Consider the following 60850-nt stretch of genomic DNA (forward strand, 5'->3'; position numbering starts at 1 on the left):
AAAAAAAAAAAAAAAAAAGAAAGAGAAAAGTACTTAAAGAGCTTCTCCACAGACAAAAAAAATCACCAGAAGGCCCAGTTTCACAAGGGAATCTTACCAAACTTTTAAAAATCAGATAATACTTATACAATTTAAGCTATTTCAAAGCACAGAAAAAGAAAGGAAACTTCTAATTTTGTTTTGTAAAGTGAGTACAATACTGATACCAAATTTGGCAAAGATTGCTCCAAAAAAAAACCAGTCTCATTTTTGTATATTGTTACAAAAATCTTCAACAAAATAACAAACAGGATCCAACAGTACACACACAAAATAACATACTGCAACCAAATAGAATTTGGCCCATAAATGCAAGGGCAACTCAGAGTTAGGAAATCCACTAAAAAACCCCATTCTGTTTGTTTGTTTATTTATTTATTTATTTATTTTTGAGTAAGAGTCTCACTCCGTCACCCAGGCTGGAGTGCCATGGCACACTCACAGCCACCCCAGCATCGACCTGCTGGGCTCTGGCAATCCTTCCGCCTCAGCCTTCCAAGTAGCTGGAACTACAGGCACGCGCTACCATGCCCAGCTAATTTTTTATTTATTGTAGAAACGAGGTCTCGCCCAATTGCCCAGGCGAGTCTTGAACCTGCGGGCCCTGAACCTGAGGGCCCAGGCAATCTATTCGCCTCGGCCTCCCAAAGTGCTGGGATACAGACTGAGCCACCAAAGCCCGACCCCAAACCCCACTCTATTAATAGAGCTAAAGAAAAACACATAATTATTTCCATATTTTCAGGAGTGCGTATCCATTTTAAAAATACTCAATAGGATAAAAATAGTTAGACTAGGAGTCCATGAATACTTTCTTGATATAATTATAGAGAGATAGAGATTTATTGCACAGCCATATGGAAAAAGATAAAATTGAAATTATCCCTTAATCATAAACCAGGAAAAATTCCAAAAAATCAGTGACTTAAATTTCTTAAAATGACACTATAAAAATACTGGAAGAATTTTCAAATATTTTTTCCCATTCTGTGGGTTGTCTCTTTACTCTTTTGATGGTTTCTTCTGCTGTGTAAAAACTTTTCACTTTTATGAGATCCCTCCTGTCTATCTTAGCTTTTGTAGCATTTGCCTATTCCAATGTCCAGAAGGATGAATTATGCATCTGACAAAGGTCTAACATCCAGAATCTACAAAGAATAAAACAACTTGAAAGAAAAAACAAAACAAAACAAAAAAAAACTCCATTAAAAAGTAGACAAAGAACCGGGCTCGGTGGCTCAGCCTGTAATCTCGCGCTTTGGGAGGCTAAGGTGAGTGGATTGCCTGAACCTGTGGGTTCGAGACCCACCTGGGCAACTTGGAGAGCCCTCATCTCTACAATAAATCAAAAATTAGCCGGGTGTGGTAGCGTGGGCCTGTAGTTCCAGCAACTTAGAAGGCTGAGGCGGAAGGATCACCGGAGCCCAGCAGATCGAGGCTGCGGTGGCCAGGAGCGACCACTGCACTCCAGTTTGGGCGACAGAATAAGACTCCAACTCAAAAAAAAGAAAAATAAAAAGTAGACAAAGGACATGAACAAACATTTCTCAAAAGAGGACATACAAGCTGCCAACAGACACATGAGAAAATGCTCAGCCTCAGAGAAATGCAAACCAAAACCACAATGAGATACCACCTGACACTTGTGAGAATGGCTATCATAAATAAGTCAAAAAACAAAAGGTGCTGACATGGCTGCGGAGAAAAGGGAACTCTTCTACACTGTTGGTGGGACTGTAACTAGTCCAACCTCTATGGAAAAGCACTGTGGCAATTCCTGAAATAACTAAAAATTGATTTTCCATATGCTCCAGCAATCCCTCTTCTAGGAATATACCAGAGGAACATAAATTACTCTACCAAAAAGACACCTGCACACACGTGTTTATTGCCATACTATTCACAATAGCAAAAATGTGAAACCAACACTGCTGCCCATTGAAAGTGGACTGGATAAAGAAAATGGGGTACATATACACAATGGAATATTATGCAGCCATAAAGAACAAAATCATGGCTTTCGCAGCAACTTGGATGAAGTTGGAGACCACCATACGAAGTGAACTGTCCCAGAAACAAAGAACTGAATACTACCTGTTCTACTCAAAGTGGGCCCTGAACACTACTAGGCACATTAGCACAAGGGTGGGATTGGCAGTTGCTGAGCAAGGGGAGAGAGGGAGGCTAGGAGGCACGTGACCACACCAAGGGCACCTGTTCCACTCCCGGGGGAGAGAGGGCCACCTAGAAGCCCAAGCTACACCTGCATGCAGCCTGCTTATGTAGGAAATCCTTACTTGCTCCCCATAACTCTAAAATAAATTACTAAACAATTTATACAAAACAAAATAAATTGCCTTTATGAGAAAAAAAAATTCCAGAAGAAAATAAGGATAAATTCTTCTGCAATCTGAGAGTAGGAAAAACTTTCCTGTGACTCAAAATCAGAAGAAGAGGAAGGTTTAACATAATTACATAAAAAGTAAAATGTTCTCTCTCCGTGGCAAAAATAACTAAAAACGAAGGAAAAAAGACAAGCAATAAAGTGAAAAAAATGTCTAACATATATCATAAATGGTGATAAAATTTCTAATTTGTATCACAGATCTCTGAAATGTAAAAAAGACTTCCAAAATAGAGGAGAAAATAACCAAAACTACATAGAAAAGTGAGCTAGAGGGCAGGAATGGTGGTGCACATGTAGTCTCAGCCACTTGGGAGGCTGAGGCAGGGGGCTTGCTTGAACCCAGGAGGTGAAAACCCTAAAGTGCTGTGATTGCACTTGTGAGCCGACTTCACTCTAGCCTGAGCAACATAGCGAAAGCCCATTTAAAAAATGATAGCAATAAAATAAGACTGCTTAAAAATTACACACACACACAAAGTATGCCACCGGGTTTTCCAAAAAGAATGGACTGTGAATATATATACATGTATATATTTTACAACTTTTTTTTGAATTAGGGTCTCACTCTGTCACCAGGCTGAAGTGCAGTGGCACAATCAGATAGTTTCTTCAAAAACAACAATAAAATTATGAGAAAAATATAGAAGTGGTAGAGGAAACTACAGATTCATAGAGACACAAGAGCCATATCAACCAATCACAGTGTATGTACCTTTCTGAATCCTGATCCAAACAGACTTGGAAAAACTGTAAGACAATTAGGAAAATGTGTACACCAATAATTGATGATAATTAAGAGATTGTTAATTTCTTTAGATGTGAAAATGGTATTGAGTTATATATAGTTTTTTCCTTTTTTAAAATGTTTACTTATTTATTTATTTATTTGTTTGTTTATTTTGAAGATGTGGGGTACAACTCAGGGGTAGGTATACAAATGTTCATTATGCAGGTACTCTTGTTGATGAGGTGTGCCCCCCTCCCCTGGAAGTTTCCCACTATTGCCAATCCTTTTTTTTTTTTTTTGAGTTGGGGTCTCACTCTGTCACCAGACTGAAGTACAGTGGCTGCTCCCGGTCACTGCAGCCTTGACTTGCTGGTCTCCGGCGATCCTTCTGCCTCAGCCTTCCAAGTAGCTGGAACTACAGGCGCGCACTACCACGCCCAGCTAATTTTTGATTTATTGTGGAGATGAGGTCTCACCAAGTTGCCAAGGCAGGTCTCGAACCCACAGGCTCAGGCAATTCACTCACCTTGGCCTCCCAAAGCGTGGGATTACAGGCTGAGCCACTGAACCTGGCCTACCTTTCTTATAGTATTATGATAATTGTTCAAGGTCTGCTTATGAGTGAGAACATATGGTACTCTGTTCTTTGTTTCTGTGGTAGATCACTGAGTGTGATAGACTCTAAATCTATCCAATTTGCTGCCAAGTTCATATGTTTGTCCTTCTTTATGGCTGCATAATATTCCATTGTGTGTATGTACCACATTTTAAAAATCTAGTCCAGCTTCAATGGGCAGCATGGTTGATTCCATGTTTTTGCTATTGTGAATAGAACTGCAACAAACATTCATGTGCAGGTATCTTTTTTGTAGAATGATTTTAGTTCCTCTGGGTATATTCCCAATAGGGGACTGCTAGGTCATATGGAAGTCAATTTCTAGTTCTTTCAGAAATTGTCACACTGTCTTCCAAAAAAAGAGATTGTACTAGTTTGCATTCCCACCAGCAGTGTAGAAGTGTTCCGTTTTCTCCACATCCTCACCAACATCTGTTTTTGTTTGTTTTATTAATGGTGGTCATTCTTACTGGAGTTAGGTAGTATCTCAGTGTGGCTTTGATTTGCATTTCTCTGATGATGAGTGAGGCTGAGCACTTTTTCATGTGTCTGTTGGCTGCCCATATATCTTCTTCTGAGAAGCGTCTATTCATGCTTTTGCCCACTTTTTAATGGGGCTGTTTATTTTTTTTCCTTTCGGTGCATTTGAGTTCCTTGTAGACCCTGGGTTATGGTTTTTAAACAACTTTAACGGTGAGAGGATACATAATAAAATATTTACAGATGAAATGTATAAGTACTCAGATTTGCTTGAGAATAAGAGGGGCAGGGAGTATGGATGAGGCATAGATGAAGCAAGCCTTCATCATTGTCATTTTACACTTATGGAAAATGAGCGACGAATGCATCATTACACCTGCAGTCTCAGCTACTCAGAAGGCGGAGGTGGGAGGAGGCTCTCCTGAGCCTAGGAATTTGAGGCTGCAGTGAGTCGTGGTCGTGCCACAGAGTGAGACCCCGACTCAAACAAAAACTTTAAAAAAGGAAAATGCACAATTGGAAAGAGGGCATGTGAGAAGTGGGAGAGGCAGGCAGGGACTATGAAGCCAGCAGGTGCGAGGCTTTCAGCAGGGTTGCTCTGGGGGCAAGGAGAAGAGGAAAAGGAGCCTTCCAGGATCAGTTTCCCGCCCCACCAGTGCACAGCAGATCCCCTAGGACACCAACATTAGGTTCTCAGGGGATCTGACTGCCAAAGCCCAAAGCAGGGGCCCAGAGGGCACTGGGTCATCACACAGGGATCATGACTGGGTGTCCTCAACAGGGATTCACTGAGAGCTGACTCCGTCTTTAGCCTGTACCACCCACACGTGGTCTGCTGGACATGACTAACCCACCACGTCAGTCGCAGCTGCCACCGAAGAAGGAGCAGGAAGAAGCCGCGTGGCATGGAGGTGGGCAGCCTTGGGCTGCGAGCTAAGGGAGCTGGGTTCTACTTCTCTCTGGTGGGGGGTGGGGGAAGTCTAAGCCTAGATGATCGCTGCCTTCATGTCTTCAGGGTCTGGCACCCAGATCGTACACACACACACACACACACACACACACACACACACGCACGCACATACATGCTCACAGAGCAGCCCGGCCTGGATCCAGAGATAGATAAACAGAAGCTGAGATTAAAAGACAGATCTGTGACAGCCACACAAACCTTGGGAAGGTTGTCCTGTATCACCCAGGTCTTTAATATAGAATGCCTTAGAGCGCGTGGGAAAGGTAAGAACACATTTCAGCTTGTAGAACAGCATGCAGATCTCATGCAAATACTGACTTTGGGGCCTGGCCCCTCTCTCCCACCCTGCAGCCTCGCCCCAGGGCTTCCTGGCCTGGCAGCGCGTAGCTCAACTGTAGCCGTGTGGAAGCTCTGATCATCCTTGGCAGAGAGACCCAGACTTGTGACTGGCCAGGGGAGGTCTGGGGGTCACTTCAGCATGAATGTCTTGAAATATTTATTTCCTAGCAGGCTGAAGATGGGGGTAGGGATGTGTCCAGGATGTGGAGACACCTTGTGCCTAGTCCATTGCCCCGCTCTGCAATTCTGCATGGCCCAAAAAATCAATTCAAGAAAATAAGATGGTTCAGGGGGAAGTTGCAGCTTAGTGGGCCAATAGAATAGTGGGTTTTATTTCAGGGTGATTAAATGCTTTGAAACCAGACAGAGGTGTTGGTTGCATAACACTGTTGAATGTGCTAAATTCACACTGAATTGTTCACTTGGAAATGGTTAATTTTCTGGCTGGACACAGCGGCTCACGTCTGTAATCCTGGCACTTTGGGAGGTGGAGGTAGGAGGATTGCTTGGGCCCAGGAGTTTGAGACCATTTGAGACCAGCCTGGACAACATAACAAGACCTTGTCTCTACAAAAAAATAAAATAAACTTAGCTAGGCGTGGTGGTGTGTGCCTGTAGTCCAGCTACTCGGGAGGCTGAGGTGGGAGGATCGCTTGAGCCCAGGAGGTCGAAGCTACGGTGAGTCATGATGGTGCCACTGCACTCCAGCCTGGGCAACAGAGTGAGACCCTGACTCAAAAAACATAGGTTAATTATATGTCACATGAATGAGATATTTAAACAGTAGCTGTGAGAAGATTAACACCAAGAAATAAGCAGTTAGAAAGGATACTGGGTGGCAGGGTGGGTCCATTCTAAAGCAGCAAACAAAACTGAAGCTACGAAGTACCTAGGATTCAATTTGACAAGAAGTATGAAAGACGGATGCATTTAAAACTATGCAAAACCGGCCGGGCTCGGTGGCTCAGCCTGTAATCCCGCGCTTTGGGAGGCCGAGGTGAGTGGATTGCCTGAGCCCGTGGGTTCGAGACCCGCCTGAGCAACTTGGCGAGACCTCATCTCTACAACAAATCAAAAAATCAGCCAGGCGTGGTAGCGCATGCCTGTAATTCCGGCTACTTGGAAGGTTGAGGCGGAAGGATCGCCAGAGCCCAGCAGGTCAAGGCTGTGGTGACTGGGAGCTGCCACTGCACTCTAGTCTTGGCGACAGAGTGAGACTCCAACTCAAAAAAAAAAAACCAAAAAACGATGCAAAACCATCACACTTAATTTGAGGGCAGGGCAGACATGGCTTGAATATACACAGAAAGTCTTACACTTATGTGGAAAGATTTGCCCTATTCCTGGAGAGGAATGCTGAGGATTATGAAGATGGTCATGCCACCCACTGTAGTCGTCTATAAATTAAGTGCAATTAATCAATCAAACCCCTAATTTGTTTCTGGATGTTGACAAGTCATTTTAAAAGTACACAAAATAGAAAGCATAATCTCTGCAATTTATCCACAATCCTGAATAGCACAAATACTTTTTTTCTGAGTCAAGGTCTCACTCTGTTGCCCAGGCTAGAGTGTAGTGGCAGAATCTCGGCTCATGGCAGCCTCAGCCTCCTGGGCTCAGGAGATCCTTCCGCTTCAGCCTCCTGAGTAGCTGAGACTACACTGTGCCCAGCTGGGCTAGTCTTTTTAAGTTTGCTTCAGCTCTCAGTGGTTGCCTTGCTTCCAGCACATCCTACAAATTAATGATGAGTTTTCTGGTGACAGATATGTATTATTTATAATGTTCACAAAATTGAAAACCAATTATAAATGTCCATTCATAAGGATTACAGACAGATTTTGTACTTCAAGTAATTGCAAATGAGTTAAAATATGTCCACCCCTATAATACTTGTGACCAGGTTTGCCTGGAGGTCGGTTCAATGGGTTCCTCCAGTGAGAACAGTAAACTACTTCCAAGGGGGGCTGATAGCCTGAATTTGACTGATGCTTCTAGAAGGTTATTGGGTGAGGCCCTTCCACTGAGGAGAGGCCAAGGGAGCCCCATGCCCATGTGCCTTTCTTGGTGGACTCCTGCCTACTTTTCCAGGAGAAAAACACCAAATTGTTACCATATAGGAAATGACCACCCAGGGAGATGTGGCCACGGTGAGCATTTCTCTAGAGGAACATGATTTGGAGATGCCTGGAACCCTGAGAGCCTTTCTACGGATGTCTCAAAACGTGTGGCCTACGGCTGCGTCCTTCCTTGTCCCAGCAGCAGGCCAGCCCTGTATTTGCAGGCTGAGTCAAGGTTCCCATGGAGTTCCTGTGGCACCCATCCTGCCCTGCCACCTTGACACCATCTCCTGCAGAGGGCTCCCCACCTGCAGCCAGATGTCTTGGTCTTCCTGCCCATCTCTACCCACCTGCATCTCCCAGGGTTTGGACGTTTGTCCCCTCCAAATCTCATGCAGAAATGTGCCCCCCCATCGGAGGCGGGGACTGGTGAGAGGGGTTAGGTCGCAGGACAGATCCTCCATGAATGACTTAGGGCTCTCCCCATGGTCACAAGTGATTCTCACTCTGTTAGTTCACATGAGAGCCCAACACCTCCTCTCTCTGTCACTCCTGCTCTCGCCACATGACACACTGCACCCCTTCCCCTCCTGCCATGATCAGAAGCTCCCTGAGGCCTTCCCAGAGGGCCCCGCAGAACTGTGAGCCAAATAAACCTCTCTCCTTTGTGTATTACGCAGTCTTGGGGATTCCTTCAAAGCATCTCAAAACAGACGAGGGTAACAGCCTTGGCACATGGTGGAGGTAAATGAGCACCCTCTGACACCAGGAGACGGCAGCAAGCAGAGCATGGTGCAGGGAGGTGGAGGTGCCGTGGGGAGGCAGGTCTGCTCAGTTCTGCGGACACCTCACCCTGAGGCTAGGGCAGGAGCCGTGAGAGGCCAGCGGCAGGACAGAGCCCAGTCTCTAAGGAGCAAGCGCCTACAGCACCAGAAGCCCAGCCTGGCTTCTATAGGTCACTGGTTCTCCCTGATGCTGGCTCTGCTGCCCTGGGGACATTGGACACCATCTGGAGACATTTTTGGTTGTCACAATGGGGGAGAGAGTGCTACTGGCATCTGGCAGGTGCAGCTAGTAATGCCAGTAAATACCCTGCAACACACAGCTGACCGCCCCCACCCAGCAAAGGGTTATCCAGTGCCACGCGTCCACATCGCTGAGGCCTACAAACCCTGCAACACATGCATGAATGTGGCACTGACTTCAGATTTGGGGCTCAGACCCTAACTCCGCCACTAGCTTGTTCTGGAACCAATTATTTTCTCTCTCTGCACCTCAGCTTTCTCATTTGTATTGTTCTGGAACCAATTATTTTCTCTCTCTGCACCTCAGCTTTCTCATTTGTATAACTGAGTTGATGGAACCTATTTCACAGGGTTGTTTTGAGAAATAAAGGGGACTTAACACGTAAAATGTCTAGACATAGTAGGCCCTCCATAAATGTCATAAATGTGCCTTAAGAAAGGAAGGAGGCAGATCTCTGTATTCTATTCTATTTATTTATTTGTTCATTTATTTATTTTGAGTCGGGGTCTCACGCTGTCGCCCAGCTGGAGTGCAGTGGCACGATCATGGCTCACTACAGCCTTGACCTCCTGGGATCAAGCGGTCCTCCCACCTCAGCCTCCCAAGTAGCTGGGACTAGAGGAGGACAGCCCCATACCCTGCTAATTTTTTTTACTTTTTGTAGTGATGAGATCTTGCTATGTTGCCCAGGCTGGGCTCGAACTCCTGGCCTCAAGCAATCTTCCAGCCTTGGCCTCCCAAATTGCTGGGGTCACAGGATTACCATACCCAGGTTTGTATTCTCTAAATGTTGGGGTTATGAACCAGTAGAAGTCTGGGAGTGGGAAGAGAAGATGGGAGCCATGTAAGCAAGAGGAGCTTGTATTATTCAGAACTACTGTGCACGGAAAATGAAGAGAACGTACAGATACATAGAAAATTCAAGAAAGTTCTATTCACACAAGGTGCTTTAAGAAGTCGTGAGTCCCGTACAGCTGAGCTAGACCTCTGGCAGGTTTCTCCCCTGTGAAGGATTCTCCTTCTCAAAACAGCATCCCTTCCCTACCTCTGCCTCCCCTCATTCCTGTCAAGCCACCCGCCCTCCCCTGGCGCACAGCCAGAGGTAGCGGGTGAGCCCATCCAAGGTGGCCCACTGCCATCTGGTGGTGAGATTGGTACATATGGCTGAGCTTGTATCCATTGGTTTGATTCTTCTGGTAAACGCAGAATGTGTGACCGATTTAACAGGGTTCTAAGAACTACAGGGACTGTGTAGACAGGCCAACCCACTCTCCTTCCTGGAGTCAGATGGAGACATTAGGGCTTCTGGGCAGCTGATGGTGACTTGGGCCCCTTCAAATCTGTGTAACACGTTCAGCAGGGATTGGGATTCTCTGCTTGATAGAACAAAAAGTGTGTAACCCCTGGCGCTTAAACAGGGGCTCTCCTACACCTGCCTGTAGAAACCTTCACTTACCCACACTTAACGAAGGAGGAAGAGCCTTTGCAAGCATGTAGACATGGAGCAAGGTCCAATGTGCTCAGAAGCCCTGCCTGTGTCAGAAAAAGCTTTCAGCGTGCCTGTGTTTCTTCTCTCTTCTCTTTTCTTTGGCAGTTTTACTCACTGGGCGACCTTTTGAGAGGCAAAGTTAAGGGTTTGAAATGTAGATGACCAATCGCCCCTCACCACTAGCACTCTCCCCAAACTAGTACCGACACAAAAAGCAGTCTCCGCGGCCAGAGGCCTCCCAGAGCTGCCCGGCCCGTCCACCACGCCTGTAGCCACCTGTGTCTTCCAGAAGGGAGTCCTCCGGTGGGAAGCTACGGCAGGGAGAAAGGGGTTGAGGAGCCGTGCCAGCGTCCCGGGAGGACTGCAGAGGCTGGTCCAGCCCCTTCCCTGAGGACGCACAAGTGCGACAGACGCTCAAGGTGAGAGAGCCCTCACCTCCAAGGAGGGCTGAGTCCCAGGACAGGAAGGAGCCCATGGGGGATCAGGGAGTTGGAGGCCTTGCCCAGCTTGCAGAAGAGTTTGGATTTTAATCCCGTGGCACACAGGGGATGCCTGTGGGTGAAGAGAGTAGGACTTCAAGAGACTGCGTGGACACACAGTGTTGACAGACCGGAGGGACAGGACCCGAGTGCAGGAGCACTGTTGGTTCTGGAGCTGAACTGACACAAGGCAAGAGGAAGGTGCAGGAGGCATGAGGGCATCTCCATCCTCGGCCTTGCAGTGAACCTCCAGACTCGGTCCTTCCCATCCTTCACTCCCTGAGGACGTGCAACTGTGATGAAGGCTGAACTTGAGGCCCCACCCAGCCCGTTGGCTCCATGTCTCCAGGACCAGCTGCCAGTGGCTGCCACTCAGGTCCAAGCCCCGGGGGAGCTTTCCAGGGGCTGACACCACGCTGTCCTGTCATCCCTCATCGGTCTTCCCTACGGATCTTCCTCCTTCCTCCACGCTGAAGTGCTGACGTGACCAAGGGCACCCACCTGTGACCTTCTCTGTGGGCTTCCCTCCCATCTCCTCCTGCCTCCCAACCCACCCCTGATGATGTCCAAATGCCTGTCCTGACTTCCTCTAAATCCCAGCTGGTTCCCGTGTCTCCACTCAGCTGGCGAGGGGACACGCACCTGGCATTTCCCACATGTGTTCCCGAATCACCTCCTTGGACCTGCCCCTTCCTGGGGGCTGTTTCTGCAGAACCCCAAGCCACACTCCACCTAGCGCTGGACCATGCCCTCATCAGCTCCGCTTCTGGGTCAACCCAGACCCCAGCCCTGTCCTGCCAACCCTGCTGTCCACACTCAAGTCGGTGCTGTCCAGTGGAAATGTGACACCTGCCGCACGTGTATGTTTAGACTTCTAGAAGGCAGATTGAAAAGGTAAAGTGAAGCAAGTGAGATTCGCCTTAGCAACATAGTTTAACCCAGTACAGTGTAGTCACAATTCAGTATTTCTGTGCAACATGCAGTCATAGTTCTAAAATGATCAGTGTGATTTTTTTTCTGTCTTATTTAGATGCTAAATCTTCAAAGTTCAGTGCATATTTTATAATCACAGCACGTCTCAGTTCACAGCAGACACGTTCCAAGTGCTCATGGTTTGTGGCCCCTTGTTGGATGGCACTCCTGTGGCCACCCTTCTCCTGAGTCTGGACAATCACAGCCACCGCCCTTCTTACACTCTTGCCTTCTGAAGGTGTCTTCCCACAAAGCAGCCAGAGAGAAGCTGGCAGCCCACGTCACCACCCTCTTAAACCTGTATAGAGCACACAAAATGGAGTAACTGATGTCAAGACATTTTACTTTGTAAACGTCGTGTCAAGAACGGATAAAGGCCGAGCTCGGTGGCTCAGCCTGTAATCCTACGCTTTGGGAGGCTGAAGTGAGTAGATTGCCTGAGCCCGCGGGTTCGAGACCTGCCTGGGCAACTTGGTGAGACCTCATCTCTACAATAAATCAAAAAATTAGCCGGGCATGGTAGCGTGCGCTGTAGTTCCAGCTACTTGGAAGGCTGAGGCGGAAGGATCACCAGAGCCCAGCAGGTTGAGGCTGCAGTGGCTGGGAGCAACCACAGCACTCCAGTCTGGGAGACAGAGTGAGACTCCAACTCAAAAAAAAAAAAAAAAGAACTGATAAAGACAGAAGCACGTTGACTGTACTCAGAACTGGCAACTGGAGATAAGCGTGTAACTGTGGATACGAAATGTGTAACTGTGGATTCAACACAGAAACTAACAAGCTTTCAACCACAAATCAAAACATGTTTACCAGATTCAGACTCCACAGAGACCAGACCCAGACTGAGACCTGCGCTCATCTGCCAGAGAGGTCAGTGTGTGGGGCTCGCTCAGACACAGTTTGGCGCTCCTGCTGAGCTTTCTTCTTGTCCTGCTGATGCGCCGGGGCGTTGCTGTGCGGACCCTGTCATTTCCCTTGTAAGGTGTGGAGTTCACCATGGTGTGGTGCATGCTGCGGACTAACCAACAGATCAGACCTCGTGTCTGGTGTCATTCTTCATCAACCCGGAGAACCGATTCACTGTCCCTCTTGCCCCAGGCCCTTTCCTTTCCTGGAGGGATCCTCTGTTTTCTCCCCCTCTACTGTCATGTGAGTGACTGGCGTTTCTTTGCATGTAATGTTGTATGCTCTATGGTTGACGTGCAGTGGCCGGCTTATAGCAAAGCTTGTGCCAAGATACCCGTGTGCCCCCGGAACTGACTAGTGTGCCAACCTGGGAGTGCTCTGACAACTGTGCTGGGGAAATCCAGAAGGAGAACGCGGCTCATGTTCACCACAATTGCATCGATAAAATCTGACGTAGAAAGACACAAACACGGAAGTCTGTCAATCACACTCATGACAAAATCCACAATGTTCTCGCTCCCACCACCCTGAGCACACGATCGTGGGGCCCCTCCACCACCCACAAGGGCCAGCGAGCTCCAGCCACTGGCTCCCTGTCTGGCCTCCTGGCCTTGGCCTCTGTCCCTCTGCGGCTGTCTTGCTTCCGGGACCTCCTCGCCATCCTTCTAGCTAAATGAGCCCCAAGCCAGGCCCACCCCACCTGCCTCTCCTTCTGCCTAGAGTTCTCCTGCCCCGACCCCAGGCAGCATTCTGCTTCTCCTTATTTCAACCCTTCATAACCAGCCACACGCCCAGGCGCAGGAGGCTCAGGGAAGAGGACTTGGGCCCTCTCTGCCCATTTGCGCCATCCACCGACTGGACATGATGCCTGTGGACCACCGCCAGGGACACTCGGGCCACAGCCAATTTCCCAAGCCATGCCACAGGCCCTCTCTGCCCTCAGAGTCCCCAGACTCATTCAGGTGACTATCTCCAGTCTGAAGTTGTGACCCCAGGTGGGACAGTGGCCAGGATGCAGGGAATTTCTCTTGCTCTGGCTTCCTCTCCCCCACCCAGATCTTCTTCTGAGCCCATGTCTAGACTCCAGTCTTGAAAGTTGTCGAGATTTCTGTTTTTATTTTCAACAAAAAGGCTGAGCGTCCTCCTGCTTCCTTCCCTTCACATGTTTGAAGGCATGAGCCAACTTTGCGGCCAGGTGGCAAAGGAGACATGGTGCAGGACACTGTGGCCTTGGGGATGGAGAAGGTGATATTCAGCATTATACGTCCTGCCACTTACTAAAAGCTATTTCCATTAAGAGTTTATTTAGCTGGGCGTGGTGGTTCATGCCTGCCATCCCAACATTTTGGGAAGCTGAGGCAAGAGAATTATTTGGGACCAGGAGTTGGAGATCAGCCTAAGTAAGAGAGCAAAACCTCATCTCAGAAAAAAATGAAAAATGGCCGGGCATGGGGGTGCACACCTGTAGTTCCAACTACTTGGAGGCTGAGGCGGAAGGATCACTGGAGCCCAGGAGGTTGAGACTGCAATTAGCCATGATCGTGCCACTTCACTCCAGCCTGGGTGAAAGAGCAGACTCTGTCTCAAAAAAAACAAAAAAAAGGTAGTTTCCCTACTTCAATAATAAAAACAAAAGGCAGGTGCTACACAGACCCATAGTACAGTAGACCTACATCCCACGGTGTCACTAACTCTCTTTTTGCTTTTGCATGTGCGACCGAGAAGACCTCAGCCTCCTGTCAGGCCTGTGGGTCCACAGGAGTCTGGCCTTGTGACCAAGTTACATTCATGACAAGTGTAAATAAGAAGCCAGGGCAGCAGGAAAGGCCAGGCTGAAGATGACAGAGACGCGTTGCTCAGGCTCCAATGGGTGGCACGAGCTGTCGCTTACCCAGGCAGGCAGCACCCTTGTTTACTGCCACATCCATACAGCCAGTGTCGCTCGTGCTTCTTCTGTTCAAATGCTGGCCAACATTTAAGTGTCTTCACAGCTCCCACAGAGTCCTGGGACTTCTAGGAACCAGGCGGGAAGCACCAACCTGATGCATGGTCCACCCCGTCTCTAGGGTGAGATTTGTTTCACCTAGTGCTTATGTTAGCGCTCTGTGTCTTCTCATGCGTAGCTGGAAAGAGGTCAGTGCTGGAAGGACCTCTGCCTCGTGGGACCCCTGCCCCTGGCCTTCCCACACACTTTGCCCCCATTCTGGGTACAGGATGCTTGCTGAATTCACAAGAGGGTAAGAAGTGCTTCTGAGGTAGTTGACCTCCACTCCCAGGTTCACCACATTCCAGGCCGAGAGATGTCGGAATCAGAGAGCGTGACAATAACCACAGCTTGAGTGATTCCAGGAGGATAATTGGAAGAATTTACTCAGTGAAAGTAACAAAACACTGGTAGCGGTTTCCAGGGAGGCAGCATGAGTCCTTGGGACGTTTTAAAACAGGGTAGAACAATCCAACAAGTGTCGGGAAGTCCCACTCGCTGGGAAAACAGCACTGATGCCTGGCAGGTGCAAAGACCAAGGGCTGTCATCCCCACTCCTTGGCTTTGGCTCATAGCCATCAATCAGCCAGGGATGGTTGGACAAAGACCTCACACTCTCCACTCACCCCCGCCTCCCGGCATCTCCCAACCTATCAGCTCCGAGATGGGCCTGCCCTAGCCCCATGTAGCACCAAGCACAGGTGCTTACGGATGTGCTTGTAGGGACAGAAAGGGGTCAGAAGTACTCCTGGAGTGGATCGTCGTCTTCAGCCATACGAAGTGTGGGACGGGTGCTAGTTTTTCGTTTGTTTGTTTGTTTGTTTGTTTTTAAATTAGAGATAGGGTCTCACTCTTTTGCCCAGGCTGGAGTGCAGTGGTACAATCACCACTCACCATAGCCTTGAACTCCTGGGCTCAGGCTGTCCGCCCACTCCACCTCCTGAGTAGCTGGGATTACAGGTGCACACCATCACACCCGGCTATTTTGTGTTTTGTACAGACAAGGTCTTGTCATGTTGCCCAGGCTGCTCTTGAACTACTGGCCTCAAATGACCCTCCTGCTTCTGCCTCCCAAAGCACTGGGATTACAGGTGTGGATCAAGTTGTTCTTTCAAAGCTCCACCTGCTACCTGACCTTTTGGTGCATTTTTTTGTTGTTTTGTTTTTGGGGTTTTTGCTTTAAAAATTTTGAGTCAGTGTCTCACTCTGTCACCCAGGCTGGAGTGCACTGGCATGCTCATGGCCACTGCAGACTTGACCTGCTGGGCTCAGGCAATGCTTTCACCTCAGCCTTCCAAGAAGCTGGAACCACAGGCACATGCCACCACGCCCAGTTAATTTTTTTGATTTATTGTAGAGACAAGGTCTTGCCATGTTGCCAGGCTGGTCTCGAATCCCTGGGCTCAGGCAGTCCTCTCTCCTCTGCCTCCCAAAGTGCTGGGAATACAGGTGTGAACCACTGCGCCTGGCATTTTGGGCGCATTTTAAACTTATTTTGGAAGTATAAAATGTCATAGCAGATACAGAGTCACAGTCTCTTGTCCAGAACCCTCCAGGGTTTGTCGAAGTTGGAAAGGTGACATAGTACATTGTACTGTGTATTATAGAACGTCCTCTGGGAGTTTATTAAAACCTCTTTGCCTGTGATCTTTGCTGACTTAGTAGCTTGTGTGCACATTTTCCACCCACGTGTTGGTACACAGGATAGGTACCGTCTTGCTTTAGTGTCTGCAGATGTATAACTAACAGACAATACTTCTAGATTATATGAACCCCTCTCTATCTCCCTACTCTGACCCACCCCTCCTGAGCTAGCCTAATGCTTAGGACCCCAGGTCAGAAAATGACTTAGTGGTCTCCTTGTCCAGTTCCCCACTTGACCCTTGAGTCCTCTGTAGCTCTCCCACCCCGCTTCTCTCCCCAACCCCAGAGTCTTAGGGACTGGTACTGCCAGGGCACTTCTCCCTCTCTCCTAGACAGTTACAGGTTAAAAGTTTTCCTTTGTGTGGAGCCAAATGCAGAGAAACTTCTCCAACTCTGCAGTTTCTCAATCCAAAATGTCCTGAAATCCAGAAGGACTTTGTAATTCTTTTGACAGTAAGCCCTCTTGTAAACTGCTGTGAGACTATTTATAGTTTTATTCCCCACCTCGGATGAGTCACTGCAGAAATACTGATGTGTTTGATTGTGGATCCCGACTGAGATGTTCCATAAGATACAATGTATGTCATCTTCCCAGCTTCGAAAACTTGAGTAGGGTTCTGGAAAGGACTGTGGCCCTGGGTCTGCTACAACATGGAGGTCTTCGGTATCCCATTTTTCCAGTTGATCTATCATTGATGGAAAGATGTGAATTAAAGTCTCCCACTATTGGTTTGCTTGTCTGTTTTAACCCTGTATCTCCCATAATTTTAGCTTTAAGAATGTTGTGCTTTGTTATTTGGTACAAAGATGCTCAGAACTGTTATATCCTCACTGCGACTTGCATCATGTATAATAAAGTGCCTTTCTTCATCTTCACCTACTGTGATTTTAAAATTATAACCTGGGCTTTCTTTTTTGACTTTTTTTTTGCATTTGCCTCACAAATCTTCATATATTCTTTATTTTCAGTCTTTCTGAAAACACTTTATTCTAGGTGGTCACTAGCTTGAGCACAGTATGAAGATGGGTGTTGCCTAAGAACACTCTGTTTCTTTTCTTTAATAGGAGTTAAGCCTATTTCAACATCCATGCATATGCCAGGTAGATCAGCCTTAGTTCTACCATATTAACATTGTATCTTTGGCTCTGTTCTTGTAAAAAAGCTTTCACTGTGTAGTCTGTTGTCTTTTTGCTATGAATACTTTTTCCAATTTCAGAAGATTTCCATTTTTGCTCTAGTAGTTACTCTTAGAATAAAAACTTTAAACAATACCTCTAGCTTTCTGTTATTCAGCAAGTGTCTATTAGTGCCTTGCTATGAAGAGCGAAAGAGCCCATTTCCGCTTTCTCCTTCCTCTCCTCCTCTACTCAATTTTAGTCAATGTCTTTCTCAGAGTTTACCTTTGTACTGTCAAAAATGTGTATGCTTCTATTATTTAGTCGGTCTTGAGTAACATTTCTTGACTCCCTGTCAGTACAGATGTAGCAATCAGTAACTTAACTGACCTCTCACTCTCCCCCTTCTTCCACTAATATGTGCTAATTGCATTGTACATATATCGTCAGGACATATACTATCTACATCCTGTTCAATCACCTTCATGTGTGGACTTATTTTAACTTAAGTTCACATGACATATATTCAGAACTTGCTGCTCGTACGTTTTCTATAATCTTCTCAATTATTGCTTAATTGGCTGGCATTCATCCTCTGGTAGTTTCCTTATGAAAACTTCATAGGGCTGAGTACAGTGGCTCAAGCCTGTAATCCAAGTGCTTTGGGAGCTGAGGTAGGAGGATCACTTGAGCCCAAGAGTTCAAGATCAGCCTGGGCAACATAGCAAGACCCTGTCTCTCCAAGATTTAAAAAAAAAAAAAAACTCATAGAATCAACAAAAACTCATAGAATCAATAATCCCTGAATTCTTTTATGATCAAGACTATCTGTAGCCTTTATAGTTGAAGGATAATTCAGCTGGATATAAACTCCTTGGGTGACACTTTCTTTTTCCTTGAACATCTGTTAAGAATTGTGGGGTTGAGACCCTCCTGGGCAGGTGAGACCTCATCTCTGCAATAAATCAAAAAATTAGCCGGGCGTGGTAGCGCGCGCCTGTAGTTCCAGCTACTTGGAAGGCTGAGGCGGAAGGATCACTGGAGCCCCAGCAGGTTGAGGCTGCGGTGGCCGGGAGCAGCCACTGCACTTCAGTCTGGGCGACAGTGAGACTCCAACTCAAAAAAAAAAGAAAAAGAATTGCACAAACTTCTTCTGACACCAAATGCTGCTGAGACCAGACTGTTGATTTTTCTGCTCTCTAAGTACTCGATCACCTCTCCTGATTACCTCTGAAGTTTAATAACTTTACAAGGATGCATCTCTAGGCTGACTCTCCTGCATTAATTTTCCCTGATGCATGGCATAAATAAATGTCTCCTTTATTTCAGAAATTATATTTTTCTTGATCCATTTCCTTGTTTACATGTTGAAAATGCAAAATGTTTTGCTTATATCATGTTCTCTCTGCTCTTCCTTTAACTCTTTATGAGCATTCTACCCTGCCTGCCTTTCTCATTTCTCTCCCCCATGTTCCTTGCCTAGTATTTGTACTTTTCCATTTCATCTTGATTTCTCTGACACTTTGTTCCTCTGAGTCCTGCCAGCCCTTGCTGCATCTCCTCCTCTTACCCCCCATCTCTTCCCTGTGTTCTTTTCTCTTCAACTATTCTTTTGAAAAACTGCAAACCTACAGACATGCTGGACAAACAACATAATGAGCATTCATGCACCCTTCACCTAGAATCGCAACTTGTTATCACGCTGCCACGTCTGCTTTTGATGTCTCTACACACATGATCAAAACACACACACACATTCCACCAAACCATTTTAAAATAGACTGTAGACATCAGGACACTTCATTCGTAAAAACTTTAGCCTGCATCTCCTAAAATGAGAGCATTCCACTAAAGAACCCCTGTTCCATCTGGGCTGCCATAACAAAGTACCATAGAGGGTGGCTTGTAAACCAAAGAAGGGTATGTCTCACAGTTCTGGAGCCTGGGAATCCAAGGTCAAGGCACCCACAGACACAGTGTTTGCAGAGTATGGCTTTCTGGTTCACAGATAGTGCCTTCTTGCCATGTCCTCATGTGGTGGAAGGGGCAAGGCAGCTCTACAGGGAATCTTTATAAGGGCACTAATCCCATTCGCGAGAGCTCTGCTCTCATGACCTCCCAAAGGCCTCACCTCCCATCACATCGGTGATTGGGTTTCAACATATGAATTTGGGGGAAACACAAGCATTCAGACCACAGCAACCACAATACTAATTGAACAATAATTTCATAATGTTTCCTAATATATAATCCATATTCAAATTTCCCCAACTACTCCCAAAACTATTTTTCAGATACTTTTCCAATCCAGTATCCAATCATACATTGCATTTGGTAATGTCTCTTTATTCTCTGTTTTTTTTTTTAGTTGGAGTCTCACTCTGTTGCCCGGGCTGGAGTACAGGGGCTTACTCATGGCCACCGCAGCCTCGACCTTCTGGGCTCAGGCGATCCTTCCGCCCCAGTCTTCCAAGTAGCTGGAACTACAGACACATGCCACCATGCCCAGCTAACTTTCTAATTTATTGTAGAGACAAGATCTCACCAACTTGCCCAGGTTGGTCTCAAACCCCCGGGCTCAGGCAATCTTCTTGCCTCAGCCTCCCAAAGTGCTGGGATGACAGGCTTGAGCCACTGCACCCGGCTCTTTATTTTCTGTTAATCTAGAACAGCCCTCCAACTTTCGTTACAACATTTACTTCTCTAAGAGTGCACACCTGGGTGTGTTCAGAGCAGGGGCCTGAAGAAAGGCTTCTCTGCTCAGAACACACCTAACAAGAACCTCAGGCCACTGTGACCAGGGGCACAAAGCTTGTGGTCTCCTATAAACAAGTGCCCGATGTGTGGGGAAGAGAGAGGCCGAGAGAGTGTGAGCCAGATATTCTGTGAAACGTCCCATAGAGTAGGTTTGTTGGGTTGTTTCTTTTTATTTTGTGTGTTTTTCTTGCACCTGTGTCTCCAATAAACTGCCAGCTAGGCCTAAGACTTGACTGGATTCAGATCCAACACTTTGCCTATAGCGCTGGGCATTTCATCCGGCGTCCCGTCAGGAGGCACACAGCTTGGCGCCTGCATTTCTTGGTGTGTCCCATTGGGAGGAGCATGACTTGATGCCTGCATTTCATAGCGCATTCCGTCAGGAGACGCATGGCTTGACACCGACTTGAGACTAGTGATTCCATGTGTGGCCTCTCAGTCAAGTTGGGCAACAGCCAGTTTTCTCCACTGTCAGGGGGAAATGCTTTCCTCTCTACTCATCCGTCCATGGTGACGCTTTATCACCGTATTTGCATCCTGTTCCTTAACTACCCTTACCCAAGGTCTTAGGCATCTATGGATGATCCTTACCTGAGTTGATTATCACATTGGGGGCTGCAAAGAGGTCATTTTCTTAAAAGTTTCTGTTTCGTGGTCTTCCTTCATGAACGCAATTACTGCATTAGCTTCTTAAATCCAACTGTGCGAGCGTGTATGGTCTTTACCCGCTCCAAGGAGTATCTTCTAGTGAGTGCTTACCACCATTGGGAACTGTTGCCACTCTCTTCCTCCTCCTACTTACTGTGGCTTAACCCAATGCTGTGTGTCACACCCACGTGGAATGGCGAGTAACGTGCACGAGCCCTGCAGAGGGACCGGGGCAGCCTCTCTGGAGAGCTGGTTTCCCACCACCGTCAGGCTCAGACACAGACCCTTCCCACACCCGTGGCTCACCGTGTGGCTCTTCAAGCAGCCCATAGGAGAGTTCATGACGACCACACAGCCTTTGCTATCCTCCCATTTAGAGGTAGAGGCGATTTCATCCAACACTTTGCCTGTAGTGCTGGGCTGCTCTTAATAGCTTGCTTATCCAGTGGAATGTGCTGAAAATGACACCGTTCTGAGGTTGGGAAGGTCGAACTTCTACATAAGGTCACAAGATGCCTTACAGCTTCTACCCAGGCCACTCAGAATGATTGCTCTGAGGACATTAGCTGTCAGATGAGAAGTCTGTCGACCCTGAGTTCACCATGCTCTGAGGAAACCCAGCTGGTCACGTGGAAAGGCCACATGAAGAGAGAAAAGCCTGCCAACCCAGGCATCCAACATGTGGTTGAAGAAAGCTTCAGAGCCAGGCTCAGTGGCTCAGCCTGTAATCCCGTGCCTTTGGGAGACTGAGGTGAGTGGATTGCCTGAGTCCGCTGGTTTGAGACCCACCTGGGCAACTTGGTGAGACCTCATCTCTACAGTAAATCAAAAAATTAGCTAGGTGTGGTAGTGCGCGCCTGTAGTTCCAGCTACTCGGAAGGCTGAGGCGGAAGGATTGCCGGAGCCCTGCAGGTCGAGGCTGCGGTGGCCAGGAGCGGCCACTGCACTCCAGTCTGGGTGACAGAGTGAGACTCCAACTCAAAAAAAAAAGAAAGAAAGAAAGCTTCAGGACAGGCACGGTGGCTCATACCTGTAATCCCTCCTGGGATTACTTTGGCCAAGGTGTGAGAATTACATGAGCCCAGGAGTTCGAGACCAGCCTAGGAAACATAGCAAGACCCCATCTCTACAAATAAATAAATAAATTAGTCAGGCATGGTGGTGCACACCTGTAGTCCCAGCTACTCGGGAGGCTGAGGTTGGAGTATCTCCTGAACCCAGAAGGTCAAGGTTGTGATGAGCCATGATTGTGCCACTGCACTCCAGCCTGGGCAACAGAGTGAGATCCCTGACTTAAAAAAAAAGGAGGAGGATTCAGCTGGACCTGCCACATCCCAGAACTGTGAAAGATCTTAAGTTGGTGTCTGAAGTCCCCACATGGAGGTGGCTCGTTATGCAAAGTGCAGAACTGACACACCCACTTCCGCGGCAGCAGGAACCGAGGGGGAAAGACACCTCTGTGAGCAGCCTTGCTCTCCGGTCCTGTGACTTGTCACAGGGGAGTGAGGCCACGTCTGCCGAGGATGCATACTCCACCTGCAAGAGGCAAGCATGCTTTTGGAGCACCCTGATGCCTGACCCCTCGGCTACGGGCCACAGCCATGGGCCATGACCACTTTCCAGCCCACCTTTCGCCTGTGGCACTGGCAGCCTCTCCACGTATCTCAGAGTCTGCAAATTATATTTGCTCTTAGTTTCACCAAGATGTATCGTCTATGGGACTCCTCTCTGCTTTTCTTGTTGTTTTTGAAAAGTTTCCAGGAAAAGCAGGGGGAGGTACTGATTTCTACAGTGAACTTTATACCCTAAGTCACTACCACAGTTTTTTTTTTGGGTTTTTTTTTTTTTTTTTTGAGGCAGGGTCTCACTCTGTTGCCCACACTGGAGTGTAGTGGCATAATCATAGCTCACTACAGCCACCAACTCCTGGGCTCAAGCAATCCTCTCACCTCAGCCTCCCGAGTAGATGGGTCTACAGGGGCGCACCACCATGCCCAGCTAATTTTAAAATATTTTTTGTAGAGATGAGGTCTCTCTATGTTGCCCAGGCTGGTCTCGAACTCCTGGGTTCAAGTGATCCTCCCATTTCAGTCTTCCAAATCACTGGAATTACAGGTGTAAGTCACTGTGCCTGGCCACCACCATATATATATATTTTAATAAGTACATTCTTTTAAATGGGCCATAATCAATCACCTATTCATAGACATTTAGGTTGTTTCCAATATTTCACTGTTATGAAGTAAAGCTGCAGTGAAAATATCTCAACATATAACCTCAAATAATGACTTCTGTAGGATCATTTTCCTCAAGCAGAATTTGGAGGCCAAGGGCAATGGCTGATTGAAGACTTTATTTAGGCCACTTCAGCATCTAAGAAAACTGCTCAGTGTTGCCAGAGCTGAAGTTAGAATGCCACTCCCCATCCCCAGCAACTCACTGAGTCCCATTCCCCCTGCAGACTGTCTGGGCATTGTGTGCTTGGTGCCTCCAGCCTGTGAAAGAACCAATCCAGGCCCATTTGGAAAAAATTGCCATCACAGGGGCTTTTCCGATCAAAGCTTCCAGGTCTCAAAAAGCGAAATAACCAGGGACACAGGATGAGGGGAGACACAGGGCAGAGCAAAGAGCACCATACGGCAGTGGGGGCCTGAGCCAGGCTGGCGCGGACATGAGCTCACCCAGGGACAGGGGCAGGGGCAGGTCCTGGGACTCTCCAAGCCCTTCTCTCCGGACCTGAAAATAAGGACAGCAAAAGGGCCTGACCCCCCAGGCTCTGTGAGACGACACAAGCAAGGCAGTTCACCCCCCAAGAGTGTGTCATTTACATCCTGTCCCTCAGTGTGTGCTCAACCACTCTCGGCTGTCACTAAGATAGCACCAAAGGTCCTCCCGAACCCAAGCTGCTTGGAATCAGAGCAAGTGCAGAGCAGACCAGGAGAAAATGATGGAGACGACAGCTTCCTGGAAGACCTCTCCACTCTCCAAAGGTGCAGTGGGTAGCGGGTGCTGAGTGGGCGTGGAGGAGGCAGGGCTGAAGGGAAGAATTCACCGGAGGAGGTAGAACTTTGAGTTTCTGAGATGTGAAGAGGGAGAGTTGGTGGAGATGAAGTGGTTTAGAATCTGTTTACAGGTGGGTTCACGGGAGCATGGATCATGTGCACAGTCTGATCAGCAGACACGGCTCCACGCCCCGGTCTTTAGCAGATACTGATTGATCACGCCTCACCCCTTGGGCATGGGGCAGTTGTGTAGAAACAAATGTCTTCCTTCAGTTTCAGGGCCCCATGTACAGGTGCACAGGATATCTGTGTGGAGTGTTCCGAGCACTGTGCAGTGTACACTTGCACAGTTGTACACAGCAGCCTCTACCTTCAATGCATCTGCTTGGAGCTGTGCACCACCTGTGGTCTCCTACAGCCCATGAGGTCCCTGAGGGCAGGAAATGGATTAGGTTGTTTGTTGCCTCCCATCAGGCCTGGCACTAGCTGGTGATCAGTCATTCTCTCCCGGCAACTCTCCTGACTGGCTCAGGGAGAGAAAGCCACCCCCTTTGAGCCTCGCATGGCCCTCTGGGAACACTCAAGTAGGTACTGCACATCCACACCAGCAACCAATGCCCAGCACTTCGCCTGGCCTCCCTGGGATAACAGCTCCACTCAGGCACCAGGAAATCAATCATAGACTCTCGGAGGGCAGGGCTTCACGCTCATATGTCACAGGCCACATCTGCAGCCCCACAGGCTGGGCACCGCCAGCTCCAGGAGCCTCTTTGTGAGTGTGCTGTGCCGTGTGGCTCCTGCCACCTGCCCCACCTAAGCAGAATTCCTGAGGCCTCCAGCAGTCCCTGAGAGCTCTCGAGTTCAGGCAGCTCCAGGGGAGGGTAATGGTAACATCCTGGCATCCTCTCATCTCCCAGGAGAGAGTCATGCATGCATCCCAGCATTCTCCCATTGCTCAGGAGAGAATCATGGATGCATCCTCCCATCTCCCAGGAGAGAGTCATGGGCTCATCACAGCATCCTCCCTTCTCCAAGGAGAGGTTCATGGGCACATCCTGGCCTCCACCCATCTCCCAGGAGAGAGTCAAGGGCACATCCTGGCATCCTCCCATCTGACAGGAGAGGGACTTGGGAAAAGCCCGGCATCATCCCATTTCCAAGGAAAATCATGGGCACATTCTGGCACCCTCTCATCTCCCAGGAGAGAGTCTAGGGCACATCGGGCATGCTTCCATTTCCAAGAATGGTCATGGTCGCATTCCGACATCCTCCCATATACCAGGAGGGTGATGGGTCCATCCCAGCACCCTCCCATCTCCCAGAAGGGTCATGGGACAATCCTGGCACCCTCTCATCTCCCAGGATGGTCATGACCCAGTCTAGCATCCTCTCATCTCCCAGAAAAGTCATGGGTGCAACCCAGCATCCTCCCATCTCCTAGGATGGTTGTGGGCTCATCTCAGCAACCTACCATCTTTCAGGAGAAAATCTTGGGCACATCACATCACAGCAGTTTCCCATCTCCCAGGAGAAAGTAACAGCACATCTTGGCATCCTCACATCTCCAAGGATGACCACAGGCGCATCCAGGCACCCTCTCAGCTCCTAGAAGAGAGTCATAGGCACATCCCGGCATCCTCTTATCTCTCAGGAAAGAGTAATGGGTGAATCCCAGCATGCTCCCATCTGCCAGGAGAGTCATGGGCACATCCTGGCATGCTCCCACTTCCAAGGATGGTCATGGGCACATTGTGGCATACTCCCATCTTGCAGGAGGATCATAGGGACATCCTAGAATCAGTCATCTCCCAGGATGATCACTGGGGCCTTCCAGCATCCTCCCATCTGCTAGTGGACCCATGCCAGCACACTCCCATCTCTCAAGAGGGTCATGGAAGCCTCCCAGCATTTTCTCATCTCCCAGGAGAAAGTCTAAGGCACATCCAGCATGCTTCCATCTCCAAGAATGGTCATGGTTGCATCCTGGCATCCTCACATATCCCATGAGGGTCATGGACCCAGCCTAGGACTCTCTCATCTCCCAGGATGGTCATGAGCCCATCCTAGCATTCTCTCATCTTCCAGAAGGGTCATGGGCACCTCCTGGCACCCATCTTCAAGTATGGTCATAGGTGCATCCTGGCACCCTCCAATCTCCCAGGAGAGAGTCATGGCACATCCTGGCATCCTCCTATCTCCCAGGAGACATTCACTGGCACATCCTGGCATCTTCTCATCTCCCAGGAGAGAGTCATTGGTGCATTCTGGCATCTTCCCATCTGCCAGGAGAGGGTCATGCACACATCCCAGCATCCTTCCATTTTCAAGGATAAACAAGGGCATATTCTGGCACCCTCCCATTTCAAAGAAGGGTTATGGAGGCATCCCAACATTCTTGCATCTCCCAGGATGGTCATGGGCCCATCCTGAAACCCTCCCATCTCCCAGGATGTTCATGGGCCTATCCTATCATCCTCTCATCTCCCAGAAGAGTCATGGGACATCCTAGAATCCTCCCATCTCCAAGGATACTCATGGACCCATCCCGGTATCCTCTCATCTCACAGGATAGTCATGGGCACATTCTTTCATTCTCCCATCTCCCAGAAAGATCATGGTCACATTCTAGAATCCTCCCATCTCCCAGAATGGTCATAAGCACATCCTGGCATCCTCCCATCACCTAGGAGGGCCATGAGTGTATCTCAGCAATCTTTCATCATCCAGGAGAGAGTAATGGGCTAATCCCACCATCCTCCCATCTCCCAGAACATAGTTATGGCACATCCTCTCATGTCCCAGGATGGTCATAGGCACATTCTGGCACCTTCCAATCTCACAGGATGGTCTTGGGCACATCCTGGCATCCTCCCATCTCCCAAGAAGGTTTTGAGTGCATCCTGGCACCCTCCATCTTCCAAGATGGTCATGGACACATCCCAGTACCCTCCCATCTTCCAGGAGAGAGTAATGGCACATCCTGGCATCCTTCTGTCACTGAGGATGGTCAAAGGTACATCCAAGCATCTTTCCATCTCCCAGAAAAGAGTCATGGTTACATCCAGGTATCCTCCTATTTCCCAGGATGGTCATGGGCACATCCTGGCACCCTCCCATCACCTAAGATGGTCATGAGCACATCCTGGCATCCTCTTGTCACCGAGGAGAAAATCATAGGCACATCCTGGCATCCTCCCACCTACCACAAATGAGTCATAGGGAAATCTCAGCATCCCACCATCCTCCAATCTCCTAGGATAATCATGGGCCCATCTTGCCATTCTCCTATCTTTCAGAATGGTCATGGGCACTTGCCAGCATCTTCCCATCTCCAAGGATGGTCATGGAAGCATTCCAGCAACCTCTCATCACGGCATCCCAAGGATGCATCATGGCATCCTTCTGTCTTTCATGATAATCATGGGCACATCTCATGACTCCCATCTCCCAGGAGGGTCATGGGTGCATTCCAGCATTTTTCCATCATCCAGGAGAGAATCTAGGGCACATCCCGGCATGCTCCCATCACCAAGAATGATCATGGGCATATCCTGACATCATCCCATCTCCCAGGAGAGCCATGGGTACATTTCAGCACCTTCCTATCACCAGAAGAGGGATATGAGCCCATCCTGGCATCCTCTTATCTCCCAGAATGGCCATGGGCACATTCTAGCATCCTCCCTTTTTTCATGATGGTTATGGGCACATCCCAAGATATTCCCATCTCTCAGGATGTCACAGGCACATCCTGGCATTCCCATGTCCCAAGAAAGAGTTATGGGCCCCTCCCAGCACCCTCCCATCTCCAAAGATGGTCATGAGCACATCCTGGAATCTCCCATCACGCAGGAGGGAGTCATAGGCATATCCTAGCATCTTCCCATCTGCCACAGAAGGATCATTAGCATATCTTCGCATCCTCCCATCTCCTAGGATGGTCATGGGACATCCCAGCATTCATTCATCTCCCAGGATGGTCATGGACCCATCCTGGCACCCTCCCATCTCCCAGGAAGGTCATGGGGTCATCCAGGCACATTCCTATCTCCCAGGATGGTCATCGGCCCATCCTAGCATCCTCTCATTTCCCAGAAGAGTCATGGGTGCCATCTCAGCATCCTCCCATGTCCCAGATTGTCAAGGGTCCATCCCGGCATTCTCCCATCTCCCCGGATGATCATGGGCACATGCTGGCATCCTCCCATCTCCCAGAATGGTTATTATATCATCCTGGCATCCTTCCATCTTACAAGAGAGAGTCATGGTACATCCCGGCATTCTCCTATGTCTCAGGAGAGGGTCACAGGTGCATCCTGGCATCCTCCCATCTTCAAGGAGTCATGGGCACATCTTGGAATTCTCTTGTCTCTCAGGAAGGTCATGGGTGCATCCTGGCATCCTGCCATTTCCCAAGAGGGTCATGGGTGCATCACGGCAACCTTCCATCTAATGGTGTTCATAGGTGAATCCCAGCATCCTCTCATCTCTAAGGGTGGTCTTGGGCACATCTCTGCCTCTTCCTATCTTCCAGGAGAGTCATGGGTACATCCTGGCATCCTCCCATTTCCAAGGAGGGTCATGGGCACATTCCAGCATCTTTCCATTTTCCAAAATGGTCATGGGTGCATTCCAGCATCCTCCCATCTCCCAGGAGAAAGTCATGGGTACATTCTGGCATCCTCCCATCTCCCCGGATGGTTTGGGGCATATCTGGGCACCCTCCCATCTTCCAGGATGGTCATGGGTACATCATGGCATCCTTCCTTCTTTTATGATAGGCATGGGAACATTGTGGCATCCTCCTATCTCCTACAGTGGTCATGGGTGCATACTGGCATCTTCCCATCTCCCAGGAGGATTATGGGTGCATGCAGGTATTGTCCCTTCTCTCAAGATGGTCATGAGCGGAACCTGACTTGGCAGGGAGGCCAGGCAGATAAAGCTCTGGGCTCTCCCCAACGGAACCACAGCCAGCAGGTTGCATAATCCCTTTATTTGCCAGAGGTACATTCTGTCCAGAAATCCGTCTCCCAGGAGAGTGTCATGGGTGCATCCTGTCATCCTCCCATCTTCCAGGAGACAGTGGTACATCCTGGCTTTCTCCCATCTTTGAGGATGGTCATAGGCACATCTGCCACCCTCCAATCTTCCAGGATGGTCATGGGCACATTTTGGCATCTTCCCATCTCCCAGGAGGGTTGTGGGCATGTCTCGGCACTCTCTCATCTTTCAGATGGTCATGGGCGTGTCCTGACATCTTCCCATCTCCCAGGAGAGCATCATGGGTGCATCCTGGCATCCTCTCATCTTCTAGAAGAGGGTCAAGGATGCAATCCAGCATCCTCCCATCTCCCAGGATGGTCATGGGTGCATCCCATCACTCTCATCTCCAAGGATGGTCATGAGCACATCCCATCATCCTCCCATCACCCCAGAGAGAGAGAGTCTAAGGTGCATCTTGGCATTCTCCCATCTTCCAGGATTGTCATGGGCACATCTTGACAATCTCTCATTGCCAAGGAGAAAGTCATGGGTGTATCACAACACTCACCCATCTCCAAGGATGATCATAAGCACATCCTCCCTTCTCCCAGTAGGGTCATGGACATATACCAGAATCCTCCCATCCCAGGATTGTCATGAGTGCATCCTGGCATCCTCCCATCTCTAAGGAGGGTCATGGGCACATCCTGGCATCCTCTTATCTCCCAGGAGAGAGTCATGAGCACATCCTGACATTCTCACATCTCTCAGGATGGTCATAGGTGCATCCTGGCATCCTCACATCTTCGAGGAAAGAGTAATGGTACATCTCAGCATCCTCTCATCTCCCAGGGTCACAGGTGCATCCTAGCCACCACTTACTTCCCAGGAGAGTGGCAAGGACCCATCACAGCATCCTCCCATCTCACAGGAGAAGGTCATAGGTGCATTCCTCCTGGGGAGGAGCAACACCACTGCTCCTACCGCAGCTCATTTCCTCTTGGGTTACACATCTGCATCCGGACACCAAAGGCCACACTTCGCTTCTTGTACTCCCATGGTTTTGGGATGCATGCTGATCCACTGGGCACAGGAAGGGCACCCTCTCCTTACTGGGAAACCAAGGCATCGGGGCTGAGCTAGGAAGGGGACCTGCAGGGAAGGCGAGGGCTGGGTCTGGCTTTGCACAGGCCAGACCGGACCCCAGAAATGGAATGCCTGTGAGGCGGGCTCAGCAGAGGCTGAGGAGAGACTGAGCCCAGAGCCAGCAGAGCGGTGAGGGAGGAGTGCATGGCCCCAGGAAGGTGGAAGAGGTGAGGGAGTGAGCAGAGGCAAGGAGGCCAGGCAGATAAGGCTCTGGGCTCACCCCCGTGGGGCCGTAGCCAGCGGGGTTGTGTAATCCCTTTATTTGCCCAGAGTCGCATTTTGTCCAGAAACTCTCTGTCCTGAGAGGTGACTCAGAGAAGGCACCCAGCAAGGACTGGAGTGAGCCAGAGCCCAAGGTGGTCCGCCGCTGCCCTGAGGATGGCAGTCCTCAACACCACCGTCTCGTTCAACTTCAGCCTGCCACCCAACTATGGCAAGCGGCCAAGTGACTGGGCACTCAAGGCAGTCCTCATCTTTGGGCTGTTCTTCACCATACTCTTGCTGGGCTGCACCATGGAATTCGGCAAGATCAAAGCTCACTTGTGGAAGCCCAAAGGACTGGCCATCGCCCTGGTGGCGTAATACGGCATCATGCCCCTCACAGCCTTTGCGCTGGGCAAGGTTTTCCGGCTGAGCAACATCGAGGCGCTGGCCATTCTGGTGTGCGGCTGCTCCCCGGGGGGCAACCTGTCCAGCATCTTCAGCCTGGCTGTGAAGGGGGACATGAACCTCAGGTAGGCTTGGGCCACAGGGGAGACGTCACTGTTGCAGGGAAGTGCCGGGCGACAGCCGGGAGAGGGAGTGATGGGCATGGGCGGAGGCCAGGGCAAAGGGGCCAAGCTGATCTAAGAGCAACCAGGAGACACCGACTCCCAGACACCTCTCAAGGATCACCTTGGAGGAGCACTGATTTAAGCGCAAGAGCCCCTGGATAACTGTCCCATCGATTGTGGTGGGCGAGTTGCCTGCTTTGAGGCTGGAGAGCAAGGGGGTGCAGTGGCTCCAAACATCGCCAGGGAGAGTGCGGTGACTTGGAACCCAGGCAGGCAAGAACTTCCAGAAGGTCCTCCCAATCATCTGGAAGTTTGGGCTTTCTGCTCTTTAAGGCCTCTCATTCCCTGTCAGCCACAGCAACGCCTCCACGCAAAGGCACAACTAGGGAGTTTGGCCAAGCCTGTGGCGGGGGGTTGGCAGCACCCCCACCCACCCATGCAGAGCATCATTACCCAGGCCCACTCCTGGAGGCCCAGCATGGGGGCTCTGGCCTCGGACCCCTGAAGGAGCCGCGTCAGACCAGCTCCAGTTCCAGCGCTGTGAGGAGGCAAGGGACACACCCCAGCAGAAGCGTGTGCCTTCGGCCTGAGCCTTGGGCTCAAGTCAGAGGCCTGGCTCAGCCCTCGGCAGAGACGCTATTCCACATCAGGGACAGGACAACCTGGGATCCGGAGAGGCCCTGCTGTGCCTGCCACCATGCTGCCCCACCCAACTTCACCAAGTAAACCAACCAAGTCAAGCAGCCAGTCCTAATGACACGGAATGACCCTGGGACAGGTTTTTCAAGGAAACAGGCGAGTGTGAGGGTTGGATTTAGTGGGACCCATCATCCGAGAAGCTCTGGGCTCTGTCCCCTATGAGTCAACCCTTGCTGGCAGGGTCAGTGGGATGCAAGGCACAGAGAGGGGACCAAGCTGGTGGGAATTGCTTTCAATGTTCAACTGCCCCACTGCAAGGAAATTCCTTCCTCTGTCTAATCCACATTCTTCCTGCTGCTAAGCACACCCCCAGTCTTCAATCTGACCTGTGGACGAGGCTCCCAGCAGCCTCTGCGTCCAAAGAAACCCAGACCATGCCTTCATTTGGGTGGAAAGGGATGCAGGAAGTGGAACTGGGCAGGGGAACCCTGAGGGCTTTGTGTATCAGGACAGAAGCAGAGCAGCAGGGGACAGCGCAGAGGACAACTGGAGGTTTTCAAGGGTGAGTGGCCAGACGTCCCAGCTCATGGCCAGCAGATGCCTAGGACGCCTGCTTCTCTGTGGTCCAGGCCTCAGGCAGCCAGATCCCTGGTGACCCAACATGACCCCTTATGCTGTCCTGCTCAGCCTTCTTGTCCTGGTGACTGTCACTTCTGCCTAGACCTCACAAGAGACAACGCTCTGCTGGGACAGCCACTTTCTGCCATAAACAAACCACCCTCCCACACACTGAACCATGCCCAGACCCCACGGTGGAGTGGGAGTCTCACCACCCACCACCAGGTACTGTCAGACCTGACTCCAGCTTGAGTTCATCCGAGATAGCTTGCTCCACATGCTACAACCCTGTGTCCAGGTAAAGCATGTGTGGGTTTCACGCAGCCCCTCCACCCCAGAGCAGGCACCGTCACTAGCCACATCTAGCAACGGGAAGCTGAGTCTCAGAAAGGCCAGTGCACTCACTCTAGGCCTGAAGCCGGAATGTCCATAAACAAACAGAGGCAACGGACTATCTGCCAGCCTCAAAGTCCTAGGCAGGAGTCATGTGACCCAGCAGCAGGTGTCCTGTGGGTGCAGGACCACTGTCGCCATAGCATCCTGCTTTTCCAGAGCGGGCAGAATCTCCGCTTTTATGTGAAGTTGGCAACTCATCCGAATTTTGAGCCAAGATTGTGCAACCCAAACATACACATAGAAGGGGCAGGTGTTGCCCCAGGCCCCAGGGTGGGCCTCTTCAGGCACAACACTCTGCTCTTTCCCACTGGGAGGTGGGGAGTAATTGACAACCTTGACTATGTTTTGCATGTGAGGAGGCCGAAGTCCTGAGACCTGCCAGAGGTTTCCCGAGATTCGTGCGGAGCTCTGTCTAGAGCCAGTCCAGAGCTCTCCCCCTCCGGTTACTCTGCCTCGTAGCTGGGGAGAGGTTGGGGACAGCTGACATCACAGGAGGCAGGGCCACCCAGTGGGTACCTCAATGCAGCCAGGCATGAAGCGCCTTCCTCAAGGACACTGCTAGACTGGCCCCAAAACATGTAGGTGACCAGGGCAAGAGGACATGCCCTCAGAGCTGAAGTGAGCTTGGCTTGTCGGGGACAGAGGAGAGCGTGCCAGGGAAAGGTGGCCTCCCGTGACCACCCCCTACCTCCCTGCTCACAGCAGAGCCCTGAACCAATGGTTGTAGGGACAACAGGCTTGGACACAACCTGAGCACTCCATAGGTATTCTTGCCTTGAGAGAGGAAGCCTAACCAAGGCGAGCTGGAAGCCATCGGTGTTCCCAGAAGTTTCTCATTTCATAGGCACTCTGAAGGGTCCCTCACAGCTCCTTCATGTTCTGCCTCCAATATCTCCACTGACTGGGGGTCAAGACCAGTCCCTAAAACAGGACATACAGATGTCCAAAAGCAGGGTCTGTGCAGTGCTTTCAGAACTTAAGCAGGAAGGAAAAATAAAACACCAAATGGAGCCAGGCACGGTGCTCACCCTTGTAATCCCATCACTTTGCGAGGCTGAGGTGGGAGGATCGCTTGAGCCCAGGAGTTCAAGATCAGCCTGGGAAACATAGTGAGATCTTTAAAAAAAAAAAAACATTTTTTTTTAATCAAAAAATTAGCCAGGCATGTGGCATGCATATAGTCCCAACTATTGGGAGGTTGAGGTGGGTGGATTGCCTGAGCCGAGGAGGTGGAGACTGCAGTAATTGTGATCGTACTGCTGCACTCCAGCCTGGGAGACAGAATGAGACCTCAACTCAAAAAAAAGTGCCCCTTTCCCCAAGAGGTAGCTAGGCCCACGAGGTTATCATGGTTCCAATCTCAGGAGTTGGAGTCTGGAACAGTTACCTTCCATTCCTGTCCCTTGGGGTGAGCTGAGGGTCACAACAGTCACAGATACCAGCAGACTAGGAGACAGATGTTCCTGACCAGTTCCCAGCACCTGTGCTTGGGGAGGAAGCATTCTGGGTTCTGGGATAATCTCACCCGCCTGCATACTCAAACTGACAAGGCACACCAAGTCCAAGGACAAACTCTAAACCTCTGCACACCAAGCCAAAGTAAGCATGACTCATAGCTGGGAGGAGACTGGGGACAACTGACATCACAGGAGGCAGGGCCACCAGGTAGGTCCCTCAGTGTAGCCAGAGCAAACACACAAGTTATGTGTGACTCTTCTTCTGAGATCAACAGCCAGCGCTGACACCCCTGGGCCCCTCCCAGTCTCATTCCCTGCTACTACCCACCAAAGAAGCACTCCACGGGACTTGATGCTGAGCATTCCCATGGACCCAACTGTGACCACAAACATGTCTTCATAAACAAGTTGTGCTGCAGGTTTTTAAATTGTACATGGGCCAGGCTTGGTGGCTCAGCCTGCCATCCCAGCACTTTGGGAGGCCGAGGCGAGTGGACTGTCTGAGCCCAGGGGTTCAAGATCAACCCAGGCAACGTGGCAAGACCTCGTCTCTACAATAAATAAAAAATGAGCTGGGCGTGGCAGCCTGCGCCTGTAGTTCCAGCTACTTGGAAGGCTGAGGCAGAAGGATCACTGGAGCTTGACGCTGGAATGGCCTTGAGGATGCCATAGCACTCCAGTCTGGGCGATAGAGTGAGACTCCAGCTCAAAAAAAAAAAATTTACACAAACAGTATCCTACTGCCTTGTCGCTTGACACCCTACTTTCATGAAGAGACAGTTAAATAGAATAACTCCTTCTGCGTCTGGATGCTTAGTTTGCTTGTACTTGTCCATTATCCTGTGGCCAGGGTCCATGTGGATTTCATGTCTTGCTTCTGTGAAGAGTCTTGTGCATGTGTCCTTGTGCCCACATAGGAGGGAGCATGTAGGTAAGGCAGGACTGCTGGGCCGTGGAGTCATACATCCTAACACGCTCTGAAACCTTGGCTCTAGGCTGCTCTTGATGTTTAACTAAGCCATACTCCACCTCTGTGGAAACAGTGAAGAAGGGCAGATAGAGGGCAGGGGTGGGACACACTTGGTGGGGTTTTCCTGGGGTCTTGCCAACCCCTCCACCTTCCCACTAGAACAGAAGCCAGAGTCATGTATCATTACTGTGAATGCCCACGAACCCAAGAAGATCCCCTACAACTTCCTCCTCAGCTGGCCTTTCTAGAGGGCTTCTCCCTAGACAGGGTCCTGGGACTAACACACACAGAATTCCAAACAGGAAAGGTAACTGGACAAGTAGGATACAAATGATCCGGGCTCACACTCAACTATCTTAAATATATAAGGAGGAACCCAAAAGTAAGGAATATGAGAACGTCCGTGTTGGGGACTAGAATACTATCCAAGACACAAAGTAAGTCTGACCAGGGCATCCTGTCCCTGACTCAACAACAGGAAGGAGTAGCTGCTGCCTCCTCCATGGCTCTGCCCCTGTGGCCCTCCCATTATTCTGTTTCTTCGGCTTTGCTGTTTCTTTTTCCTAGCAGGCTTCTTGGTTGTTGCCTGGCCGTCACTCCCATGCCACCCATCCCCGAGGGCCAAGTGCTCTGCCACTGTGTCTCACAAAGCCCCTGAGAGGTAAAATGTACCTGATGTAGCTAATCCTCCTCATCTCCATCGGACAAAGCTACGACATCAGCCATTCCTAGGCTCTAAACTTAGCGATGGTGGTCAGGTGCTGCTCCATGACCCCACGGGCTACAGTCAGAGTGAGGGCATCACAAAGTTAGCTTCTCCAGAATGGACTTGCATGGGGCAGGGATTCAAAGACAAAAGAGTTCTGTTACAGACGGGGAGATCAGAAAGGCTCCTTCTACAGGGACGCACATAGGAACAGTAGCAGCTCAAGAGGCCTGGGGTTCAAATCCTGTATCAGCCACTAACCACTTTGTGTGACCTGGGCCAAGTCACAGCTCTTCTGGTCCTCAGCTTCCTTCCCAGCGAGAAGACAGTCTGTGCCCTGCCTAGGGACATGGGGAAAGGAAAGGAGCAATGCCCATGAAGCACCCAGCAGCGCTTGGCATATTGCAGCCTCAGCCCAGAGGTGTGCGCTAACAGCTCTCTGTGTCTCCCTCCAGCATTGTGATGACCACCTGCTCTACCTTCTCTGCCCTGGGCATGATGCCACTCCGCCTGTACATCTACTCCAGGGGGATCTACGAGGGGGATCTGAAGGACAAGGTGCCCTATGGAAGCATCATCATATCGCTGGTTCTGGTCCTCAATCCTTGCACTACAGGGATCATCCTCAAATCCAAGTGGCCACACTGCATCTGCAGTGTCATCAAGGTAAGGACCAGCACCATCCACAACGATGAGGTATAATCATCGTGATCAAAATATGAAACTTGCATCATGTTCCTGCTAGATGCTAAGCTCTGTGTTCTGAACTCTGAGGGGTCACTGAACTCTTGAGACCTCAGGTCAGACCTGAGGTCTGACATTTGCAGAAAGAATCATATGAAAGAAACAAGACCCAACACCAAAGCACAAGCAAGTCCTGGCAGAACGCCAGGGGGGAGATTAGTGAGGGCCAAGGGGCTTCTAGAGGGGAGGGGCCTGAAATGGGCCATGAAAAAAGAGTAGGATTTAGGTAACCTCAGGGAGACATGGAATAAGAGTGAGTCCAGGAAGTACCAAGGGCAAACATGGCACACTTAGCAAGAGGCTGGAGGGAGGAGATCCGGGAGGAAGTGTGAGGATCCTAGGGGAGGAGAGGTGGGGACACACCCCAGGTGCTTCAGGAGGGTGGTGGCAGAGTGAAGGGAGTAAGGCCACAATGGGCTTGGAAGAGTCTGCGGTCACGGGCAGGGCACCGTGTCACTGCCTTGCCATGGAAGAATGCCAGACTCCAGGAGTTCTCCAACTTTTTCAAGTTGGAGTTGGGCCACGCCACCCTCTCCTCTAGCACCTGTTCATCCCCCAAGGCCACGGGTTCAACCTGTCTCTCTGTCCCTGGATCAATGCCCCTGGCCTGGGACAAAACGGCTGCACGTCAGGTTTCATAGCCCCGTCGCCCTGAGGGTAGTTTTTGCCCTTGTCCTGTCCGAATGCCATGGCCACAGCCCCTCTTCCCACCTGCTGAGGGACATAGAGAAGTCATTCCTGCTCCTTCCCGTGGCTGTCACCCTGCCCCAGCCCGGGTTTATATCCTCCTCTCCGCCCTGGTTTCTGAGACCTCCTTCCACTGAGCAGCCCCCCCAGCAGCCTTTCCTCACTCTCATTTCTGAACGTCTCTGCCTTGGCTCTTTAGTCAGCTGTGATACGGGTCCACACTTCTCTTGTCTTTACAAAGCAAAATAAACCCTTGCTGGGGTTTTATGCGGAAACCACTTCCCCTTCCAGCTAACACTTATCTTTGCTCCCCTTGTTGGTCAGTCTCAAGGAAACTCCCCCTTGCTCCTCTCTCTTTCCCACCCCTCTAGCTCTCTCCGTGTCTCTCCCTTTCTCTCTCCCCCCCCTTCTCTCTGTGTCTTTCTTTATGTCTGTCTCCCTCCCTGTGTGTGTGCATGTGTTTGTCAATTTGTTTCCTCTCGAACGCCTTCCCTTCCACTGCTCCAGAACTCAACAGTTTGTCTTACTTATCCGAACCCCTCTCGTCTCTCCTCCTCAGTCCCCCCCACTCCGAAACTTGACTACTTGCCCACGTTCTTTGCCAAATCCCATAGCTATTTCTCAGTACTTCCTTAGCCTTCTAGCAGCACGGAGCTGACCCCTGCCTCCAAGGCCTTCTGCCTCTGCTTCAGTGACTGAGCTCTGGCTGCTCCTGTGTGCATTCGTCTGATAGAAGGTCTTTCTCCATATCCAGACCAAGTTTTCTGACTCCCTCGTCAGATTTCCCTTATAGCTCCTCAGCATGGGACTGGTCCACCTCAGGTCTGCATCTGCCACCTGCAGGCTTCCAGGACGGCACCACAGCCCTTAACTCTCTCCTGTCAGAATGCATGTCTTAATGGCTAGACTTTCCTGCTGGAATACACCTCGGGCAGGGAAACCTAGTGTGTCCACAGTCAGAGCCATGCCCTCCGCACCTGCTCCTCCCTTCCTCCCCATGGGATGACCTTGGCGAGGACTCTCTGTGCCCAACAGCCTCAAGCACACCCTGCCGAGTCATTTTCCACATTCCCTGCTGCTTCCCTCTTACCCAGCTGCTCCATGATCGTCCTCCCCATGCGCTGCCCGACTCCATCAGCTCCTCTCTAGCCTGACCTCCTGCCAGACACCTGAGGCCGCTTCCACCCAACTCTCTGCCCATTTTCACCTGTGGGTGGAGACAGGAAGTCCAGACTCTGCCATGTCACCCACTGTTGAACCCCTCTTGCTGGCTCCTCACTCCCTCCAGGAGAAAGTGCACGCCCCTTAACATGGCCCCATGGGCCCATCCTGGCTTGGTCTCAGCCAACCTCACCCGGCTCAGTGCTTTTCTTTTTGCACATGCCCTTCCCTTCCCCGGAAACACTCTTCCTCCCATCCCCCATCCTCTCACCATTGCAAACACAAATAGCACCTCCTCCAAGAAGCCCCCAGGCCTGCGTGGGATGCTCGTCCTATTCATTCCTGTAGTGCCTGACACCTGCCAACCTTGTGGCGGTCACCACACTGTATTAGAAACACTCACCTGTTCCTCAAGAAGCACATCCATGGGCTGTTTTACTTTACACGGAACCCACGCACCTACCACACCACCCCCTCACTCCCCCCACTTCTAGCCACTGCCTGAGAACAAAGGAATGAAGGGCAAGTCCCATCTGCTGCTGCCTATCTCTTCCATGCATCTGCAGGGAAAAGGCCAGAAACATGTTTGTGCCCGTTATCTCTTTTTAAAGACAGTCTGTGGAGTGCACAGTAATTTTTTTAACTCAGAATATAAAAGAGTGCAATGACCCCCCCCCACTACCACTTAATGCAACTCTGCCCTCCCCCATTTTACAGGAAGGAAAACCAGGGAGAATTCCAAGCTCACACTGCTAAGAACAACCGACAGGAAAACATATGCAGAATCCCAAGCTCATGCTAATAACAACTAACAGGAGAATACATTATCTCCTTTTTACCTGAGTCACTTTAAAAGTGTTCTTCCGAGGATGCAGAAAAACCAAATCTCAGTCCTTAAGCTGGAGAGGCCCTCACGATGAAGCCCAACCTCATTCCTATTTTGCAGATAGAACTGAGGTCCAGAAAAGTTACAGGATAATCACTCAGACTACTGCTCCTGTTGTGTTGCACATCCACTACTCGATGCCACAGCATCGAGTAGTCAAAATAGTCAAAATGACCCAGAGAACACTGGGCGGGCTAAGCAACACCCAGGCCAGGAGGGCAGGCACAGCAAGAGTCAGTTGCACTCCGTGGGGGAAGGTCACATTTCGATATACCAAGGTACAATTGCAGTGATGTCCATTTTGAAAGTCAACTCAGGTAACTTTGTAATGTGTCCAGGCAGGGTTTGTTCAAAGGCTTTGTGGTCAGAAGGCTGACGAACCCAGGAGCCACTCTCGCAAGCCACCCACACCTCTAGCCAGGATCCTGCCCTACACTTACTCAGTTGCTCTACTTATACTGTCCCCACACCTGCTGCTACTGACCACAACCCTCCTTGGTCTCAGAGCTTCTGCCAACTTGGATTTCTGTTACTCCTGGGCCTGTGTCTTAACACTTGTCCCCCATAATTGCTTCCCTCTCTGTAACCCTCAAGCTCCCTAAAGGAGAAAAGCTGATTAATTCAACCACTCACCGACCTGTGCAGGCCCCTCTGGGGGCAGCAAGCGCAGATGTATCATCTTATGTGTCACCAGTAAGCTGATGGCCTGGCTGCCCACCAACGGGCACTCCTAGCTATGAGCAAGGCAGTTAAGTTGGATGGTGCAAACATGGGACCACGTGGGACCTGTGGGGAACCAATGACCTAGAGCCATGTGTCTCAGCACAAGTTGTAGGTATGACCGATGTCCACAGGTGGTGGGAGTGAGAGGGACAGGAAGCTCTGGAATGTTCAGTTCCTTTTCTTTTTAAGTAATAATCGGAGCTAGTTTAGTGAGTGGTTCTTCTGTGCAGGGTCTTGTGCTGTCAATCTCACTCAAAGGTTGAGTGACGCACCAGAGTGTATAAACCTAGAGCCTGGCAGAACCGAGGTCTGGACTCATAACGATCACTCTGCAGCCCCAAGAGTGGGGGAACAAGAGGGAGGGAATGAGATTGCACACCCAGGGAACGGAAGAGGGCTTCCGCACTTGGCCCAGCTCCTGTAGCCTGGTATCCCCTACAGTATCCACTGTACTCCTTTTGTTGGGGGTAAAAACTATTTGTCCTTGGGCAGAAGACAAACCCAAAAGACAAAATTCCAAAAGAAGTCAACAGAATATGTAAGGGCAAGCTGAACAGCTCAGTTAGTTAACAGGTCTTCGAATGAAACTTGAAGCCCATGGTTACTGATGAGATGTGTGCTAGCCCTTCCTTCCCTGGGACAGGACCACTAGTTGGAACAGGTGATGTTTTGTATGATCACATCAGCTGTATCATGGGTTGCAGGGTGCTGTGGCTTACACCTATAATCCCAGCACTTTGGGAGGCTGAGGTGAGGATTGCCTGAGCCCAGGTGTCCGAGACCAGCCTGGGAAACTTGGCGAGACCACATGTCTATATTAGCTGGGCATGGTGGCACATGCCTGTAGTTCCAGCTACTTGGAAGGCTGAGGCAGAAGGATCACCTGAGTTTAGCAGGTTGAGGCTGCAGTGATTGTGAGCATGCCACTGCACTCCAGCCTGGGTGACAGAGTGAGACTTCAACTAAAAAAAAAAAAAACCCCAAACAACAAAAAAAATGCAAAGCTGTGTAGCTGAAATTTGAGCAATATACATATCAAAATGTCATTAGGACAACATTGTGAATGTATGTGTCACTGAATTGTAGATTAAAAAATGATTTAAATGGCAAATTTTGCCATATATATTTGATAATTTTCTTAAAATCATCATGAGAAAAATAAAGTGCTACAAATGGGTATGAACTGGAAACTGAACCAACATACATAACCATTTCAAAGTAGCATGGGAAGTTTGAGACAAGTTTGCTATATATTCCTTTCCTGAGAAGACAGAAGAGGCAAGGGAGCCTTAAATTCATGCATCCGTGTTTACCATTTGGAGCAGAAATTCTCTAAAATGCATGGAGGTGCACTCTGAACTCCAGCAACCAATGTTACATGATGAACAAATCTGAGCATTATAATTTCATCATAAACTCACATACTGAAAATGTTACATACTACGTAAGATGTAACTATAAAGTAATGAATAACTTCTAAAACCCATGAAAACACGCAGTCACTCCCAATAAACACGGCTTTCACAGTCCTCCCCTGGGGCAGGGTGGCCCTGCAGAGTTTCCAATTAGGTTATTATCCAAGATGCTTCTGATGCTTCTTTGGGGAACTTCCTTCATAACCAGCTGTCATGTCACTTGAGAAAACAGGCTTGTCCCCTTATGGTTACTCATCATTTCAGGTTTAAACTCTATTACATATGGCTTGATCGTTTACCTTATTCACCAACTTCACTTCAAATGACTCTTAGCAATTTCTAGAAGGCAAATTCATCTTAGGAAGAAATCTCTACCTGGGGTGGAAGTGTTCTAAAGCATGACAAGCTCTAATACATTCCAAAATCTCTGGAACAATGACAATGTTGTAGGTTACATAGGTTTCAAAACTAATGACCTTGAAATTTTTAATGTATAATATGAACCTTGCAGGAGGGTTTGCATGGTCTCTTGGGAGCTAGTCCTTCCCTGAAACCTGCCAACCAAAAGTGCGTCAAAGCAGAAGTGTGCCCGGCTGTTTTCAGTCACAGAAGTGCTTGCTCATCAGCTCTCTGTCCTCCAAGCTTTCAGCGACCAATGAGAAACCTAAAAATGTGGGCAACATGGGTCTCTCATGTTTCTTTCCACTTCCAGCATCTATTGTTTCACCTGTGCCTCCTTACCTGCTCCCTGTCCCCTACCCTTCCAATGACCTTTTCTTTTTGTCTCAACCCTAGGGAGGGTTGGTCATCATTTTGTGTATTGTGGCCTACATAGTCCTGACTGTCATCAATATGGGCAAGAGCATCATGTTTGCCATGACACCACACTTGCTGGTCACCTCCTCCCTGATGCCTTTCATCGGCTTCCTGCTGGGCTATGCTCTCTCTACCCTCTTCTGCCTCGATGCACGGTAGGTGTTTCAGGTCCCACTGTCCCATGGGGTTCACTCCTGTGCTAGTTGCTCAGGAAAAGGAGGAGCTAGGAGTCTGGGATCTGGGCAAGGCATTTTCCCAGCAATACACTCAAATGTCCCAAGTGAACATGGAGCCTTAGACAGTAAGAAATATTCAAGGGAGGGAGGGTATTGAATGGGTTAAAAATAGAAGTTAAATCCAGACACCAAAGGCATCATCCAAGCAACAGCTAACAGCAAAGTAGCCCCCTCCAGAGTCTAGATTTGGTCTCCTGTCCAACTCCTTGGTAGTTGGTAGCTGGGGCAATTTCATGTCATCCTGACAGGTGTTGAGAACATTCCTTTTCCTTTCCCACTTTTCCTCCCTTTCTGCCTAGGCTTCAGTCCCAGGGAAAGACCACCACTGGGTGACAGCTCTGCTAAGCAGTACTCAGAGAAGCACCTGTGGACTTTGGCTGGCGCAACCCACTTCCCTCTAGCGGACGCCCATCTGAGGGAATGGGGCACGAGCCATAGGCACCCTGACTATGGGGCAGTGCAGGGACCTTTTCCTCTTCAGACACAGAAGACAAATGCTCACACAGGAGTCTTACCATCAGCAGCACCCACCAAGCAAAACCACCAGATTTATTTTAAAAATACAATTAAAAAATAATTATCCATTTCTAAATACATGTTAATTTAATAAAGAACAAACTACAGAACGTAACACATGATGATATGGTGGGTCCAAAGGCTGCCAATGACCATTCAGCAATGTCAGTTTTCATCTAAAAGGGCTATAACGAATGGTCACAGAGGCAAGTGCCATCACAGTGAACTCCCTCAGAACTCAGAAATTAACCAATTTAAAATAAAAAAATAAAGATGCCCAAGCCAGAAATTGGAAACAGGACAAGATTTCCAACATTTCAGACAAATCTTCTACTGTATGTTGGAAACATCACTGTCCCATAAACCCAACATAACAAACCAACTAATGTGACACCAGCTCACACCACCACCCTTCACTGGCCAAACATTTCTCACAATTTTAATTCAGCAATCCTACAAAAATAGATGAATCACAAGACTTCCAAGCTACTCACAATCCCCCCAAGCTTCCTGACATAAGCCTCCTGGTCACCATCCCCCCACAGGATGTCAAGTGGGTCTACATTTCTTTGAACCCATGAGCACAACACACTGGACTATTCATGGTTTCCAGAGAATCCAGGAGGGTGGGAGGAAAGGTACAAGCCACCATGCTCCACATTTCCTCCCTGAGTGCTCGTGGACTTGGTTTTCCCACCTACACAGGTGTAGCCGCACTGTCGGCATAGAGATCGGATTCCAAAACGTTCAACTTTGCTTCACCATCCTCAATGTGGCCTTCGCTCCTGAAGTCATTGGGCCACTTTTCTTCTTTCCTCAATTCTACATGATGTTTCAGCTGGGAGAAGGGTTTCTCCTTGTCACCATCTTTTGGTGCTATGAGAAAATCATGGCTTCCCAGGGTGAGTACTCATCCTCCTTCCATATGGGACCTGAGCCTGCCAACAAGGAAGCTTTTAGCAGAGACTTTCTGGATGACGCTTTAGCTCATTTCAAGTCCCTGAGTCTAGGTAGCACCTCCAAGTAGGCAAGACCTTAAAAGGCCAAGACAACTCTGAGACTACACTCCAATTGTCTTCCAGCTAGGGGTCGAACTGTGGCTGCAGGTCCCCTCAGGACTCACACAAGCTGGCTGCTGTGTATGAGTGGGGACACCAAATCCTTAGTGTGAGGGAAATCAAAATGGCTCAACACTAGACAGGCCCAAGATACCCACTGTGTCAAAGCCCTGTACTCGCAAGAATTCAGGGAGACTGTTTTTTAGGACCAGGTTCTCATATCCGACCTGGCTCTGCACCCAGTACCACTGGCACCCCCATGAGGAAAAACACATGAAAGTAATGCAGCCTAACACAACCCCAAATCCAAAACAAAGAATCAACTCTGACTGCACAGTAAGCTTAAGCTTGCTGAACAAAGACTACCACAACAAACTTAATATATGATTTATACCTTAATCTGATTACTACTGAATTAATGCAGCACCTTTTCTCTAAAATGCTGAGCATTACCTTAGAAATATTATCAAAGCTCAAGACCTGAGGCCCTTCCTCAAAGTACACTTTAACACCAAATATCTTTTTTAAACCATGAAATTCAATCCTACTTTGGAACACATTTTATAGCTCTGAATCTGTGTTCTTCCTAACCACTTACCCAAATCCTTCAACTGTCTCTTAATCCCTTTGAATCTGAAGGTGACTTCAAAGTCTTTTCTAGACCCTGGGGATCGTGACTTACACCCGAGGAGAAATAGACACCTTTCCCTGTTAGAAAAGATGAGTGATCTTGGTTATCAGCAGCCAAAAAGAAACCTAAGTGGGCTGGCCTTACTCCAGAACCATTTTATAGGTCTTGGTTCAAAACTACAGTGGGGTTGTTGTAAGGATCTAGTCTGGTGCTTATCTGAGAAATGCTGCCCAATGAGGTTCCCAGTCTCTTACAAAAAGTGCAAAAGGGGTAAGTTTCTAGACCCACCAACAAGGTGCCCAGGCTTGAGGTTTTAGTCCCAGAACAGCCTGGAGTATCCTCAAAATGGAATATTCTATGAATCTTTAGCTCTCAAGACCTACAGAGTGGCAAAACTAAAAGCAACTTCTCTCTTTGGAGCTAAGGGCCCAAAGCAGCTGCTCTCAGAGTGAAGACAGAGTATTATGCTTTTGACCCCTGTACCGTTCTAGATATGGGACAAGAGGGGACTATGGTCTGCACTATCTTCAAAGCTGTTCCCCTGCACATGGGCAGGAAAAATGGCAGACCAGCTGCGGAGAAAAGGGAGGAGCCTGGAACCTCCTGGTTAGACATACTAAAGCTCCTTCCTCACTCCCTGAGTGCAACCTTGCTTGCCGACATAAGCCCACCCCCCTGCTGCTTTACTGTAAGCAAAGTTCCACCAGTGAGGCCCTTTACTACTAGTACTAACCCTGGGGAGGCTGGAGGAAGTCTGAGTGTAAATCATGGGAGACGACTATAGGTAAAAGATACACATATGGCACACCCTAGGATAAGCTGATTTTTTGTTTTTAGTTGGAGTCTGTCACCCAGGAAGGAGTCAGTGGCACACTCATGGCCACCACAGCCTTGACCTTCTGGTCTCAGGCGATCCTTCCTCCTCAGCCTTCCAAGTAGCTCAGGCAGTCCTCTTGCCTCCACCTCCACAGGTGTGAGACACTGCACTCAGCTTAAGCTGCTATCTTGTATTTTCCAGATTGTCAAGCTGTATCATTCACTGCTATACCTACGACCCTTTTTAACTTCACAGATAAAACAAAAATGATCTACACAGCTGCCCTAACTGAAGACACAACTGCAGCAGCCCTGGGCAATCACACACACAAGGAGTGCTCCCCCACCACAGACTAGGCCTACCCAGCAGGCCAGGTTCTGGTCTCAAGGCAATTCAGAGAGCAAACATACCAGTCCTGCCCGAGTCTCTCTCCAGCACTTTCCAGCAAACTCATTCCCATCAAGTTGTGGCTGGGAGGACAGAGGTGTCTGAAGACTCCCACCTAGCCACCAGCTTCGAATTTAGTACTCATTTAAACAATAAAGAGACTTGTTCAATGACTGCAAACTCCATATCCTCTCACCCCTAGGGCTCTAAACTGGAATTAATGAGCACAAAGCCATGCGATTTCTCACCATGGGAACTAATCAACATAACGGTTTTACTCATTATTCAAATACACAAGTCACACTCCAATTTTTGGGTCTTGAAAGGGAAAAATAAATAATCAAGAGTACAGTAGGATTAGATTTCAGGAGTTCCAACCTACAGAATTCAGACACACTTCTTCTGACATCAGATTAAAACTGAAAACAGGCTGTGCAGTGGCTCATGCCTGTAATCCCAGCACTTTGGTAGACCAAGGCAGGACTGCTGGAGTTCAGGAGTTCAATACCAGCCCGGGCAACAGTGAGACCTTCACTATTATGAAAAATAAAAAAATTAGGTGGGTGTGATGGCACACATCTGTGGTCTCAACTATTCAGGAGGCTGATACAGGAGGATGGCTTAAGCCCAGGAGTTGGAGGCTGTGGTGAGTTGTGATCATGCCACTGCACTCCAGCCTGAGATCCTGACTCAAAAAAAACAAAGGAAAGAAAATTGAGAATACAAGTTAGTACAGAAACTTCTACAGAAAGAAACAAACACACTAACAGAATGTCATTTCACTAAGTTTATCAGGTATGTGGTTTTAACATAAAGCACCCCCAAAACTCGAAGTACAGCAAACTATCGCCAAAATGAATGGTCTCCCCAATAATAAAAAAAAAGAAACCCACTCAGCTAGAATCTGAGAATTTTCTCTAGTAAAATTTACAGATGTTGCATATCACCCGTATCTAAATTAAGGATTAAGTAAGAGATTACAAATATTAGCACTTACATTAACCATGTCACAATACGTGTCATTCTATCATCCAGCAGGTACAAATGAAACCAAGACAGTCAATTCTAGGCCATCAGTCTAGCAGTTATGCAGAACAAGAACTCCCAACACTGAAAGAATCAGCAACTTGGGTCACTAACATCCTCTTAAAAATGTGATGTTTGAAAAGGTCTACTCTCTACCATTTTTTACAGATTATATCCACTTATGCCTACCAGTTCAAATTATTTTCTCTAACATCCAGTGCCTCTAATTCTGCTTTCCTCTAAATCCCTGCTAGACATGGTTACATAAAACCAAGTCATACAAGAACAATGTCGTTTAGCTTTTGAGAAAAAAGAACAATCGGTCTCAAACTGCACTTGAGAGGAATGAGATAAAAGGAACATGAACAGAAAGATTATACCATGATAAAGACTAGTCCCAAAACCTTCCTCAGGAGCACATCCACACACCTCTTGACTTCTCAAGTCCTGGTTCTGAGACTTCCTTTTTGGAACACAATCCAGTTATCTGTCATATTTTTCAAAACAAAAGACTTTCTAAAATTTGTAAGATTAAAAGTAGTAAGGCTTTGACATTTTATTTACACATAAAGACAGAGGAAAAAAAACAATAGCCGAAACATCAAAGAATATACCACTATGCTGTCCTAGAACCATTTAAAGAGCCCAAGAGAAAAAAATTGCCTTTGACAGCAACTTCATACTGGTACTACCACAGACACATCACAAAGAAAGACTATCTACCAGGTTAAAATTAACCCAATTCCCTCAAATAAGTTTACAGGTATACCACTAACACCTAAATTCTGCCTCATATTTAAATCAGCTTTACAATTTCGTGGCAAAAGACCTAGTCTTGAAGAAAGTAGGGAAGTGACCTTTATACAAGGAAACCAGAACCTTTCAATTCTCCCCTCAAATGGAGATTCCCACTCAACCACCTTTTGACTAACCTGAAAAAGTCAAAAATACTACTTAAAAAGAGAGTGACCATAACAAACCCTGGGAATCTGGAGTCGCTGCATTTTAAATGTACTGTATGTATATGGGGATGAGGAATAAACAGCATAGGACTTCTTCAGACAAACAGACAAGGAGTTTTATAATATTTTATTATCAATAACAAACAGCTGCTTTAATGTGTCTGTCCTGCAGCTGTTAAAGGGTGAGTGGGAGTACACCCTTGACCCTAACAAGAAAAACAAATTAAGCCTTTATGTACAAGCAAATTTAGAGCTCTTTTATGTGCCCAAAGCTATTAATTAGCTTAATTGAGGCATTAAACTAATTCTGAATTAACATTTGAATAACCAGGAACTAAAATTTTCAAAATTTTTTCTAGTACAAAAAAATTAAATTTGCTTTAGCTATAAAAGAGCTCTGTCAATATACACAAACTATATACTTCAGACATTCACAAAAATGTGAGCAGAAGGCTTATCAAAAAAGACATTTAATACAATTAGTTTTCAACAACCCCTTGGTGGTCCACATCTACAAAGAAAACCAGCCCAACCCATCCCCCTCCAAACCCCAGCCCCACAGAAAAGCACATACTTACCAGAATTTTTAGCAAGTATGGTTTGAGAATTTGTTTTTGTTTTTGTTTTTTTAAAAAAGGCCCCCAGGGCAAGTTATTTACAGTTTAATTGCCACTGTCAACTGATCTGGACCTTGATCGAGACCGGGACCTCTGGCGATCCACAGATGCTGGAGACTTAGATCTACTTGAAGAACCACGTTTCTGGCTCTTCTCAGGCACGGGAGACCTACTAACAGAACGAGACTTGCTCCGGCTCCGGCTCCTGCTCCTTGACCGGCTGTAAGATTTGCGACTACGGGAACGAGACCGGCTACGAGACCGGCTACGAGACCTAGAGGAACTCCTGGTCCGGGACCGAGACCTGCTTCTTGACCTACTTCAAAAAGGGACAGAAAAGAGGGGAAAATTAGCTAATGTGAAGTGCCCTACAAATCCATCAAATCCAACTTCTGACTTCAAAATATTAGAGATACCTGTGCCTTTTGCTGCCTTCAATTAATTTGATTTTTCTCCCATTTATTTCCTTTCCAGAAAGTTTTTCAATAGCATTCTTTAAGTCACCATAAGAGGCAAACTCAACCACCCTGAAATGGGGAAAAAACATTTTAAAAGTATATCCATCTTCTCATCTCATGTGCTGCATATAGCAGTCTAAGTAAGTTTGTTTCTGCATTCACTTTGCCATTGCTATATTAGGCCTCATTTCTGGATAACAACATTAAAGAACAAGGTTTCAGCACTATTATATTAATTGTGGGGAGCTTTCCTTTGCATTGTGGGATGCTTGGCCTCTACACATTAGAGCCAGTAGCACCCTCAACCAGTGGCAACAACCAAGCATGTCTCCAGACAAAGCCAAATATCCCCTGGGAAGCAAAATTGTTTCTGAAAAACCTCTACCTGAGAGCATATAAGCCCTCAGAAATAGTCATGGTAAATTAACAGGCTATTTTTTAAATCTTATTTAGATATAAAAAGATAGTTTATTTTAAACTATATTTTAAATATTTTTAAGTTAGAGCAAGAAAAAGAAGGGAGAGAGAAGATTCACCTCCCCCAGGTGGTGGAGGGGGCCAAAGTCAGGAAGCATGGTCACACCAGTCTAGCAAGGCAAGGGCGAACAGGCTACTTTAAAAGGCTTTCACAATCTGCAGTACATACTCACCCTTCATTTAATTTAGGTCTATGTGCATCCGCAAAGGTTACCTCCCCCGCTTGTCTCATGAAATCTTTGAGATCCTTAACACAAGATACTTTTGTTAAGCAAAGAAGAGGAAAAGGTGACACACAAACAAGCACATGGTATAAAAACAAGACTACTGAAAGAGAAGATGTTAGATAAAGTACAAACATGGCATTTACCACACTTGTATTCTATCAGAATCCAAAAATTAACTATGCCAGGGCACGAAATAAGCAAATAGCATATTGCTTTTAAGCAAAATGCTAGAGAAAATTCAGATTTTAACATTAAAGTAGTATTAGTCTATACTGAGCTCAGTACAAAAGGAAAAAAAAACAAACAAAAAAACAAACAAAAAAAGAAACAGTACATATTTTTAAAGTAAAGACTAAAGTAGAAAGTTTTATATTTAAAAAACAGAACATATACAAGACACCAGTTATTTTGTGCCCCATATGTCATTAAAAAAGTTTACTTTACCTTTATCAATATTTCCCTAGGCTAGTCAAGCAGCAAACCATTAATCGGTCGAAGAAACCTTCATGACATTTGCCCGACTGGCTCTTCGCCACCCACTTGAAGGACACTACCCAATCGGTGGAAGCCTTTAATCGCACGGCCCTCCCTATTAGCAGACTAGTCGTGGATGCAGACTCGTTCTACTCTTGAGCAGTTATCAAGGACCACTTTACTGCGATCAGGATTCCAACGACCACCTAATTTCGTATCTTTCAACTCTTTTCGACCAGGACCTCTTTATTCGGAAGCGTTACAGGAAGACAGCTCTCAACTTAGGGATCACGTTATCAACGCTCTGGGATCGCTGCAACCCGGCACTTCAAGTAAGTGCACCGATTACGTCTAGACCGGCAAACGCAGATCTAGAGGTGGCCAACTGATCACGGTAGGAGTTGACTGGCAAAGTCAACCAGGCCCAACCAAGAGTGACCAAGACAACGATTAGGATAACCCACAGGCACTCCTCGTCATAAGGCCAACGACACAGATAGGCTGGCAAATAAAGGGTTTAATATTTGGTTAAAATTTATTTTAAAAAACAAGAAAAATATCCTCAAAACATTTACATTTGATCACTAATATTAAATTTTAAATATCCCCCAATTACATTTAATTAAATTTTAAAACTACAATTCCATTAAATCCATTAAATTAATTAAAGTTAAAATTACTTTTAATAAAATATATTACTAAAACATTAGCTACCCATTAACTTTTTTTAAAAAAGCCACATCAAAACAACTCAAAACTGTATTTCAACAAACCTGCCAGCTGACTCTTGAGGATAAATTCTCAACTATAAGCCGATTTTCTGTTCTTACAGGTGGAGCATTTCTGAGGAAGAAAATGAGTATTCACATGGAAGAAATACAGTGACGTGTACTTCCTGTGTTCAACTGTGGACAAGTTCAAGTAATCCGACACAAGTCATTCTGATGACTTCCACCAAGTTTCTGTTATTCTATACTGATTCCTTACATGTAGATTCATCACGGACAGTGAGCGAATAAAGAAATAACAGAACAGATTATACAGTGAATCCCAGGATCATTTACTGTTAATGGCTCCTGAGCCTTAAATGCTGCCCTTCCAATAACGACTGTTCAAAGCAGCCATTCACCAATCACATACCGTCTATCATTTCGAGGTCTGCGACTACTAAAACGGTCAGAGTAGCGTCCTCTACCTCTTCCACCTCGAGACCGAGCCCTAGCATGCTCAATAGTAACCCTACAGAAAGGGGAAAAAAGATCTCGTTACACTTCAAGCTACACGGTCTACTTAGAAAAACACCTCAGCTGACCTAGCCTACCCTTATTCCAGGGCTAACAGTTAAACAACCAAGACTCTCACCTTTCACTACAGAGTTCTTTCCCATCGAGTTCATAGACAGCATCATCTGCATCCCTGGGATCCTCAAATTCCTAAAATACGTAAACACGGGTGGCTCAACAGGGCTCTAAACGAGCCCCACAACGCATTTAACAACACTGGAAGCGTGATGGAAGAGGAATAAACCTGATCGAGGAGCGACGGGGAGGCGGCTCCAGCCAGGTGGGTCCTTTAACCTTAGTCAATCCGCTGCCTTGAGGCTGCGCTGTTCTCAAGACAATTCTGGCACCCAGGACTCAAGATCAGAAACTCACCACGAAACCGAAGCCTCTTTTCAGATCGATATCCCTGATCCGCCCATATCCCTTGAAGAACCGCTCCACGTCCTTCTCCCGGGCCGCTGGGTTCAGCCTCCCGATGAACACCCGACAGCCGCTCATGGTGTCCGGCTAGCGTCTCCTGCTGGAAACAAGCCACGGGGCCACACCGGTGGCCGTCACAAGAAGCGCCGAGGCACGAGACGCTCACCCAGCGAAGCCGGGCTGCGCGGACGGGATCAAAGTCCGGTTCCCACCAGGACCCTCCCCAGGACGCCTCCCCGGCCGGGACCGCAGCAGCCGCAACGCCCACTGCCGCCTCGCCCACTGCGCAGGCGCACGCCCCGCGGCTCCCGGCCCCTCCCATCTGCCGCAGTTCGGAAAGGCCGAGAAGTGCGGGCGGAGCCGGCCCCGCCCTCCGCAGGGCCCGCCCAATGGCGGCAGGCCGCGCGCGCGTCCCCGCCCCCCGACGTCACAGTAGGGAAGGCCGGGATCGCGCGAGGCCGCAGCCGCGTCTGCGCACACGGCGGCGGGCGGGCGCTCCACAGTCACAAGATGGCTGCCGCGGAGAGCAGCGCGAGCCCGCTTCCCGGCTCCTTCCTACTCCCTTCGGCCGCCCCATACCCGCCTCAGGGCCACCGCCACACCCCAAGCAGAGTCAGAAGGGCCCCGACCCACGCCACTCGAAGGGGCCCGATAACGACACGGGTGGCAGGAAGGGGCGCGAGTTCGTGCAAACACGACCACACCCGTGACCGACCGCCCTCCCAGCAGCACCCCGCACACAGTACCAAACGGAGACGAGCCCCAGCGCCCACCTCGAGTCGACTGCGCTCACTAGACGCCATCCTCCGCCAAGAGCGCGGCCCCGGCCGCTCGCCACCTGGGCGGCCATGGAGTAGCCTCGATCCGAGAAGCCTTGCCCTCAAAGCGAGCCACTCACCTACCAGACGTGATCTCTGGCGGCTGAGACCCGGAGAGGGCCGTAGTCCGCGACGGAGCCGTCTGCCTCCACGCAGGACGGGACTCAACTCGGCTACGTCTCTCCACAACTGACGCACTTCGCGGCTCCGGCGCTCCACAAAATGGAAGGCGCGTTCCTGCGTCACTTCCGGGGCCGCGCCTGGGTTTGGGAACCCACTCCCGTGGGATCCGGGACCGGAAATTTCGGCGGGACCGGAAGTGACTGGAGGCGGGGCCTCCTTACCTTGACCCCGCGAGTCACTCTTGCCCCGTGGTGGGAGGGGCCGGGAGCAGGGACTGGCGGGGGTGCGGTCGGCGGGCTAGGGCGGCCTCCGCAGTGGTTCGCTCCTTCTGGGCCCTGGAGTTGGGCTCGTGGTCGTCTTTCCCATAAGAGTCTCGTAACACAAGCGCCCCTGCTTTGTGTCTGTAGTTTTTGCTAGGTACCCGGAAGATGACATTTTTAAAAGGACGCAGGCTTTTCAAAAATGGCCTTCTTGACTTGTTGTTGCTTGTAGCATAACGTCGCCCTCATGGCAGCTCCTTGATGCTCAAGTGAATACTTATCCTTTCTAGACACTGCATCTCGCTCTGTCGCCCAGGCTGGAGTGCAGTGGCATGATCATAACTCACTGCAGCCTCTCCTGGGGCAAGCAATCCTCCCACTCCGTCTCCCGAGTAGTTGTTACCACAGGCTTGTGCCACCACCGGCGGCTAATTTTTAAATGTATCGTAGAAGCCGGCTCGGTGGCTCAGCCTGTAATCCCGCACTTTGGGAGGCTGAGGTGAGTGGATTGCCTGAGCTCGCGGGTTTGAGACCCGCCTGGGCAACTTGGCGAGACCTCATTTCTACAATAAATAAAAAAAATCAGCCGGGCGTGGTAGCGCGCGGCTGTAATTCCAGCTACTCGGAAGGCTGAGGCGGAAGGATCGCCGGAGCCCAGCAGGTCGAGGCTGCGGTGGCCGGGAGCGGCCACTGCACTCCAGTCTGGGTGACAGAGTGAGACTCCAACTCAAAAAAATAAAAAATAAAATAAAAATAAAAAAATAAATGTATGGTAGAGATGGAGAAGGGGGTCTCAGCTGTGTTCCCCCAGGCCGGTCTCGACCTCTTGGCTTCGAGCGATTCTCCTACCTCGGCCTTCCGGTGCACTGGGATTTCAGGCCTGAGCCACCGCACCAGGTCTTGAAGTGAATAAATACTTCATGCCTCAGATGTGTGATTTCGTTGTAGTGAGAAGACTAAAGAACTGAAATGTGTTTTAAATGGAAGGTTTTTGTGTGATGAAGTGTTGAAACGGGGACCGCAGCTAGAAAGCCATCTTGAAATGAAGCCGGAATACAGATTACTTCATTTCTGTCACGCTGGGACTGAACTGGATGGAAGAGGTTTCGAGCTGCTTTTAAGTCCAAATGATATTTGGTTAGGCCTCCCTGTTCAGGTTTCTGTAATGTAACACATAGAACTCCACAGTTCTTCGGAAACAGAATCTTCTGCTCCCAAAGTGGGTGTGAAATGATGCCCTCCACGTTCTTAACTCCAGCGTTTTCCTCGTAAGGTCGGTGGGCCTCATCAACAAGGGTGCCTGCATAATCAACGTTTGTATAACTAACCCTGAATTGTACCCCACATCTTTATAATTTAAAAAAAGAATTTTAAAAAGGGTCATTTTTCTTTAATGCTTTTAGGTGGAGCACAGGGTACCCCATGTTTGAGAAGTGCCCAGCATCTAAGCTTGCCTACTTGCATCTAGAGTTACACGAGATAAAATAGGTAGATAAGAAGGTGAGCAGCCCACCCTCACTCTGGGACCCTATGGGCTGAGTGTGTTCATTTATGTGGTTGGTTATAGGTGCAAACAAAAAGAGCCTCAGTGGGCTTATGACAACACTGTGAAGTCATTTATGGTGGGGGAGTTAAGGATGGGTTTAAGAGAAGATAACATACTGTTAGCTGTGGCCGAATAAACATTGGCATTGTATAATGCACAAATTTGCCCCAAACCAGTTTTTATTTAACTGGTTTCTGCATAATTTAAAAAAGAAAAAAGAAGAGTTGTCTTCCAGTTATTTTCTATATTTTGTGTTGACTATGAAGGCAACTGCTTGTGTTCCCACTAACTACACATTATTTTTGCTGCAATAAGAAAAATAATTTGAAAAAATTTTTCTAGGGGTATGTATTGTACACCACGCAGAAAGTTGCTGTCTTCAACCCATGGTGCTGTGATTTTCTTCAAGACTAACTTTTTACTAAACACTTTTCTCTCTATTTGCTGTTAAAAAGTTTGCAAGTTTCACAAAAGTAACTTTTCCTTAGTAGTGCCTAGTGACAATATTTTGAAACATTTGTCTTCCACAGTGTTTGCTTTTGCCATGATGGCTGCCTAAACTCAAGTCTCCCTACTGGACAGCTTCTTACAAATTTCTCCAATAATCACAAAGTAATTTTCCAAGAGTGGAATTACTCCTTCTCCTGTGTGACCCTACAGTATTCTGTTTCTACCCCTCTAAATCTCTCATCATTGATTCAGACATGTTATTCACGCTTTCCAGGAGAGTTCAGCACAGAAAAGACTCAATAGTTACAGACCTGGATTTGCAAGAGCATTTTTTTCAGGTTGCCCTCTTCCTATGTTAATGTTTCAACAGAATGACTGGGCATCCTTTTCCTAAATCATCCAAGTGAGTTGCAAATCTTCAGTAAAGATAAAAGTTTGCTGAGGAATCACAGATTAGACGCAAAGTTTGTTGGCATCTGTTGGTGACTTCAGTCTAACCATGGTAAGTGCTATTCATCACAATCCTGGTTTCTTCTGATTCAGAAATAAACACATGGGCCTCAGCCAGCCGCTCACCTGTTTTTATATGGCAGGTGAATGGGCTTACGTTTTTTAAATAGTTGGGAGGAGCAAAAGAAGATGATTTGGTGACACATGAAAATTATATGATAATTAAAGGTCAGTATCTATAAGTAAAGTTGGAGCACAGCCACTCCTGCTCATTGACTTTGCTATTGTGCCACTAATGTAAGACTGAGACACTGTATGGCCCAAAAAACCTAAAAATATTTACTTTCTGGATCTTTGCAGAACACATTTGCTTGTGGGGGTGGGGAAGGAGATGAGAGGAGGGTTAATACAGTTGAACAGAAGGAATAAGATTTCATGTTCCCTTGCAGAGTGGGCCGACTATAGTTAACAGTAATGCATTTTATATTTCAAAACAGCTGGAAAAGAGTTCCTTGAATTTACTGTCTTCCCAACACATAGAAATGACAAATACACAAGGAGATGAATATTCTACACACCGACTTTATCATCACACAGCCTATGCATGTAGCAAAATATTACAAGTACCCAGAAACATGTACAAATATTATGTATAATTAAAATATTAATTTTAAAAATCGTTGGTAGGATGAGTTGGCACATGCCTGTAATCCCAGTACTTTGGGAGGCCAAGGAGAAAGGATTCTTGAGTACAGGAGTTGGAGATCAGTCTAGGCAACATAGCAAGACCTTGGCTCTAGAAAACAAAAAAATAAGCTGGGTGTAGTGGTATGTGACTGTGATCCCAGTTACTCAGGAGGCTGAGGCAGGATTGCCTGAGCCCAGGATGTTGAGGCTGAGGTGAGCTGTAATTGTGCCACTGCACTCCAGGATGTGTGACAGACTGAAACCCTGACTCAAAAAACAAAAAAAACAAACAACAAAATTTGCTGGCCCTTGAACTAACTGATTCCTAGACTTCATTTCTTTTTTGATTCCTAGACTTTAACCTGCTCTATGAATTCTCCACCCAACTTTCTTTATCAGATAATAAAATTGTAAACAAGGAAACAGGATTTGATCTTTATTTTTAAAAATAAATATAAAAATTTTATTTTAGATATGTATATTATATATATTATATATGAGTAAAGTTTATTTGATTTCAATTATAGAAAGAAATACATATATCTTCATTATAGAAAAAATGCTCAATAGGAAAAGTAATCGAAAGAAGAGGAAAACACAATCCCATCTCACCAAGGCAATCTCTGATTGGATTTTGCTGTATTTCCTTCTTGGTGTTTGCTTTATTTCGTTAAGTTGGAGTCTCACTCTGTCACCCAGGCTGGAGTGCAGTGGCACACTCATGGCTACCACAGTCTCAATCTGCAGGGCTCAGGTGGTCCCGCCACCTCAGCCTGGAACTACAGGTGCATGTCACCACACCTGGCTAATTTTTTTGTTTATTGTAGAGATGAGGTCTTGCCAAGTTGCCTGGGCAGGTCTCAAACCCCTGGGTTCAGGCAATCATCTCACCTCAGCCTCCCAAAGTACTGAGATTACAGGTGTGAGCCACTACACATGGCCTTTTTTCTGTTTTTAATATGCTTTTCTAATACAAGAGTAATTCAGCATCATTTTTTTAAAAAATGGGTATAAGAGATTTAAAAGTCACTCCTATTCCTGACCCCCTAAGAGATAGCTACTTGACATTATTTAAATTTCCCTTTAATGTTTTCTATAACCAAAATTGTACTTTCAAAATATGAATCATCCTCATCTATATAATTTGGTAACATGAGGGATTTTTAATTTCTAAAACTTAATCATGAGCACTCTCCATGTTTCTATTTCAATGTATTTGTGATCCTAAATGTGTATTCAGATTTGTACGGTTTTTTTCCACTTATCACACAACTGCATGCCTAGGGGAAATGTTCTTTCTGACTAGCTTTTCTATTTCTCTGAAAATAATCCTAAATATCACCAGACGCTTAAAAATTCCTACCCCCAAAAATCCCAACACTAAGAAAACGTGTTATTTCCTTGCTTCCAGCTTTTAATTCTAAAGATTTTTCAAAAGAAGAAGTAGGCTTAAGTAATTTGTCTTAGAAATGTATGGGTTTTTTAAAAAATGTTCAGCTGACTTGGATTCACCCCTTCATTCCTAGCTGACTTCTTTCTATTGTTACATTCTGATTTTCTGTTGTTTAATTTAGTGCACAATATTTAAAATCCCTGTAAACCCACTACGTTAAGTGCCCAGTTGAGTACTTCTCAACACCAGTTGTTCATTAGAAACACCTGAGGTTGAGCCCATCTAAGGATACCAAAAACACACCTAGGCTGTGTTAACAACATTCTGCCGCCTGGTTCTCTACTGGGAGAAACTCTGATGTAATTGGCCTGAGTTGGCCCTAGTGTGTTAGCAAGAGCCCAAGTGATTCCAGTATTCAGCCAGGGGTGAAGGCTACCCACCTATGTCTAGGAACTCGTTCATGTTCTCCATAAAACCCAGCTGTCATCTGGCTCTGTCTTCCCTTCTCCTCACTCAGGTTATGACTGGAGGCCTGATGGGGACAGACAGTGGGAAGCAGATTCAGGACACAAACCATTCTAACACCAAGAACACTTAAGCGCAGGGCACCTGCACTCTACCAAGCCATGAAATGTGACAGGTGCTGTGCTAAGGATGCCACAAACGCCATCTCCATCAGTCCTCTCTCCAGTCCTTCCATGAAGGTGTTATTATGACATTTTTTAAAATGAGGATATGGAAGCTTAGAGAGTCTAACAATATTTTCTGCCCAAACTATCCCATGTTTGTAAAAGCTGCTGCCTGGCTTTCCCGGTACACCTTTCTGTGCACTAGAGCAGCGCGGGAAACCCCAGAAGCATGAAGAACTTTTGCTGAATGTGCAGAGTCCCAACCACCAAGGCCAGAGTAGGTTAGAATGAGGTAGAAATCACAATTGGCAAAGCAGCTCTGCATGGGAATTGAGCTGAAGGAGAAATGGGGCAGTATCTACAGAGAAAGGGGGAAAGAACGCTAACACGAGGACTCCTGAGAATATTTTCTTAGGCAGAGATAGAAGTAATTCCCACTAATTCAGAATGTGTTGACAAAACCTAGAAATTCTTTGTACATCCACAGCATAGTGTTTATTTGATGTCACTTTGTGCTATGAATTAACATTCAGTTCTGGTTTTAGCTGCTCCTTCTGTTCCCGCTTTTACCTCTCCTCTCAATTATCCGCTAACTCTGTGGTTCTTTAAAAGAATCATGAGCGCATTTATCCGTAATGCAGATTTTCAGTGCCTTTTTCCCAGAGAGCCTGATTCAGTAATCTGCAGTACAGGTGTCTGCACACAGCCGGTCTCCAACTTACAATGAATGGCTCAATTTTCGAAATCGACTTTTTAATGGTGTGAGAAAGATCAGCATTCAAGTAGAAAGCTATGATGCTGTGTTGTGATATCAGGCAGCTCGCAGTTGGCAGCTACCACAAGGGAGAAACACCAACAGTCTCCAGGGTACTATGTTGCCCGGTGATTCGCCCACCTGTTAGCTAATGTATAGATGCTCAGAGCTCGTGTAACGTAAGGTATGCTCAGCTAAGCTATGAGGTTCAGTAGGCTAGTTGTATTAAGTGCATTTCTGACCTTCCATGGGTTTATTGGGATGCAATCCCATTGTCACTGAAAGAACAATGGTGTTTAACTGGCACCCTAATCAGGTGCCCCCAACTACAGTTCACAACTGTTACTGAGCACCAATGGTTCTGTCTAGATCCCATTGCTCATGGCACAGAAAGCCAAAGGCTTTACTGTCTTAACAGGTGATATCAGTCAGAGAGACGGGAGCCAAGCCTCAAATTTGTTCCTTCCCCTCCAGCTAAAGTGAGGAGTTTATATAGTAGGGAAGGAAAACAGGAGGGACGAGGAAGAGGGGCTGTCCCCAGATAGCCGGTGGTAAAATGAGGGACCTGGCTCACATTGCATCCACTGTGGGAAGACAGGAACCAGGAAGGTGAGGAGGAGGAGCTGGCAATAGGCAGCAGGTGCTTATCATTGTCCAATGCACATTGCTTAAGCTTCAGATGCACAGGCGTCCGGCGTGTTGGAAAATGGGGCCAGTTTTACAACCCCTCATCAGACCAGCACTGCTCAGTTCAGTCTGTTCTCTCTCGCGATCTCAGCTGCCTTCTGTGCTCTCTTCTCTTCCCAAGCTGCCACTTCTCCGTCCTTGTTGGTAGTTGTCCTGTGCCACAAATCTCCCCAAAGTTTAGCAGTATAAGACAATAAATATTATCTCTTGGTTCCCATGAGCCAGGAATTCAGGAGTGGCCTGTCTGGGTGGCAGTGGCGTAGACTCTCTCAAAGAGCTGCAAACTGTTGGCTGGTGCTGGTCTCCTCGGATGCCTACGTTGGGGGGGGGGAGCTCTCCTCCGAAGTTCACTCACATGACCTTGGGAAGGAAAGCCTCAGTTCCCTGCTGGCTGTTGGCTAGAGTCCTTAGTTCCTTTCCACATGAGCCTCTCCACAGGCTGCTGGGTATTCAGGAGAGAGAGTTGGGGGAGAGAGGGAGGGAGGGAAGGGAGAGAGAGAGAGAGAGAGAGAGAGAATACTCATTTTCTAGAGTTGCCGCAAGGAAGTCCCACATACCAGCTGCCTTGAAACAACAGAAATTCATTGTCCTGCTCTTCTCAAGGCCAAACATCTAAAACCAAGGTGTCCAGGGGCCAGGTTCCCTCTGACAGCTCCAGGGGAGGATCCTCCCTTCCCTCTTCCAGCCCTATATTGGCCAGCAATCCTTTAGGCTCCCAGCTCATGGATGCATCACGCCAGCCACATGGCCGTCCTCTCCTACACGCCTTCCCCTTGTCTTTCTTCTGGGCATGTCTGCCTTTGTATCTAAATTTCCCCTTTCTAGAGGGATACCAATCATATTAAGTTAGGGCCTGCCCTGAGGACCTCATTTTAACTTGATTACCTCTAGAAACACTGTTTCCAAATGAGGTCACATTCAGAAACACTGGGGTTAGGACTTCAGTGTACCTTTTGGGGGGACACAATTCTGCAGTATGCTATTGGTCACGTAGCCCAACCTAGTGACAGGAGGGAACCACACAGGCTGGGGGAACCAGGAGGTGGGGACAATCAGGGGCGTCTTGGAGGCCAGCACAGTGCTTCCTACTTCACACAGAAAACAGGCGTGATAAGGCCACCATTGCCTCAGTATCCCTTCTCTCCAACTTCAAATGACCTATGAGAGGGGATCCAAAATAACCCAGAGTTATCTTTTGGAGGGTGGGCCCTTTGTAGTACAAGTTTCTCCACTAGGTAAGTGTTCACCCATCTTCCTTTCCCTGTCTGTTATCTCAAGTACAGGAGGAGTTCAGTGTCTTCCCAAGGCCCTGGCTTTTGATGCACCTGATTCCAGACCTTGCTCCATTAATTATTTCTTTTTTCTTGTCTTCAGTACCAGCCTCTCCCCTACCTCTTTAATCCTTAACTTTCATATATTCTTAGTTTCCCTATGAAAACTTAAAAACATAAACATAAGCCCCTCCTCTCAGCCCATATCACCTTTCAAGCTGCTGCCTCTCTCTCTCCTAGGCCCCGAAAAGAGTGGGTCATTGGTCTGTGCTCTCCCAGGTACCATTTTCTTAAGTTCTTTTTTTTTTTTTTTTCATTAATCAGTATTTTTTATTATGGTTTTGTGGGGTACAGTTAAGGGTTAGGTGTACCATGACGTTTCATTCAGGCACCCTGTAGATAAGAAGTGTTC

The 60850-nt window shown here is 48.1% G+C and overlaps 2 protein-coding genes across 10 annotated transcripts; one reads left to right on the top strand and one right to left on the bottom strand.

Moving 5' to 3' along the window:
* Window positions 1–30168: 30168 nt before the first annotated feature.
* On the top strand, window positions 30169–45395 carry SLC10A1 (solute carrier family 10 member 1). The gene is given in 5 exon segments (XM_008052390.1): window positions 30169–30524; window positions 35805–36015; window positions 41761–41936; window positions 43239–43435; window positions 45295–45395. Coding segments are annotated over 5 exon segments (1041 nt in total).
* A 2131-nt stretch (window positions 45396–47526) lies between these two features.
* On the bottom strand, window positions 47527–52444 carry SRSF5 (serine and arginine rich splicing factor 5). 9 transcript variants are annotated; one of them, XM_021709487.1, is made up of 8 exons: window positions 52269–52444; window positions 51323–51467; window positions 51030–51100; window positions 50808–50906; window positions 50441–50510; window positions 49140–49213; window positions 48448–48558; window positions 47527–48347 (listed from the first exon to the last, which is right to left on the bottom strand). In XM_021709487.1, the coding sequence occupies exons 2-8, from the start codon at window positions 51446–51448 to the stop codon at window positions 48077–48079; spliced, it is 822 nt and encodes a 273-aa protein (XP_021565162.1). In that variant the 5' UTR covers window positions 51449–51467; window positions 52269–52444; the 3' UTR covers window positions 47527–48076. The 9 variants fall into 9 exon arrangements, with proteins under 9 accessions (XP_021565162.1, XP_021565154.1, XP_021565163.1 ...); XM_021709479.1 differs by having other exon boundaries at window positions 47527–48350; XM_021709488.1 differs by having other exon boundaries at window positions 52144–52432.
* Window positions 52445–60850: the final 8406 nt, after the last annotated feature.

The sequence above is a fragment of the Carlito syrichta genome, unplaced genomic scaffold (genome assembly GCF_000164805.1).
Source record: "Carlito syrichta isolate Samal-C Ts95f unplaced genomic scaffold, Tarsius_syrichta-2.0.1 Scaffold70301, whole genome shotgun sequence".
Classification (NCBI taxonomy): domain Eukaryota; kingdom Metazoa; phylum Chordata; class Mammalia; order Primates; family Tarsiidae; genus Carlito; species Carlito syrichta.

What these genes read in the sequence shown, in the direction of transcription:
- SRSF5 (XM_021709479.1), bottom strand. Translation starts at nt 51,448, where the DNA reads ATGAGCGGCTGTCGGGTGTTCATCGGGAGGCTGAACCCAGCGGCCCGG. An exon ending in AAAGAGGCTTCGGTTTCGTG is followed by an intron (nt 51,101 to 51,322) that starts GTGAGTTTCTGA and finishes TACGTATTTTAG; the next exon opens with GAATTTGAGGATCCCAGGGA. An exon ending in AAAGAACTCTGTAGTGAAAG is followed by an intron (nt 50,907 to 51,029) that starts GTGAGAGTCTTG and finishes CCCTTTCTGTAG; the next exon opens with GGTTACTATTGAGCATGCTA.